The sequence below is a fragment of the Dipodomys merriami genome, unplaced genomic scaffold (genome assembly GCF_024711535.1).
Source record: "Dipodomys merriami isolate MVZ:Mamm:240054 unplaced genomic scaffold, mDipMer1.0.p SCAF_4, whole genome shotgun sequence".
NCBI lineage: Eukaryota > Metazoa > Chordata > Mammalia > Rodentia > Heteromyidae > Dipodomys > Dipodomys merriami.
This window is the reverse complement of record NW_027205603.1, coordinates 59,487,819-59,559,907: the sequence shown is the minus strand read 5'-3', so window position 1 is coordinate 59,559,907 and position 72,089 is coordinate 59,487,819. Positions and strand designations below refer to the sequence as shown.

At 38.6% G+C, this 72,089-nt stretch overlaps 1 long non-coding RNA gene across 1 annotated transcript; it reads left to right on the top strand.

Moving 5' to 3' along the window:
• The first annotated feature begins 21,924 nt into the window (after positions 1-21,924).
• LOC138806288 (uncharacterized) lies at positions 21,925-53,222 on the top strand. Its single transcript, XR_011365766.1, has 5 exons — positions 21,925-22,002; positions 43,323-43,474; positions 47,458-47,542; positions 52,295-52,452; positions 52,999-53,222. It is a non-coding gene; the product is annotated as an uncharacterized lncRNA (long non-coding RNA).
• Positions 53,223-72,089: the final 18,867 nt, after the last annotated feature.

Here is a 72,089-nt window from a genome sequence, read left to right as displayed (position 1 = left end):
TTCTTCTAAACTCAGTTCAAATGTCTTTTTCTCAGGATGGCATGGCAGTTACATTGAGTGCTCATCTTGTGAGGTGCATTATCTGCCTATTTAAAACTGTACATCTAAAAGATACCACCTTCCTTGGGAAAAGATAGATAATCCACAATTTTTTAGTGCTTCAACAAGAAGATAAAATTATGAAAAATAACTCATCAGTTAAATATTCACATCTTCAATTTGATCTGCTTTTTTAGTTGAGATCTTTTGTTGTAACAGATGTATAATTTAAATTCACTTTAAGAAAATCAGGGGGCTGGGAAGGTGGCTCAGTGGTAAAGTGCTTGCCTTGCATACCTGAGGCCCTGGGTTTGATTCCTCAGCACCACATAAGCAGAAAAAGCTGGAAGTGGTTCTGTGGCTCAAGTGGTAGAGCGCTCGCCTTGAGCTGAAGAGCTGAGGGACAGTGTCCAGGCCCAGAGTTCAGGTCCCATGACTGACAAAAAAATATCAGGAATGTATCAGTAGAGATAACTGAGAATCTAAGAAGGGGTTTAAGCTATGGACACATCTGTTGGATCTGGGTCTCAGAAGATACCATCAGAAATGACTCAATGAGTATGTCTTTTTCCATTGCATGTTTTGAAAACAATTTTTATTATCTTTAAGTAGTTGTATGAAAGAGGCCATTTAATAAAGCAATTTATGAATACAAAGCATCTTGATCAGTGTCACCCCTTTCAACATTCTCATTCCATTTTGACCCATTCCTTTCCTTACTTTTCTTAACTTTGTGTACATACAATGAATTCTTGACTGCATTCTCCCCTTTCCCCCCATTCATGATCTACCCGTCCTCCTGAGGCCCCACCCCCATATTGGATGCACTCATTTCCTGGTGCTGATTTTGTTCAACTTTGATCTAGTCTTTCTAAAAGAGTATACTATTTGAGCTCTCCATAGAGACTAATATACTTCAGTTAATTCATTTGTAACACTTGCATACCACCCAATGTTTTTACTTCTAGATTTATGAGTACATTCTGTCTACCACAAATGAAGAAACCATGCAAACTTTGTTTCTCTAGGTTTAGCTTACTTTGCTTAATATAATTTTTCCAAGTCTTTCCATTTCCTCATGAATGGTACAATATCATTCTTTCTGATGGATGAGTAGAATTCTATTTTATATATATATATATATATATATATATGCGTGTGTGTACAACAGATATACACAAATCTATCTATCTATCTATCTATCTATCTATCTATCTATCTATCTATCTATCTATCTATCTATCTATCTATCTATCTACTATGTTTTGATCTTTCATCCATGAGGGGTATCTGGGCTGATTCCATATGTTGGCTATGGCGAATAGTGCTGCAGTCTTGCACATCTCATTGTTACAATGGGTCAATCTGTATCCTTATTTCAGCATTTTGTTATTTCCTATCTCCTTCCCAAATTAGAAAAAATGTATGGAGGGCACTGGAATCAAATACAGTGACAACAAGGGTTATTCCATGGGGGATAAACATATAAAAGAAACAAAAAAAAACCCATGATCCATTATGAATACATTAAAAACAACAGTAAGAAAGACAAAACCTCTTGTGTCCCTATCTTGGAGTTCATTTTGCTCAGCATCATCTTTCTTTTGTTTGCTTTATTTTTTATTTTAATAAGTTTTTTTTATTGTGAAAATACTGTGCAGAGGGGTTACAGTAGGTGGGGGTGGGGGAATGTAGTTGAGGAGGTGGGAGGGAAGGAATGGTAGGGAAAAAACAAAGGCAACAATGCTTGATAGTAAATGTACTCATTACCTTGTTCATGTAACTGTAACCCCTCTGTACAGTATTTTTGAGCTTTAAGCATATTCTGGGTATTAGGCTCTTGTCTGATGTATAACTTGTAAAGATCTCCCATTCTGAGGGTTTTCTATTAAGCTTGTTAGCTATATTGCGCTGGGCATTTTTATCTAGCAAGGGTTGTCTGTGTGATTGGAAAAGAAAAACATGGTAGCTCAAGTCTTATATAGTCCAGTGCAGCTCACAATTTCAGAAAGATACTGAGAATTCATAGAAATCTACCCCAAATGATTAGGCTTGGCTGTTGTTGGGTTCTACACATAACCTTGAACTGAAAACTTTTGGTCCAAATTTTCCATATCACCTAGGGTGATATGGCATTCTCATTGGACAGTTTATATCACATCAAACATTTGTAGAAGGTAGTGATCCTTAATTGAAAACTTCTTAGTTTGCAAAAGGAAATTATATGGCAAGTTAAAAATAGGAAAACATTTCTATACAGTATTGTTTATCTTATAATCAACCAATTGTTTAAAGCCTACAGTTTATCCAGGTCAGTTAATACCTTCATGCATCTTCTGTTTTCATTCATGAGGACTGACATAAAAAATGTCTGGAGGATGCCCACATACTTAGATTCTGAACTTAGGTACATAATTTTTTGGTTACATTTGCTATTACTACATCCTTTTATTTATTGCTTTTGAAAAATAATCTTTAATATTTGTTAAATAGCTTTAGATTTATAGACAAATTGTATGGCTAGTAACCCCTGTCTTCTATTATTATGGTACATTTGTCTCAACTAAGGCATCATTATTGGTGCATTACTGATTAATTGCTACAGTTTATTTGGATTTCACTCATTTTCCTCTTACGTTGTTTCCTGTAAAATATAAAAATAATGCTATGCTTTCCAGTCTGGGAAGTGGGAAGGGATGAATGATACCAAGCTGAAAATGCTTCAATTGACATAAAATGCTAAGATTCGATGTTTGCAATACTGGAACACTGCAATCACTCAATATGAGTGGCTTAGTCAGGGAACCTTAGGTTTAAGCTCCTGCACCAGTTCCTTAACTATTTTTTTCTCTTTCCTTCTATACTATGATGAAGTTAATTGTTATAGCTTCCTTATACAAAGACATATATGTATATGTATATGTATATATATATATTCCTTACTGTTGTGCAGAGTGCTTAGTCAGTACTACCAGATTAAGTGTTAGCAATGGTTATTTTTACATATTGAGCACCTTCTACATACAAGGTGTTCTGCCAAATACTAGGAGCTACAAAAGATTGCATAGGTATGGCTGTTCTTGAAATAAGGACTGCTGGGAAAAGAACGTGTTAAGGCTTCAATTCATAGCCTGTTACTCATTAAAAATAAGGGATGTGTCTGTCCCTATTCTCCCTCTGTCTTTCAACAATGTGTGGAATGTGCCTTCCTGCATACCTAGGGGCCAGATCAATTCAATGTACCTTAACAGCCAGGGTGGTGCCATAAATATCTCCAAAGACCAGTGGATGCTGGTCTGTATCTTAGAGGAGGAACATTTTTTTTGTTTGTTTGTTTGTTTGTTTTTGGTCCGGTCGTGGGGCCTGAACTCTGGGCCTGGGGCCTGAACTCTGGGCCTGGGCGCTGTCCCTCAGCTCTTCAGCTCAAGGCTAGCGCTCTACCACTTGAACCACAGCACCACTTCCTGCTTTTTTCTTTTTGCTTATGTGGTGCTGAGGAATCGAACCCAGGGCCTCAGGCATGCAAGGCAAGTGCTTTACCACTGAGCCACCTTCCCAGCCCCAGGAACATTTTTTTTTTATACCATACTTATGACTGGTTGAAAACTGCTCTATCCCATTTCAAGAATATGATTAAATTCTACTCTTCCCTTTGTTTTGGTGGCAGTTCGGTCTCAATACTGTTCCACTAAGCTTCCAGTAAGGCTTTGCATGTGTATTGGGACACTGACTTGTTTGCACTTCTACTGTCATGGACATGGATGTTCCCATGCCTGGCATCACTCTCATACTCTTCATGAGCACGTACTAAGACTTGTCATTGAATTGTTAATTTTTAGTAATCCAATATTTTGTTATCCTTTTAAGGATATAGTCCCTGTTCCTATCTATCTTTTCCTTATGCCAACATTTTCTATTAGGAACATGCCTGACTGTTCATTATACTAAGAAGTATAGGTAATACCAAGAACACTAACTCTGAGTAGAAACATCACCTAAAACAAATGGTAATGAAAAACCTAGTTTATTTGCCCATGAGGATGTGAAATATTTATATGCCATTTTCTAGTAGCAATATCTTCTGATGCTCTGAGGGTCTTTAATTATGATGGCCAGTTCTTAAGGAAAACTAACAAAATCATGCTGCACATAAAAACAGCCATTCAGGCTATAATATGAACAGACCAGCCATAATGCAGTGTTTTTCTTTTTTTTTTTTTTTATTTTCTTGAAGGTGCTACTTTAATTGGACATATCATTAGAATATAATGAAAAAAAAAACAGTTTATCAAAGTATGGCCACTTATTAACTTGCCTGATTTTATAAACCAAGGTTGAGAGTCTAGGACTATTGGAAAGTATAAGGTTTTAGTTGTGGATCTGTGGGATCATTAACTTCTTTCTTTAGTGACACAGACCAAAGACAAAAATGTCCTATTTCTACTACTCAAGAATAATTATGAAGTTAAATGAGATAATCTTTTGAAAGTTCTCTGAGACCCTGGTTATAAATAGGCTCCAAATAAAAATTGATCTGAATTAGTAAACAAGATGTTCGCTGTTATACTGTAAAATATACACTTGCAACCTCTATTTGTTAAAGAAAAAACCCAGGGCACAGGCTTTTAGCTTTGACTAACAAATTGACATATTTTAATAATTCAGAAATAGAAAACTTTATTGGACATAATTCTAAATTAGTAAGTAAAAAGATGTTTGGTAACTTGCAATACAACTAATGGTTGGATTAAAAAAATATTTTCATGATTTCCAGATGTTTTAACAATAGAAATAAGAGCATAAAGTCTTCTCATGATTTTTACAGTCTTACAACCACAAAGCATTACCTTCTGTCAGGTTTAATTTTGGGGTACATCCAGTCCTTAGGAAATCTGATACTGCTCCAGAAGATTTCACTGACTTGTCTCATCCTGATCCCCTTGCTTCTTCTACAGACTTAAAAAAATGGCTTAGCTTTCAAATGAATCGGGTATTTGAGGGCAGTTGGGCCTTCCATGCTTGAATAATTAAGTTAGTACTTTCTTTTTTTAAAGCTACACATTAGTAACTTAAAGGAACTGGGGTAAGTGAACCACTTTTCAGAACCTGCATGACAATTTTGAAAATTAAACCAGTTAATAGAAAAAAATGCTAAATCAATGGCCATAAAATTTAATGGGTTTATAGCAGCCTTAACACAGTAGGACTGAATTATCATGTTAATTTAATTTCCATGTCTAAATGAACCAGAAGGCACAATAAAGGTCAATTAACCAGCTCCCTTCCCTGTCTTCTTTTTCTTTTATTGCTGGTTTTAAATCACATTCAGCCCCACAGCACTCACAGGGATTCTGGAAACTCATTAGTTTTTCTTGAAATTAAAACAAACAAAAAAAAAAGAAGAAGAAAGAAAGAAAAAAAAAGAATTGAAAACTAACAAGTAAACCATGTGCTGAGTGAGAGCAACCACTGAGGGCTTTCCACAATTTGGAGAATCGATGTATTTAATGAAAAGTCTTTACCCTTGTCATATGGAGGTTATAAACTCAGTCCCACCAAGCCTAAGGAAACACCCAAGTTCAAGGTCTCAATTATAGTGTGTACCAAGTGTTCATTTACAGTAAAAAAGCTGTGTGTGCTACTCTCAACATTTATGAGGCAAACAAGGAAGAGAACCATCTGTGTGCCATGAGCCCTCTGGTAATACACCAAGAACCTTAAACTTTGCACAGACTGCAATTTTAGCATTGAAATGTGTCACTTGGCATTAATAGGTTTTAAAAACTTCTCTAAAAATTTTATTTAATAGAGAAGAAGTCAGTTTTCTCCCCATCACCTGCAAATAAATTGCTTCTTGTTTTGGCTGTAATTAATTTATTGTCATAATGGATTGTAATTTGATATTGTAATTTGAAATCGTCTTGTGTTTTCTAGTCATGTGAACAGCAGCAGGGATGAGACTTGTGAACAAGGAATATTTTATTTTACAAAATCTTTAGCCAATAAAAGTTTTTTCTAATTCCATGGTTTGACATTATTTGAAGAGTGGTATGGAGAAATTGCAAAGACCAGAATTCTTATTTTAAAGGATGTGGCTTTCAATGAATGCTAATTTTCTCTTTTCAGAAGTACTCATTATTCATAATTTACTTGTTTGGAATTATTTCTTAAGCTTTTAGACCTTTCAGAGAAGAATGGCTTTTTTTTTCTAATTCTTATGACAAATAGTTAAGTAATTTAGACTTAGAAGTTCTAAGGATTTTACTATGATAAACCAAAGTTTATCATTCTTGTAAAATAAAATATTAGTTTTCCTTTCATTTAAGAAAATTAATCTGTTCCTTGCCTGTCTTCCTTTCCCATCTTAGATTCTATCTATCCATCATCTGTCTGTCCATTTATCCATCTTCTATCATCTATCTATATATCTATCTATGTCCTCAGTAAAAACTTGCCTCTTCTTTTCTCTGTTACCTCTTGTTTGTCTCTACCACATCAGGGTCTGTGAGCTCCAGTGTGAGGGCTTAAGAAAAGCACTTTATCTTCTATAGCTTCTTGCTTCAGGTTTTAATGATAAGGAATCCTGTTATACTAGGTTCTCAAAATTTTTGCTGATCAGCAGAATAATATACCTATTTATCTTGTCCGGTCCAACCTTCCACCCCTTTAAGCTTCTGATACTGAAGAGGTTGATTAGATTATTGAACTGTTGATAAGATTTCTGTTAGAATCATTGAAGTTACTGGACAGTGACTATGTGACATGTCACACTTTTCTTTATGCAGGAAATATAAAGATATAGTTTGGGTACATGGTAACCTATATAAAAGAGGACAGGGAATAATAGAGAAACAGGAGAGAAAGAGAAGATAAGAAAAGGGAGAAGGGGAAGATCAAAACAGGAGAAAGCTATGGGAATGCAAGTCTCTTTCGATCACATTCATGAAGCAGAATTGCCCATTCCATGTCTGCCACAATCTGCCTGCATCCCCGCACATGCATGTGCACCCCTGTTTATTGACCCCTGATAGCATTATTGCTGTTAGTACTTGCTGTGTAACAGTCAGGACCAAAGGTCTAGCTTGTGGTTTTGAGAAATTTTCTCCCAGGTGAAAAGCTGTTGCCTACATTTCATAAACCCCTGTGTCTCAGAATAGAGGAGTACCTTTGATCTCTTTTGACATTTATGTGGAGTTAGAAAGTTACTGCACTCTTTGGGACCTTCGTTTCCTCAGTTAGTAGAAGCAGGAGTTTGACCTTGAAGCTTAAGGAACTCTTAGTTATGTGGTTCTCTGAAATTCCATTTTAAGCATGGGATGAGATTGCCAGGCAGGATCAAAATGCCATAGTTTTCCATTTTTTCCAGTACTCTACTCCTCTGGTTCAAATTTATTAAATTGAACTGATTTTTCCCTCTAAGAAACCGTGTCTGTGAGCACACACATATGTACATATAGATTTATATCTATATCTACACATACACATCTATATACATATAAACACACATATAAATATATAAATATACACATATGTAGATGTTGATTTATACTTATAGATGTAAATCTAAATATATATATATATTTATCTATTCTCCAGTATATTGGAACTTTATCAATAATGCTTTAAATGAAGAATTTAAGTGTTGTCTACATTGTAAAGAGAAAAAAAGTCTGCACTGTGACTCTCTGGACTGGCAGTCATGTTTTGTTTTGAAATGTTGGGGATTGAACCCAAGACCTCATAAATGTTAGGCAAACATGCTATCATTTGAGCTATGCCCACAGACCTTTTGTTTATAATTTGTAGGGTTTTTTTGCTCACCTTTTAAGGTGCTAAAAAATTATCTTTCAGTGGTTGTTCAAAGGAGTTGCCATTTAACAAAACAATTCATGAATACAATGCCTTTGGCCTAATGTGACCCCTTTTGACTATATTTTGTTTTTGAGACAGGGTTTGGCTAACTTTGCCTGGGCTTGCTTTCAGTTTGTAATCCAGCTGCCTCTACTTTCCAAGTAGCTGGAGTTATAGGCATGTACTTGCTTCCATGCCAAGGTAGTCACATTCTTTTATTGAGATGAGTTTAGTATAAGTAGAAGATATATGCTTATTTTTAGTCTCAGTTGGGAAATGAGAAGAATGGTACTTATTACCCAGCAGGAAACATCTGTCCATTTGGTAGCATAATACATACATGCTTCCAGGGATGATATTTGATATTACACTTAGACCTCCCCTTGGGGACCTAAGACATCACCCTAGAGGAAGAATTCTCATGCTTAATATAAGTTGGCCAAACCATGGCCACTAAATGGTACAGGAAAGCACAATTTTGTACAATAGTGGGGTTGGCTTTGTCTTTAAAAAATGTTTGCTAAGAATACAGATTGGCAGAATAATCATTCTTAGATTGTTTTCTTTTTTGAAGCCTCCAGAATGAATGAATAAAAGCATGACATTAAAATAGCTTGGGAGGCTAACACCAACACCTCCTCCTCCTCTTCCTCTTCCTCCTCCCCCCCCCCACCGCCTCCTCCTTTATTTCTTCTTTGTTTTTTTTTTTTTTTTTTTTTTTTTTTTTTTTTGTTGTTGTTGTTAACGTTATAGAGCACTGTCAGGAAAGGCCAGGGTGAGTAAGCAAAAGGGGTTACTAGGGGAATCAGAAGGGTCCAAGGTGTAGGAAGGAGAGCTATTGGCTTCTTCTGGCTCAGGGATTCCCTACACCTACTTGCACAAGCAACCAAAGAGAGGCAAAGAGAGAGAAGGGGTGGGGGAAAGAGAGAGAGAGAGAGAGAGAGAGAGACAGACAGACAGACAGACAGACAGACAGACAGACAGACAGACAGACAGACAGAGACAGAGACAGAGACAGCGACAGAGACACAGAGACAGACAGAGACAGAGACAGAGAGACAGAGAGACAGAGAGAGGAGAGACAGAGAGAGGAGAGAAGGAGAGGGAGAGGGGGGAGAGAGAGAGAGAGGGGGAGGAGAGAAGAGAGAGGGAGAGGGAGGGAGGGAGGAGGGAAATTCAGTGAGAATCCTTGGCAGAATGGTACTCTTTTTATTTCTCAGTTGGGGTAGAATGTTCTTGTTTTATAGTTACTTGTCCTTTTCAACTCTGAGAAAGAAGATAGTTTCTCCTCCTTCAGCTACATGATCTGTATTTTGTTTTTTCTTCATTCCAAGGAGAAAAGAAAAGCAAAACCTTATGCTTGTTTCTCTGAAAAGTTTTGTAAATTCAGAAAAGTAAGGATATGGCTGAATACTTCAGTATGTAGAGTTGTACAACCTGCCTTACGTCCTATCCAGCAATTAGAGTTGCTTGGTTGTCTGCAGCCTGGGCACCAGTGGGTTGTGGCCGTGGCTCATACTGGCACAGAAAGAAGAGTGTGGTGTGTCTGAGAAAGGAGGGAATAATCCTTCATCTCTGGTTATGCCCCATCACTCTGGACTCAGTGAAAGGGAAAATCTCAGCAGAGTTCCTTGGAAGGCAGGCTTTGCAAATTTGCAGAATAAGTCTGGTGTGTGACCTAAAAAATTATTTTGTTGTTTTATTTTTTATATTTTTATATTTTTATTATAATGGTGATGAACAAGAGGGCTAGTTACATATGTAAGGTAAGGAGTACATTTCTTTTTAAACAGTTACCTCCTCCCTCATTTTTTCCCTCTTACCCCTCCCTACTTCCTTCCCTCCCTCCAACATTTCCTACATAGTGTCAAAGGAGTATCATTGTTGCATTGTGTCCTGCTGTTTCTGTGATTCCATTTACCTTCCATGGATCAGATAAATTTCTATACAGGACAAACGGTACAGAAAACTAACACAGAAGAAAAAATAGAAATAGCTGCATGCAGGGCATGATAAGAACCTTTTTTCCTCAATTTTTGGAGTTCATGCTGCAATGCCTCATTATATATGGTCCTATGCACTTATCAGTTGGGCTATTGAGATCCCCTGCTAAGAATATCATCGACATATCCGACTTAACCCCATTGTGTATATGCACTGTAAGGTATATTAAATAGGTAGGTTTCATTAGGTAGCCGATGAAGAGAACACAATGTGCTATTCAGGCAGGAGAAGTCCCTCCTACAGTCAGACGGGAAGCACGTGACCATTGGTGGCCCAGGCTATGACCTAGCAGGAGGGGAAGGTGACTACTTCCAGGTCGGCCAGTTACCTAGGTAACAGATACTGGGTGGAGACTTAGCCAAGAGGTAGGGAGGTGTCCCTGTACAGACCTTACATTCCAGCCTTTTGATAATTGTGAAAAAGGGTGAAGATTCTCTCTGGCTACTTCCTGCTGGCAAGGGGCGTCGACAGTAGGGGTAAAAGGCTGAGGTGTGGTCCCCTCTGGGAGAAGCCAGCAGACAGCAGCTGTCACTTGGTAGGCATGAGTCCTTAGATGATGTCTGGAGGAGGCAAATCTCTTGGATGAAGTCTGAAGTCTCATGAGGCATTGAGGGGCTGGAAAAAAAAATACTAGCGAGTGAATAAATGGCAAGAGGAAGGACTTGGGGCTGAAAACGTTGGTTAAAATATCCCTAGCTACTTATGATATCTGGCAACTAGGTAGAGGAGAAGTCAGGTAACAAAGGCAAGAATGTAAATTCCTGTCCAGTTAAAAGGTAGACAGGTATGGACAGTAGATGGGCAGGCTTCTTACTTCTATTAACCTCCCAGCTCTGGTTAATTTTGAAAGGGCAGGCACAAAGTAACAGATGTGACATCATCTCTTACTCCTCTCCATGGTCCCTTCTTCCTTAGACTGGCTGAGTCTAGGTGCTGGTTGCTGGGATGGCTTGTCCCAGTTGGTACTCATGGAGGTGAGGTTTGTTTTATTTTGGGTCCGGTCATGGGCCTGAACTCTGAGCCTGGGCACTGCCCCTCAGCTCTTCAGCTCAAGGCTAGCGCTCTACTACTTGAGCCACAGCACCACTTCCGGCTTTTTTTTGCTTATGGGTGCTGAGGAATTGAACTCAGGGCCTCAGGCATGCAAGGCAAGCGCTCTACCACTGAGCCATCTTCCCAGCCCCACTCATGGAGGTTTGAACTCAAGGCCTGGGTACTGTCCCTGAGTACTTCTGCTCAGGGCTAGTGCTCTACCACTTTGAGTTACTGTACCACTTCCAATGTTTGCTGCTCTTTGCAGGTTAGTTGGGAGATGGAGTCTTAGGGATTTTTCGGCCTGGGCTGGCTTTGAACTGCAATCTTTGCCACAAAAACCCTTTATTATTTCCAACTAAAGCAAAAAGGAGATCAAGTAGCATAAGTAGAGCTTACCTGCTCCTTATCAAGAATTGACCAAATATTCTGCAATGACAAGACTCATTAAATGTTATGAGAATCTTAGCACAGATATGCCCAATATTTTAGCACATAGTCAGTACTAGAATACACAACACCAAACAAAAAGGCAAAACTCAAAACCTAAAATTTTTGACAATAAGGTTTAGACATCTTTGATAACAAAGCACATCAGGTGGTTGAGCCTCAGTTTCCAGGGCCAGAGTAGAGAAGTGATGTGGACATGGATGTGAAGATCAGCAATGGTATTGGTGAAAAGTCTCACGTGGTGTCTCAAGGCAGAAAAGGAATCTGTTCGCAGAAAAGGGGTGGTTAGGAAATTCTAACATTTCCAACTCAAAAACCCTATCCGAGTCACGGTACCATGTGTAAGGTATATTAAATAGGTAGTGTTCATTAGGTAGCCAATGCAGAGAACACCTCGTGCTATTCAGGCAGGAGAAGTTTATTTACCGAACTGCTGCCCCTGCCGTGCATGGTGGAGAGGCATGGCTGAAAAAGGGGTATTTTGTTATTTTAAAGGTGACATACAGAGGGAGTACAATTACATGTCAGGTAATGAATACATTTACATTTCCTTTTGTATAGTTACTTCCCTTCTCTCACTCTCTTCCAGTCCCTCCCTCCCATCTCCACCCATGAGTTGTATAGTTCATTTTCATCAATATCCAGTGGGTGCCACTGCTGCACTTTTTTTACACTTTTTTGCTCAAGTTCTGTACCCTCTCCACCACCTTCCTGAAGATATATATGTGAATATACATACATAAATAAATAAAGACAAAATCATCAAAAATTTTTTTACAAAAAGATCTCTTGTTTCCATATCTTGGAGTTTGTATTTGTATGTGTGCATATATATATATATATATATATGAAAGATACAAAATATATTATTACTAGACATATTTAATTAATATATAAAGTAATATATGTAATTATATATCAATTAATTTATCAATATATTAATTATGATATATTATTGATATGTATTTTATATATTATATGAGATTATATACTCTATAGAAGCATGTAGGGATTGCACCTTTGTGTTTCTCTCCTAAGCGTATCCTCTTTTGGTCTCATTGTGTGTGTCTGGAATGCTGGATAATTTTTACTCTTTTATTCTTTCTAATTGTCCTGTAAAAATCCTGCTGTGTATAGGTACCACATTTTTTTGGATCTACTCATCTGGGCATCTGGGTTGTTTTCTTATCTTGGCTATTGTGAATAGTGCAGCAATGAACATGGTGGTGTGAATGTCTTTATCATATCCTGCTCATGATGTTCAGGGTAGATGTGCAGGAGTGGTATGACTGGGTTGTAAGGAAGATCTATGTTTACCTTCTTTTTCTCATCAATTAAAATTTTTATTGTGAAAATACTGTACAGAGGGGTTACAATTACATGGGTAAGATAATGAGTACATTTCTTATCAAGCATTGTAGCCTCCTCCTTTGTTTCCTCTTCCCATCCCTTCCCATCCTCCCCCCTCCCCCGTCTCCCCACCCAATTCTCCTCCTCCCCACCCACCAAAGTTGTAAAGTTCGTTTATTCACATAACGACTTGTACATCTCATTGTTGCAATGGATCCACCTGTATCCCTATTTAAACGATTTGTTTTTTCCCTTCCCCTCCACAAATTATACCAACCTCAAATACAGTGAAAGCAGGGGTTATACCATGGGGGAGGGACATACAAAGCAACGAAGAAATAATCTTATAAATGTGTTAGAAACAATCACCTGAAAGAAAAAAAACATTTGAATACATATCTTAGGGTTCATTTCCCTAACATCAACTTATCTGACCTTTTCTGCTTGACTCAGACATAAACTAGTTATTGCAAATAAGGGAAACCATGGGACCTAAGTTTCTTTGGGCCTGGCTTACTTCACTTAATATAATTTTTTCCAAGTCTTTCCATTTCCTAACAAATGGGGCAATGGCATTCTTTCTGATGGAGGCATAGAAATCCATTGTGTATATATACCACATTTTCTTGATCCATTCATCTACTGAGGGGCATCTGGGTTGGTTCCATATCTTAGTTATGGTAAATAATGCCGCAATAAACATAGTTGTGCTGGTAGCTTTAGTATGGTCTTGTTTGTGATCATTTGGGTAAATGCCCAAAAGTGGGATTGCTGGGTCATAGGGGAACTCTATGTGGAGTCTTTTGAGGAACCTCTATACTACTTTCCAAAGTGGTTGAACAAGTTTACACTTCCAGCAACAATTCAGTAAGGTTCCCTTCTGTCCACATCCCCTCCAGCATCTGTTGTTATTAGAGTTCTTGATTATAACCATTCTAACTGGCGTGAGGTGGAATCTCAATATTGTTTTGATTTGCATTTCTTTTATGGCTAGAGAGGATGAGCATTTCTTCATGTGTCTATTGGCCATTCTTATTTCCTCTTCAGAGAAGTTTCTCTTTAAGTCTTTAGCCTACTTATTTATCAGGCAGTTGTTTCCTTGAGGATTTGTTGTTGGGGGATTTAATTTTTTGAGTTCCAAGTATATTTTAGATATGAGACCCTTGTCCATTATATGGCTAGTGAAGATCTTCTCCTAATCCATGGGCTTTCTATTGATCTTGCTAGTTATGTCCTTTGCCATGCAGAAGCTCTGCAACTTCATGCAATCCCATTTGTCCAACCTTTCTTTGATTTGTTGTGTTTCTGGGTCTCTATTAAGAAAATTTCGGCCTGTGCCAAGGAGACCTAAGGTTTCTCCTATTCCTTCCTGTAATGTTTTCATGGTATCTGCTTTGACTTCGAGGTCTTTGATCCATTTGGAGTTGATTCTGATGCAGGGTGATAAATAAGCATCTAGCTTTAGTTTTCTACACGTGTTAAACCAATTTTGCCAGCATCATTTGCTGAAGAGGCTGTCTTTCATCCATTCTAATTTTTTTTAGCTCCCTTATTGAACATTAGGTCGCTATAGGTCTGTGGGTTCATATCTGGGTTTCTCCAAAGCTTTTTTTTTTTTTTTTTTAGCATGAATGGATCTTGTATTTGTCGAAGGCTGTTTTTCTGCATCTATTGAGATGATCATATGGTTCTTGTCTTTGGCTCTGTTGATGTGGTGAATTACACTTACTGATTTATATATGTTAAGCCTGCCTCGATGCTGTGGGATAAAGCCTACTTAACCATAATGTATGATTTTTATATTAGTTTCTGGATTTTGCTGGGTAGTATTTTGTTGAAGAGCTTTGCATCTGTGTTCATCAGAGAAATTGGTCTACAGTTCTCTTTTTTTTGTCATTAGATCCTACGTGGTGTGGGATGAGAGTGATACTAGCTTCATATGGCATGTGACTTTTACCTCATAATGTCCCCAAGCACCTGAAGCATGGGTTTAGGTTTCATAGTCAGGTGGATTGACAATGAATTCTGTGTTTGGAGTTGTGATCTAAATTTCTAAGCACTTCCAGCTGACTCTGCAGGGCAAATACTTTCCAGTACCATGAGGATTATCCACCAAAAATGCATTCAACCTGCTGCCCACTAGGAGCCAAAGCAGAAGAAGATAATGAAGGATCACTCAGTAGCAGTAGGAAAGGTGTCTGCATAGTCCACTACTTTCATCCTGGATAGTATTGGTACCACAATCCAACTTTGATGGTGAGATCTGATATTGATATGAGTCTTTTGAAAACTACTCTAGCAAGCAGTTTTAAATAGTAGAACTTGAAGACTATTTAATTTTGTGTTGGACTATATTCTAGTGAGCCTGAATAGATGAGTTGGCTGCAAAATGTCCCATTAGATAATAAAATAATCTTTTTTCTTAAAGAAATAATTTCTATGTATTTGTTATCTAGGTGTTGAAGAATGTTTCCAGAAGAATCCATGTTAGTTATTGTCTAATTGATACGGAGCTGCTCCTCAAGGTAGTAATTGCCGTAGTTGCTCCTTGAGGCCACTCTCTGAACAACTGTGTGACATTAGCATAAACAAAGATGCTACGACAGGTTGCCATGGACCAAGGTTATCAAAAGATTTATCAAATGGTTTGAAGGAAATTAAGTAGTTGGTGGGTGAAGACATTGGTACCATTTGCGATTACAGTCTGTTTTGTCAAGAGCCCATTTCCCATCCATTTTGATCCTTTTTGGTATTTCAGTAAAGGCTCTGAAGGACCATTAAAAGCCAAGGATCAATACAGAGATCATGTAACTTGGCCCATAAATGGTGTCTGTCTATAAAATCAGAGGCTGACAATAGAGTAATAAATGTTGCAGGCTTCAAATTATTTTTAACCATTTTCTCTAATAGGAGAAATAGAGTGTAGTAATGGTCCATAATAGAAAAGCTAGCTCTCAGGCACTTGTACTCTTCCTGTGGGTTATTGAGAAATCAAGGTAGGCAGCTGTGGAAGAGCAAACTGGTATAGATTTTTGAAAGGATATTTGAGGGCTTTCAGGTGGTAATGAAGGGTAGAAAGCTGTTTCCCCTCCTCCCCCAACATCAGGCTATTCATCTATTTTAGTAGAAATTATATTGTGACTAAAGTCAATGAGTTTTCATAGATTGGTACCTGTAATTTAGAATAGAATTTTACTATCTAGTTCCACATAAATGTTATTTTAATAAAATCAAACAAGTAGAAGCGTGGTTTGTTCTAGAGAAAGTTCTAGGATGCTTAAAGCATTGGGGAAGTATAACAGAGTTCTAAAAGTAAGAAAAAGTGACAATTATCAAGTCCATTTGGTGATAGAAGCATGCAGGTTCTGAGATTTGTGTTCTATGGGTCAGAGAAAGATAACTTGATGAATGAATGAGAGGCAGAAGGGATGGAGAAAGAACACTGACATGTTGTAAAGAGACACGAGGCACGATTTCACCATGAGCTACCACTCCAGTGAGAGCTGCAGTGGAACTTGCCACAGACTCTGCTAAAGTCTCCTAGGGAGTGAGCCAGGAAGGCAGGAGGGAAGACAGGGATTTGGGGCTGAATCATTCTTTGCTTGCCTGGCAATGAGATACAGAGCAGAGGTACTATAGCACAAATTGGCAGTTCTATTGCTAAGTACAATAGCATTGCCTGGATGTTAGTAAGTTGATGCCTTACATAGAACAAAAAGTTAAGGGCAGTTAAAAAGCAATTGAATACGGACAGAGAGGCTCTTTGTGGGTTTCATCGTCTCTTACATTCTGCACTGTGTGAGCAGAATAGATTGAAGACTAAACTCAGGGTTTATTAGAATGGTCAAGTTTCTAAGATGATTGATCAGTGAAAAGCCCTTTATATCAAGATTGGGTTCCTGGCTGGGAAAGCATGGCACCCTGAGACTTGAGATGGGGTTATTTGATTTGGTGTGCCAAAGGTTTTGGATCCCAAGGTCCCATTGAACACTTGTTTGCAGAAGTTTCCCAGTCATTCCTATAAAGAGTGCAGATAGGGACACAAGTGTTTTTTTTTCTTACTATTGTTTCTAACGTATTTATAATGTACCATGTGATCTTTTTGTTTCTTCCCCTATGGTATAGCCCCTATTTTCACTATATTTGATGTCGGTGCCCTGCATCTTGTATATACACTTCTCTAATTTGGGGAGGGGAATGGAAAAAACAAAATGCTTAAATAGGGATACAAGTTGTCCCATTGTAACAATGAGATGTACAAGACACTATGTTGAAAACTGAACTTTGCAATTTAGGTGGGGAGAGGGGAGTGCAGTTGTGGAGGTGGGAGGGAAGGGATTGTAGGGGAAAAACAAAGGAGGAGGTAACAATGCTTGATAGGAAATGTACTCATGACCTTGCTCATGTACTCATGTAACTGTAACCCCTCTGTACAGTATTTTTTACAATAAAAACATATTAAAATATATATCAGAAAAAAGGAGTGTGCACTCTTTAGCCATTAGGATAAATCTATACTATATTGAAACTCCATCTCACTCTAGACAAAATGGCTCTCAGTAGGAAAACAACAATAACAACAATAATTTCTTGGAAGGATGGAGGTAAGGAAATGGAACCTTTATACATTGTTGATGGAGATTTGTTTTAAAAAAATAAAGTTAGCACTACTGTATGATCCTTCTATACCATTCCTGGGTATATGCCCAAAGGAATCTAAGTCAGCATACAAACCTGCATGTCCATGTTTATTGTAGCACTATTCACAGTAGCTAAATTACAGAATCAGCCTCTGTGTCCCCCAACTGATGAATGGACACAGAAAATGTACTATACATTTATTCAACTACAAAGAAGAACAAAATCATGCCACTTGCAGGAAAATGGACGGAACCAGAGACCACATTAAGTTAAATAAGCCACTCAGAAAACAAATATTGCATGCTTTCTCTCATTTAAAGAATCTGGATTTTTTTTGTTTGTTTTAAGTCTGAAAGTCACAGGAGGCCCATTTGGGAAGAAGAAGGGGACTAACGGTAGAGTGAGCAAGATAGGGTAATACGAGGTGAATATAACTAAAAATACATTATGTATTTGTATGAAAATGTCATAGTAAGTATAAGTATTTTATAAGCTAAAGAGAAAGGAAGACAAGAGAACATTCTCCCTAGGTAGGAACAAAACTGTGGAAACATCCTTCTCACAAGGCAGTAGGTCTCCCCATTATGATCTGGCCTCCTCTTTTGCTGACAACCAGATTCATAAATACTGGGTCTGATAAAGAAAGGAAAGGAATGGGGGAGCATCCAGGAGTCCACATTTGAGGCTGTTTAATGAAGTGCTCTGAAATATCATGCTGGATAAGAGTGACTTTGTTAACTTTGGGATATTATTTAAAGTCATGGGATCTAATACTCTAGCAAAAACCTTGTATGCCTGCTGGAAGCAATGTCCCCACAGTTGGAATGCCTGAATTACTGTGGCAATGAAGTGAGAAGAGACTAAAAGGCTCATGGTAGCTCATGTTCTGGAGTAGTAGGGCTGGAAAGCCCATTTGATAGCTCTAGGATAGATCTAGTTTATCTGTAGCAAGCAGAGATGAGCTAGATCTTAACATCACTAAGAAGTTCAGTAAGTAAGACTGGAAAGATAAACTCACAATGGCTACAATTTCTGCTGAAAACAGCTTGGTAAACTGACATGGAACCTTTGCAACCACTTTCCCAGAATGGTCAAATTTATTCACAGGAAGATATGCAACTCCTAGTTAGCCTGCTCCAGCTTCCTCACGTCAACAATTACTTGATGCCCTTCCTCACTTTTTTTTTTATGGTCCTGGGGGTTGAACTCAGGCTCTGGGCATGTCTCTGTGATCCAGATTAATGTTCTACCACTTGAGCCACAGCACCACTTCTGGTATTTTCTGAGTAATGTATTGGAAATAAGAGACTGATGGATTTTCCCACCCTGATTGGCTTCAAATAGCAACCCTCAGATCTCATCCTCCCGAGTAGCTAGGATTACAGGCCTGAGCCACCAGTGCCCAGTCCTGCCTTACTTTTTACTATGAAAATCTTCACTCTCTTGCCTGCCATTGCTTTATGCTAAACACAAGTGATCGTGAATGACTGTCTTATAGCAAGTTCTGAATACGCAGCTTTTATATGTTGTCATTTGGGTAGTTGTCACCTTTTCCACCTAACTCTTTCCATGGGCAAAGGCTGATGGAAGGAGAGGCTGTCATAGCCCTTCCTGATACTAATGAGGATTATGGAGTACCAGAACTATAAGGGCCAGGTGGTGGCACTTAGCTGCCTGAAGCCAGGAGGTTGCAAATTTTGGGAAAACTGCCAGGTTGAGTGGCAGCCAAAGAAGCTAAGTCTACAGAGGGCTGTGGAGAGATAGTTAATAGAATATAAATTACATTGCTGAGGGCAAAATAGAAAATGAATCAGAGAAAGCATTGCTCAGTATATTGCATACATTTAATCAAAGAAAGCAATCATAGAAGAATAGGAAGCAGAAGGGGGTCACCCCAGTAAAACATCACAATCTCCTTTCTAGTTCTTGGACCTGAGCCAGTTGTAGCTCCAGAACCGAGTGCCTAAACAGGTTCTAGCTGCCAGTGGGAAAAATATACCATCACCATGGCGCGTATGTAAGGTAAAAATTCCTTCAGCCCTTCCACGAAAGAACCTATGGAAGTTATGTGGATGACTATACAATGGATGCACTAAACTCTCTAGGTTGTGTTGAGGTCTTACTGGATGGTCTTTTTTCCTAACAGTGTAATTGCAGTTGACACACTTGGAAATTGGGATTTAACCCATGAAGTCAGAGTTCATTAGGAGGTCCAAGAGAAAGCCTTTAAAATGGTTTGCCTACATTCCTAATTCAGATAGTAAATAAAAAGCAGTATCGTAAAATGGAGGGAAGGGGACTGTTAAGGACCTCAAGGTTGTAGGAGTGCAGTATGGCTGGACTGTTACATCCAGATAAAACAAGAGAGGTATAAGTTGAATTATTATACTGATAACATCATGTTGGTCAGGCAGAATGCGCAAGGAGAAGCATGTTAGTACACCTTATTTAAGAAACCTTAGCACTAGTCCAAAGGGTAGTAGATAAATTCCCTGATGATATAAAGATCTGTGACAGAGGCAAAGACTACACAAGGACCAAACTCTATGACTTCTCATGTAAGCAAAATGTCATTAGTTATTGTCAGTGCTGGACTGTACAACCTACCAGCAAATAAGTATCAGAAGAAGACCCAGATATTTCTTAAAATAGCTGAGACCATCCAGGTACTTGAGGCAAATTGAGTTCACTGAGGTCTTCTTGTCCTGGAAGTTCTGGCAATTTGTTTTCATAGAAACAAATCACTATTCCAGATGTGAATTTCCCTACGGAGACTTAGCCAGCACTACTTGCAGCTGGAGCTTCCCTGATTCATAGCATTTGTACAATGAAGGAAGTGGAGGAGTGAGCCCTAGTGGGACCTACTGGTCCCGTTGCATCCTGTACCATATAGTACCTAACAGTGCATCAGAAGATACCACTATTGAAGATGTCACTAAACGCCACCTTGGAGGCAATACTCTGCAAGCATGGGACCTTGGACAGAAATGTAAGAGACATTCTTAGGTTGCTGTTTCACTCTATACTGAAATTCTCAAGGGAAAAATCCCATACATTATTCTTTTGGAATATGGCTTGTAAAATATGATAAAGTATACACATCAAAATTGAACAATCTCTTCATGTCTAATGATATACATCACTGGATAACAAGAAAGCTAAGAAAAGTGTCTAGAATCCTTGCCCTCATGAGCAAACAAAACTGTCCTCCATGCCAGCTGATCCCTCAGACACTTCTCTTGTGACTGTTGCAGCAAAGATTGGATGGCAACATGAACAGTTCAAATTAGCATGGGAACAACATTAAAAATGATGATATGTTTTTGGAATTTCAGAATCAGAAGTACTCAAAACCATAAATATTATATTTGCCAATGTTAAGGTTCTATTGAAATGAATTGTGATTGCAAATTACTGTGATTAAATGCTGGCCTTTTATATTGCACAGCTTCTCCTAGAGTTAGAGGAATCTTAGCTCAGGTCTCCTGTGTATTTCATTTGGAAGAATTGTTTTTCATTACTGCCTTCAGGTATCTTGTAATATTATGTATTTTTGAGGACAAAATGAAAGTATGTATTGCAAATAAGAGTGGGTTGGGACAATGTCTTCACATATCAGTATAATTTGATGTCACATCATATGTCTGTGAAGTAAGCTTTACCTGTCTTACTAGGGAACTGAAACACTTACTGTGTAATAAGTCCTATCTCTAGTATTCATTTGGCTCCTAAAATGGTAAGAAACACATTTTTACTTTCAAAATGATTGTCTTATTTTAAACCCAGCTGTGTGTGAATTATTATTAATCCCTAACCCAGAAAGATTTATCTTCACATAATAGGTTATTTGGCTGGAAATAGACAAAATCAATATAAGATGGTTTTTCAAAAGAGAGAATAACTATATTTGTAAAGGGATCTGGATGACTGTGATACTGCAAAGAAACAGAAAGGCTATCTAAGGAAAATGATACATTAACTACCCAAGTTAGTATCCAAAAATTGTCAACAGGCCTAACTCCCATTTTAGTTTAGTTTTTTTTTTTTTTTTTTGGGTCTGGTCATGGGGCCTGAACTCTGGGCCTGGGCGCTGTTGCTCAGCTCTTCAGCTCAAGGCTAATGCTCTTGCACTTGAGCCACAGTGCCACTTCCGGCTTTTTTTTTCTTTATGTGGTGCTGAGGAATCGAACCCAGGGCCTCAGGCATGCAAGGCAAGCGCTCTACCACGGAGCCACCTTCCCAGCCCCTCCCATTTTAGTTTATAGGTTCTTTTGAACAATTATGTTATGTTATATATTTAAGTTCCTTAACATTTCCCAATTGTGTTATTAATGTGACATCAATGAAGCAAGCACTCACAAATGTATTTTCACACAAGGAACTAAAACATGCCCCAAAGAGTGAGATTTTCTTTTCTAGTGGGATTCACTGTCATTTTGGAATGGAACTCAATTACTTCAGAATCCAATGGGATGTAAAACATGCTCTATGTAATGCTTGTTGTCAGATGCTATCAAGGAACCAAATACCTTAGCTTTTCTTTTTTTTTTTTTTTAAGGTCATAAACCTTTTCTTTGGAAGAAAGGAGAAGGAAGAGGGAGATAATGGTAGATGATGTCAATGGTGGTAAAAGAGGTAAAGTATATTCCCAAACAAGTCATCAACTATAGTGTGTTTCAAGATGGAGAGATGAGTTTCTTTTTCAGAATTTCTATCTTGAACTTAAAGAGAAACTTCTCTGAAGAAGAAAGAAGGATGGCCAATAGACACATGAAGAAATGTTCAACATCCCTAGCCATAAAAGAAATGCAAATCAAAACAACATTGAGATATCACCTCACCCCAGTTAGAACGGCAAAAATCAAGAACTCTAACAACAACAGATGCTGGAGGGGATGTGGACAGAAAGGAACCTTACTTCATTGTTGGTGGGAATGTAAACTTGTTCAACCACTTTGGAAAGCAGTATGGAGGTTCCTCAAAAGACTTCACATAGAACTCCCCTATGACCCAGCAATCCCACTTTTGGGCATTTACCCAAATGTTTACAAACAAGACCACACTAAAGCTAACAGCACAACTATGTTTATTGCAGCATTATTTACCATAGCTAAGATATGGAACCAACCCAGATGCCCCTCAGTAGATGAATGGATCAAGAAAATGTGGTATATATACACAATGGATTTCTATGCCTCCATCAGAAAGAATGCCATTGCCCCATTTGTTAGGAAATGGAAAAACTTGGAAAAAATTATATTAAGTGAAGTAAGCCAGGCCCAAAGAAACATAGGTCCCATGGTTTCCCTTATTTGCAATATCTAGTATATGTATGAGTCAAGCGGAAAAGGTCAGATAATGTGATGTCAGGAAAATGAACCCTTAGATATGTATTTTAATGTTTTTTTTTCTTTCAAGCATGTGTTTCTAATGCATTTTTTTAAATTGTATTTTATTTTATTTGAAAACATACTGTACAGAGGGGCTACAATTACATGGGCAGGATAATGCATGCATTTCTTACCAAGCATTGCAGCCTCCTCCTTTGTTTACCCTTCACTTCCCTTCCCCGCCTCCCCCCTCCCCCCACCCAATTTTACCCCCCTCCCCCCACCCAATTATACCCCCCTCCCCCCACACACCGACATTGTAAAGCTGGTTTTGACATGACATTTTGTACTTCTCATTGTTGCAACAGGTCCACCTGAATCCTTAAACGACTTGTTTGTCCCCATCTCCTCCACATGTTATACTGACATCAAATATAGTGAAAGCAGGGGTTACACTGTGGGGGAGGGACATACAAAGCAACAAAGAAATAATCTTATAAATGCGTTAGAAACATATGCATGAAAGAAACGAAAACATTAAAATACATATTTAAGGGTTCATTTTCCTAACATCACATTATCTGACCTTTTCCGCTTGACTCATACCTATACTAGATATTGCAAATAAGGGAAACCATGGGACCTATGCTTCTTTGGGCCTGGCTTACTTCACTTAATATAATTTTTTCCAAACCTTTCCATTTCCTAACAAATGGGGAAATGTCATTCTTTCTGATGGAGGCATAGAATTCCATTGTGTATATATACCACATTTTCTTGATCCATTCATCTACTGAGGGGCATCTGGGTTGGTTCCATGTCTTAGCTATGGTAAATAATGCTGCAATAAACATAGTTGTGCTGGTAGCTTTAGTGTGGTCTTGTTTGTAAACATTTGGGTAAATGCCCAAAAGTGGGATTGCTGGATCATAGGGGAGATCTATGTGAAGTCTTTTGAGGAACCTCCATACTGCTTTCCAAAGTGGTTGAACAAGTTTACATTCCCACCAACAATGAAGTAAGGTTCCTTTCTGTCCACATCCCCTCCAGCATCTGTTGTTGTTAGAGTTCTTGATTTTTGCTGTTCTAACTGGAGTGAGGTGATATCTCAATGTTGTTTTGATTTGCATTTCTTTTATGGCTAGGGATGTTGAACATTTCTTCATGTGTCTATTGGCCATCCTTCTTTCTTCTTCAGAGAAGCTTCTCTTTAAGTCTTTCGCCCACTTATTTATTGGGCAGTTGTTTCTTTGAGGATTTGTTGTTGGGTGGTTTAATTTTTTGAGTTCCAAGTATATTTTAGATATGAGACCCTTGTCCGTTGTATGGCTAGTAAAGATCTTCTCCCAATCGGTGGGCTTTCTATTGATCTTGCCAGCTATGTCATTTGCCCTGCAGAAGCTCTGCAATCTTATGCAATCCCATTTGTCCAACCTTTCTTTGATTTGTTGTGCTTCCGGGTCTCTATTCAGAAAATTTCGACCTGAGCCAAGGAGACCTAGGGTTTCTCCTATTCCATCCTGTAATGTTTTCAGAGTGTCTGCTTTGACTTCGAGGTCTTTGATCCATTTGGAGTTGATTCTGGTGCAGGGTGATATATAAGGATCTAGCTTTAGTTTTCTACATGTAGTTAACCAATTTTGCCAGCACCATTTACTGAAGAGGCTGTCTTTCTTCCATTCTATTGTTTTAGCTTCCTTATCAAAGATTAGATGGCTATAGGTCTGTAGGTTCATTTCTGGGTTTTCAATTCTATTCCATTGGTCCTGAGGTCTGTTCTTATGCCAATACCAAGCTGTTTTGATTACTATGGCTTTATAGTAGAGTTTGAAATTTGGTATTGATATTCCTCCAGCAGTGTTCTTTCCATTGAGGAGCGTTTTTGCTATTCGGGGTCTTTTATTGTTCCATATGAATTTTTGGATTGCCTCCTCTATTTCCTTGAAGAATGAGGGTGGAATTTTGATAGGTATCGTGTTGAATTTGTAGATAGCCTTGGGAAGTATTGCCATTTTCACGATGTTAATCTTGCCAATCCAGGAGCATGGGAGGTTTTGCCATTTTTTAAGTTCTGTGTTGATTTCCTTTTTCAAGATTTTAAAGTTTTCATCATAGAGGTCCTTCACTTCTTTGGTTAAGTTAATTCCTAGGTATTTTATTTTTGTGGGGCTATTACAAATGGAGTTGCTTTCCTAATTTCAGCCACACTTTTCTCATTGTTGGCATATAGAAAAGCCATTGATTTTTGGGGGTTAATTTTATAACCTGCTACTTTGCCAAAGTTTTGAATCAGCTTGAGTAATTTGGGAGTGGAGTCTATGGGATTCTTTAAATACAAGATCATGTCATCTGCAAAGAGGGAGAGTTTTATTTCTTCTTTCCCTATTTGGATCCCCTTTATGTCTGCATCTTGTCTTATTGCTGTAGCTAGGCATTCTAATACTAGATTGAAGAGAAGTGGAGAGAGTGGGCATCCTTGTCTGGTTCCTGAGTTAAGAGGAAATGGCTTTAGTTTTTCACCATTGAGTATAATGCTGGCTGTAGGTTTGTCATATACAGCCTTTATTGTATTGAGGAATGTTCCATGGATTCCTAATTTTTCCAGAACCTTCATCATAAAGGGGTGTTGGATCTTGTCAAATGCTTTTTCTGCATCTATTGAGATAACCATGTGGTTCTTATTCTTGCTCCTGTTGATGTGATGAATAATATTAATTGATTTGCGTATATTGAACCAGCTTTGCATCCCTGAAATGAATCCTCTTTGATCATGGTGTATGATTTTTTGGATGAATTGTTGAAGTCGATTGGCCAAAATTTTGTTGAGAAGTTTTGCATCAATGTTCATCAAAGAAATGGGTCTATAGTTCTCTTTCTTTGATGAGTCCCTGCCTGGTTTTGGGATGAGGGTTATGATGGCTTCATAGAATGTGTTCGGTAGTGAGCTTTCTCTTTCAATTTCATTGAAGAGTTGGAGGAGTATTGGTGTGAGCTCTGCTTTGAAGGCCTTGTAAAATTCCGCTGTAAAACCATCTGGTCCTGGACTTTTCTTAGCTGGGAGGTCTCTTATTGCTGTTTCTATTTCAATGCTTGATATGGGCCTGTTAAGCTGGTTTAACTCATCTTGGTTTAGTTTTGGCATGTCAATATTTGCTAGGAAAAGGTCCATTTCTGTCAAGTTCTCAAACTTATTAGCATAAAGTTTTGAGAAGTATTCCCTTATAATGTTCTGAATCTTGGTTGTTTCCGTGGTGATGTTTCCATTCTCATCTCTGAGTTTATTAATTTGGGTGTGTTCTCTCCTTTTTCTGATAAGGTTTGCTAAGGGTCTGTCAATTTTGTTAAGTTTTTCGAAGAACCAACTCTTTGTTTTGTTGATTCTTTCTATAGTTTTTTTGGATTCTAATTCATTTAATTCTGATTTAATTTTGATTATTTCTTTCCGTCTACTGGATTGGGGTTTATCTTGCTGCTCTTTTTCAAGGAGGTTTAGATGTGTCATTAAATTGTTAGTTTCCGATCTCTCCAATTTGTTGATGTAGGAGCTCAGAGCTATAAACTTGCCTCTGAGTACTGCCTTTGCTGTGTCCCAGAGGAGCTGGTAATTTCTGTGTTCATTTTTGTTGAATAGCATGAACATTTGAATTTCCTTTCTAATCTCTTTCATGACCCACTCATGATTCAGCAGTGTGTTGTTCAGCCTCCATGTGATACCGGACTTTCTTTGGTGGCTTTTGGTGTTGAGTTCTAATTTTATTCCCTTGTGGTCAGAGAGAATGCAAGGTATAACTTCAATGTTTCTGAATTTAGAAAAGTTTGCTTTGTGGCCTAAAATGTGATCTATTTTAGAAAACGTTCCATGTGCTGCTGAGAAGAACGTGTATTCTGATGCTGCTGGGTGAAATGTTCGGTAAATGTCTGTTAAGTCTAGTTGATCTATGCAGCTGTTTAGATCTGCGGTTTCTCTGTTGAGTTTTTGCCGAGTTGATCTATCTAGTGGGGAGAGTGGTGTGTTAAAATCCCCAACAATTAATGTCTTTGGATCTATATGGGATTTGAGGGAAAGTAGTGTTTCTTTGATAAATTTGGGTGCTCCATTGTTTGGCGAATAGATATTTAGAATTGTAATATCCTCCTGAAGGAGAGATCCTTTAATTAGTATGTAGCGACCTTCTTTATCTCTTCTCACGAATTTTAATTTGAAGTCTATTTTATCTGATATTAGGATTGCAACTCCCGCCTGTTTATGAGGGCCGTTTGCTTGGTAGATTTTGTTCCAGCCTTTAACCTTGAAAATATGTTTGTTTTTATGGGCAAGATGTGACTCCTGCAGGCAGCAGATAGAAGGGTCTTGTTTTTTAATCCAATTAGACAGTCTATGTCGCTTAATTGGAGAGTTCAGTCCGTTAACGTTAAGAGATAGGACTGAGAGGTATTTAGGAGTTCCTGCCATGTTATCCACCTTCTTGGGGGCTGTGAAAGCTGGGTTCTTCCTAAGGTTCTTGGATTCTCAGTTTGGTTGCAGTTTCTTGGCCTTTGTTGCGTTCTTGTTGGTTTTCTATGTGTAGGACATCTTTAAGAATCTTTTGTAGGGCTGGTTTGGTGGAGATGTATTGTTTCAATTTTTCTTTGCTATGGAAGGTTTTTATTTGGCCTTCAGTTATGAAGGAGAGTTTAGCTGGGTACAGTATTCTTGGTTGATAGTTGTTTGTTTTTAGGGCATGGCATACGTCATTCCAGGCTCTTCTTGCTTTGATTGTCTCTGCTGAGAAATCTGAGGTAATTCTAATTGGTTTTCCTTTATAGGTGATTAACCTTTTCTCCTTGACAGCTTTAAGGATCTTTTCCTTGGTCTGGGTTGATCCTGTGTGGATTATAATGTGACGGTGGGATGTCCTATTCTGGTCTGGTCTATTTGGGGTTCTAAAAGCTTCTTGTATCTGAATAGGCCTATCTTTTTGTATGTTTGGGAAGTTCTCTGCTAGGATCCTGTTAAACAAATTTCCTAGACCATTAACTTCTGTTTCTAGGTGCTCCTCTACACCCATTATCCTTAGATTGGGCCTTCTGATGGTGTCTTCCAGGTGTTGGATAGACCTATCATATTTCTTGGACTTGTCTTGGGTGGTTGTATGTTCTTTCTCTATAATATCTAGGCTGTCTTCAATCCCTGAGATTCGATCTTCTGCATGGTCTGACCTGCTGTCAAGACTCTCTACTTTGTTTTTTATCTCTTTTCCTTCTAATTGGTCAGCTTTGATGGCTTCAAGTTCTTTGTTGAAGCTCTGTTTTAGGTCTTGTATGAATTTCTTTACTTCCTTAATTTGGTGTTCAGTGTTTGTTCTCAAATCACTTAGTTGATTGGTTATGGTTTCTTTGGACTCCCATTCCTTCTGTTGGGTTCCATTCAGCATTCCCTTTGTGGTCTCCCTGACTTCCTTCAGCTCTTTGTTAATGGATTCCATGAATGCCTTTAGTGATCTTTGTGTATTCTCTACCTGGTCTCTTAATTCGTGAATTACTCTTTGATTAGTTTCCTCCCTTCTGTGGGATTCCTGCAGTTCTCTTTGAGTGTTCTCTGCCTGCTCACGCCATTCCTCCCTTTCTCTTTGAGTATTCTCAAGTTGTTCACGCAAATCCTGTATCAGTTTTTGAGAAGCTTCCTCACGCTTATGATATTCCTGTATAAACTTCTGGGATGCCTCTTCTCTCTCCCTATCACGCTCATACAGAGTCCTTTGTACATTGTCAAACTTCTCATTTATCATGTTTGCTATTAGTGTTTGTAGAGCTATTTGGGAACTCTCCTCTGGATTATTCTTTATCTGTTCTAATCCCTGATTATCAAGGTTGGGAATTGAGATACCCGAATTTGCCATTTTTCTTGTGTTTTTCCGGCTTACTCGGCCCATTTGAGATAAAGATTGCACCAGTTTTGTGCTAGAACACTATCTTAAGGCAACCATCAACCAAAGTTTGCATTTATACAGTCAATAGTCTACAGATACAATCTAGTTCAACAGATACATCTATTCAACATCAAACGACTATATGTTAAAGGACTTCGAACCGCAGAAAAGAATTTGGAAAACCAGAAATTATTAGGATTAGGGAGAGATGTGGGTAAAAAATGGGAATAGATTGGTGTGGGGAGGCACAGGGAGAGTTAACTATGTCCTAATCACAGTGCAGGAAATGGGTTGGGTAGGATGCAAGTAGAGAGAGAGAGAAAAAGAAGAGACGGAAAGGGGAATAAAGAGAGACCAGAAAAAGAATAGAAACGTAAAAATTAATGTTGTTATAGAGGTTAAAAGACCGTCTATTTAGAGAGGAATGTGAATATGTTCAGAGAAGGGGAGGGACATAGAGGAGATGTGAAAATCTTTAAGGATGGGAAAGGGAGAAGAAAAGATCAGAAGTTCAGTAGAGCTAGATAAAAAACAAAAAGATAATTAAGAAAGAAAGAAAAAGAGAAAGAAGACAAGAAAAGAAAGGAAAACTCTCATTCACGTATTCCTAAAATAAAAATTATAAGATGAGAAAAAAAAAGTTACTGGAAAACAATTATTTTTTCAGAAGAGGCAAAAATTAAAGATTAATAAAAGTTTTAGAAGGGAAAAAAATATATATATGGTAACAAAAAACAAAAAACAAGCAAAAAAAAAGAAAAGAAGAAGAAGAAGAAAAAAAAAAAGAAAAAAAAGAAAAAAAAGTCTTTTGATTTTTTTTTTTGGGGGGGGGAGGAGTGGGAAGAATCCTGTATCTCCCTTTTGTCTGCAACCAGTCTCTTGTTGGAGTCTCTGGTCAGCTTGAGGTCCTGTGGCTTGATTGGTTTCTTAAGTCGGTTGGTTGGAAGAGGCAGAAAAATGCTCTGCTTTACCCAAGATTTTGAGATCCCCCTCCCAGGTTAGTTTTCTGGGAGGGTGGTCTGCTTTGAGAGTCACAAAAGAGGGGGATGTGGTGATGAGGCTAGGATCTGGGTAGAGTTGAGGCCTTTCAACAAACAGTAGCTTTTCCCTGGGGCTATTTTGTGATAAAGCTCACAGCGCCCAGCCTGGAGCCATTCTCAGGGTTTCTGTTTTTCAATTGATTGTGGTGGCTGCTAGAGGGAGGGGCAGCCTCTGGCTCTGGTTACCCAGTGAGGCAAGGCACTCCGATGGCTGGCGCCTGAGCTGGGTGACTTTTCCCTGGATGGAGCTGAGTCTGGCAGGTCACTTCGCTGTTAAGTTCTTGTGACCTGCTAAATGACTCATTTTATTCCAAGGCCTGAGCTGGAGCTAGCAGCTCCTCCGAGCTTTGTCGGTATCCAAGATGGAGATCACCGGTGCTGGGGGGGGAGGGGTGGCCTTCCCTCCTCTGCTCCCTGAGGAGTGAGGATGTCGGGCTTGTACTCACGCCGAGTCTTGGATCCTGGGTCGTCTCTGGTCTGCAAACAGCAGGATGAAGATGTTCGCTCCTTGTCGGTTCTTGTTGGTGTTGAGTAGAATCCGCTCGTCCGCTGCGTCTGGCTCCTTCGTCCCCGACTCTCTGTGTCTCAGGTATGACTCCGCGGCGGTAGTCGCCGCCGCGACCCCGCCGCCGGAGCGGTAGCTGATGCGTTTCCTTGGCTTCCCCTCTCTTGTCTAACTCTCTGTCCTGTGATGGCACACTTGGTGTGATTCTCTGGCTTAGGACTGTTCACTGGAATTCTAAAACTACTTTCTGTGCGAGAGCTTGTTCAGATTCCAGCTTCTCCTCCGCCATCTTCCCGGAACTCCCTTCTAATGCATTTATAAGATTATCTCTTTGTTGCTTTGTATGTCCCTCCCCCACAGTATAACCCCTGCTTTCACTATATTTGATGTCAGTATAACTTGAGGAGGAGATGGGGAAAAACCAGTTGTTTAAGGATACAGGTGGACCTGTTGTAACAATGAGAAGTACAAGTTGTCATGTCCAAAACAAGCTTTACAACGTCGGTGCGGAGGGGGGGGAGGGGGGAAGGGGGGGAAGGAGAAGGATTGGGATTGGGGGGGAGGGGGGAGGCTGGGAAGGGACGTGAAGGGTAAACCAAAGGAGGAGGCTGCAATGCTTGGTAAGAAATGTACGCATTATCCTGCCCATGTAATTGTAACCCCTCTGTACAGTATGTTCACAAATAAAATAAAATAAAATAAAATAAAAAAAGAATTTCTATCTTTAAAGTAACTTGGACAGAGCTGGCCAAGTAGTCCAAAGGAAATATGCCTTGCCCTAGAGATCACAATTAACCTCTTACAAGATGACTAGTAGATTACTACTTGATATTGAGATAAATAAAGGACAAACTAACCTTCTTCCCACTCTTACTTTGTTCTAAGCCTTGGACAGAGATTTGATGAGATGAGTGTTACATTTTTACACATAGGAAACAGGGAGCTTGGAGAGAAGAAACAATATACTCCATGTACACAGCTAGTAGAAAACGTAAGATCTAATCACAGGGTTCTTCCAGGAAGATTACCAATCTGTATTTGAGAGATATTTTTGTCCCCAAATGGCTTTCACACTGTATATTCAATAACCACTTGATTTTATCATGTGCATTCCATTTAGTGATATCTTAGAAATTTTATTATGCATTAAATTTTTATTATTTTATCCATTAGATTTTATCTACACACGGTAACATAGATACTATTATGTATCTGTAAGCTTCTTTGGTATCTGAGACCATGATTTATACCAGCAAGGTAAGTATTCACTACTCATAGTATGTCTCCTGGCTCATTGGACATTGCTTAGTGGAGTTTTAACTTTTACTGTTTTGCTGGTGTTCATCATTCATTCCTTCATCAGTGGGAACTACTGATGGAATATGAATGAAAGAAAAATATCTGTGGAGATGAATGGGTAATTATGGTTTAAAACAGTGGCTTTCAAATCTCTATATGAAATCTATAACTACATATTTTTCATTGGATCTAGATTATCTGTGTGCAATCTAACCCTCCAGTCAAAGGTTTCTTGAAACAACAGTGTTGTCATCATAGGTGATAGGTTCTGATCTATTCTATCTTATTTTATATAAGAGGCTGAGATATGAGGATAGAATGTGGTTCAAAGCCAGCCCAGACAGGCAAGTCTGTGATACTCTTTTTTTTTTTTTTTTGGGTCCGGTTGTGGGGCCTGAACTCTGGGCCTGGGCGCTGTCCCTCAGCTCTTCAGCTCAAGGATAGCACTCTAACACTTGAGCCACAGTGCCACTTCTGGCTTTTTTCTTTTTGCTTATGTGGTGCTGAGGAATTGAACCCAGGGCCTCTTGCATGCAAGGTAAACTTTCTCCACTGAGCCACCTTCCCAGCCCCGTCTGTGATACTCTTATCTGCAATTAACCACACATACACAAAAACGCAGAAAAGCCAAAAGTTCAGTGGAACTATGGCTAAAGTGGTAGAGAGCTAACCTTGAGTGAAAAGTTCAGGGATGGCACCCATACTCTGAGATAAGCCCCAGTACCAACACACACACACACACACACACACACACACACACACACACACACACACACACACACACATGCACATCAGTGTCTACTAAATTGATTTAATGATATCATGGCCTTCATTTTGGAAACAAACACAATTTAGGTAATTATGAGGCATTATACAGGCTTTCAATCTCTATTTTATTAGCATACATTAATAGTAAAGGGGGAAATTACTTTTGATAATTCTATAGATCTAACTAGTGTACTTCAAATGCTTAATCTCTTGTAGTATTTGGGATGGTATTAAAATAAACTTGGGTATTCTGATAGTGTAGATGGCAAAAATTGCCTTAATTATTTACCCCTTTTCCATAGCCATTTTTTTTTTTTTGCCATGTAACTTTAAAGTGTATACCTATTCGATGTTGGCCTGTAGGCAATTTGCTTTGGCCAATAGGAAGTTAAGAAATATGTAATCAGAAAGAGCATGTGTATGTTGAAGCTTCATTGCTATTGGCCTTTCTTGTTTTAGTTATGAGAACAGACATGACTGATCTCTAGAGCCACCTGAATCAGAGATAAATTGCTCTAGGTGTTGCAGTTAAGGCAGCAGCCAACACTTACATGTGTTGAGCTTAGCCAAAATTAGCTGAAGTACCTACCACCCTGGACATGAAAAAAAAATAGGCCTTTACTGTTAAGTACTGTAAGGAATTGGGTTTGTTTTACAATGTTACAGTGGCAATAGATAGCACACAGGTGACAGAATTCAGGTATATACTATTCCTGTTTGAGTATGCATTGTATACTTATCTGCTAGAATCATTAAAGAGTTAATTCATTATGCTTAACTTCTTGAGCATCAAAATGTATGCAGCTAGTTGATTGGGGTTAGCCACTATAGGTATTGCAATAGCAGTTCTCAGATTTTAGTGTTGATCAAATTTTAGTGTTGGCCAGATCTACTGATTAAGTTTGAGAACTGCTGAATTGGTTCTGTATCTTTTTTGATTTGGAGGCAGAAGGATTAACTGATAAAAAACCAATGGGTGAAGTGTAAATGGTTATTTATTCAATTTATTTAGGTATGTTTATCTTACATACAACTAAGGATATTACATGTAACCCATGTCATCTTAACTATTTAGTCTTTACATACTAGTTGATTAAAGGTAAAATTTCAGATCTGGTCCTGGTCCTATTTTGTTTTTTAGTATATTGTCTTTCCAAAGGTTCTGTATGTTACGATGGACAAAGCATCTTTGAGTGGTTGTCATATCTTAAAACTGTGTTAGAAACAAAAGTTTCTTTTACTTTGAACAAAAGTTAATTGCTATACAATGTTACTATTTGTTTGTGTTTTACATCTTTTCCTTCTTTCTTCTTTTTTTGGGGGGGGATGGGGGTCCGGTCGTGGGGCCTGAACTCTGGGCCTGGGCGCTGTCCCTCAGCTCTTCAGCTCAAGGCTAGCCCTAGCGCTCTACCACTTGAGCCACAGCGCCACTTCTGGCTTTTTTCTTTTTGCTTATATGGTGCTGAGGAATCGAACCCAGGGCCTCAAGCATGCAAGGCAAGCACTCTACCACTGAGCCACCTTCCCAGCCCTCCCTTCCTTCTTATACTTTCGTATTTTTAAATTTCATTTAACATTGTTCGGCTTTGATTCTTCTTATTGTGAAAATTTGGGGACAACTTGAATATCTCCTGATTTCTCTTTGATCACCTGATCAAAGGGATAGTAGGCCTTTGGATAACTTGTTTCCTCAGGAGATTTCCCATGGCCTTATGAATGTTGTTCTGAACCTCTGAAAGACCAGACATTGGTTTCTGGAGGTGGAGCCATGGATATTGTTAACATTTAAGAAGATTATCAAGGATTAATGTTAAAACAGAAGAGTACAGTGTTCAGGGTATAGAAGAACTTAGGCTTGATAATGTTAAGAATTGAATGCTTGCTTTTAGGGTAGGATAGCATTACTCCCTACCTTGTTCCAGCCTTTTCTTTTTAGGACTTCTCTGCTACTTTAGTTTTTCTTTTAACCTCCTGCTCTACGGCTCATATTTTCTAATTTTTCCAAAAAATTTTCTAAAAATTTGACCAGTTTGACACAATGATGAGATACTAACAGACTATCTGTTTAAGTGGACCAAGCGTTCTATATTTACTAGTCAGGTTTCAATAATAGAACTAGGCATACTATGATCTTCATATCTTTCTTATTTTCTCTGACTTTGGGGTATTAATGAGTTTCCTACATTGAGAAATATTAAATCTCACTGATCACCTCAGTCTGGTGCTTTTCAATCATATTGGAGTTTGGAATCACCTGGAGAGTTATGAAAAATTCAGATGCCCAGGCCATACCCAGCTGGATTATTTCAGACTTATGGGGATGAGTCTAAGTTCTTAATAATCTTATAGAGCTATAGGTGTGATTTCAGCATGCCATAGGGTAGAGATCCAATGGTCTGGTGTATTTTTCATCAAGTATTCCAAGTTTTCTACTTTTAAAGTCTAAAAGTAATAAGCTTTGGTACCTTTATGATTTTATTGTAAAAAGAACTAGATTATGCACATTGGGCAATACAAAAATAAGACTCAAAATCCTCTTTTTTTCTTCTCTATTTTTCCTGTTAATGAAAAAGTTTCATTTTTACCCTTATGTATATTATATATTATATATTTATCTAATATATACCATATAGGATATATTATAAATATTTATCTCATACATATTAGAAAAAATTGAGATTAGAAAATATCTCCTTCATTCATATAGCAAGTATTTTATATGTCTTATGTTTCTAATATCTGAAACTCTCAGATAAGTTTGCAACTTCCCTGGACTGAGGGGGCCCCATTGCATCTCTCCAGACAGTCTAGCTCCAAGTACTAAACTAACTTAATGTTTTATCTTCTACATGTGTGTGTGTTGGGTGAAGGATACTTATACTTTCTTCTATATATCTTTTTTTACCATGAAAATAGCTTGTTTTCCCACTCTCGCATTCTCTCTGCTCTCTCTGTCTTTGTCTATTTCTCTGTCTCTGTCTCTGTTTCTGTCTGTCTGTCTGTCTGTCTGTCTGTCTGTCTGTCTGTCTGTCTCTCTTTCTTCCTTCACCTTAGGAGCCAGGAAAAATACTCAAGTGAGAAAAGGGTATTATTTCACTCCCAGGAATAACAATGATAGAATCTTGGAAATAAAAGTAAATGTGTATAGGTGTATAGGTAATGCATTTTAAAAGTCTGAAGTGCCTCTGGTTTATTCATTTAAAATGAAAATATTCTTCAATCATCAAAATCTTGTTTATAGCTTATTTGGGAAACTTTATTTTAAAACCAGATATAGATTTTGGAAGGAAACCAGAGTCCTGGACAGCCAAATCCCCTAGGAGTCACAGGGAAAATTACTGGAGATTAAAGTTTTTCTTACTAAGCTTGAGTTATTCAGATTCTGGGAATATAAAAGATATAACTTAAGATGTCTTTCTTGAAGTAGCTGTATTTCATCAACTTTAGTTGATAGAGTTAGGAACTTGCTATATTTGAAGGAATAATTACTCAACTCTTCAGGATTTCTTTATGTTAAAGACCAAATTCCCAGCTTCTATATGTTAGTAAATCTTTTTATGCAGAGCCTCTTCAAACAGGATTACCTGTATTTCCAATGATTTATTTGGCAAGTGGCTTTTTGAATGCCTATTATATAACTGGTTCTATTACTTCCTAGGAATTCATTACTGGGCAAGATGATTCCTGTCCTCATGGAACTTGAAGTTTAATAAAGAAGCCATTTAAACATTAAGCAAATAAGTGACCCACATAGTGACTTAATTTCAGTTGTTGTAAGTGTAAAAAGAGTCATTACAGTGTGCAATGAAAATCATTAATATGAGAATGTCTTATTTGGTGATTTACAATGATTTTCTTAAGAATAATATTTTGGATGACATTCATAAATATTAGCTGGCCTGTTTTCTTGCAATGATAGATTTCAACCAACTCACTGAAAGCTGGTATGTGTATGGGAACCAATTTTGTGTGACCAGGTGCCTACCATGTCTCTGTAAAAATTTAATTTAGGAAACCAATAACTATATGTTTATAGAAGCCAAGGGTAAGCAGCTAAAATGGCAAGAGTGACTCAATAATATATCCACCAGTTCAACAAATATTTGCACTGCCGAGATGCAATGAACAAAATAGACAGGAACTTTACCCTCAGGAAGCTTGCAGTGTCATAGAGCAGACAGGTAGTTGTAAGCAAAGTAAACAAGTGACATATACAGCATGCCAGTTACATTTAACTGCTCTGGAGAGAAAATAAAGTAGATAGGGAGTTTGAGAGTGTTGGATGTTGCAAAGTTATCATAGCCTGTTTTAGTGTAATACTCTTGGAAGAAAATGTACTGATTTTTACTTACAAACCAGGATATTTGGCTTGCAGCTGACTGGGCCACTCCTATATTTGGAAGTTCATTGGAATCCTTTAAAGCTGTCATCCATATATTATGAATAGGGGTTGATGTTGTTTTCCTCATGACTTGTGATTTTCAGACACCATATAAGGGAAAGTACTAACAGAGAAGTCCTGGAATACAACAAAGCAAGAATATAGCCCCTGACACCAGATTACCTGCCTGGAATTGGGTCTCTGCTACTTGGTACTTATAGGAAAATAACAGTGCTTTGTCCTATTATAATAGGAACTGTCCTGAAAGGTTATGTAACATATGTGAAGAAAATAAAAGAATGCCTGTCACATAGGAAATATCTTCATTGTTATTATCATTTATCTTTACAAATGAATTTCAGCACCTTCATAAGCTTGTTATCTATTTCTTCCCTTTTTTCAACTCCTGATTCTTATGATTAAGTCATTTTTATTTATTTATTTTTGTATATATTTTTATTGTAAAGATACGTACAGTTACATGAGTAAGGTAATGAGTACATTTCCTATCAAGCATTGTTACCCCCTCCTTTGTTTACAATAAAAAAAACAAAAAAAATCACATAGTATACATCATAAATACATTAAAAACAACAGTAAAAAATACAAAACCACTTGTGTCCCAATCTTGGCGTTCATTTCATGTAGCATCATCTTATATGGTCATATGTATATAGCTTTTGATCTTTCCTGTTTGTACGAGTTTTAGATTCAAGGATTTCTATATTTTTCTTTTTATGTGGTACCAAGGACTCAAACCCAGGCCTCATGCATGCTAAAAACGCACTCTTCCACTAAGTTACATTCTCAGCCCTAAATTCAAGGATTTCTGATCTAAAGTTTTAATCACAATGTTCCTTCCAAAATTCTTACTCAGAGCTTTCCTCCAGAGGGAGAACGTAAAAATCTGTGTTGCTTGGGTGATAATTACTACCTATTTAAGAAATTTATAATTTTCTAATGAATAATTTTGCTGGCATTGAAGGATGGACCCATTTTCTGAGGCATACTTTAATGGGATAAGTGTTTGTTTTTTGAGGGTGGTCTTATTGGAGCATTCCCTTCACTTAATCAACCTTGAGCACTTATAGTGAAATACTATTGTATTTCGGTCACAGGAATGAACATTTCCACAGTTCTGCCTACAGCTTCTTCCTTGTTTTACATCTGTTATTCCTATGGTATTCCATATCTTTTGACCTCGTCAACTTTACCTTTCTAGTTAGTGAATTTATCCTTGCTATTCCCTACCAATTGATAGGGCCCATGGAAGAACAATGATGTCCAGAAGGAAGTTCTCCAAATAATTGGTTACTATTGTATCGCAATCTATCAACTGTAGCACAATTTAATATTCTGCTTCAACTAATGAGAAAAATGACATTGCGATATAAGAGTTTAGCTGCCAAATTCCATGTGTACTCATCCAAAGCAGCCTGAAATCCCAGGCCTCTTTGTACAGATAAGCAAAGTCAAAATTACAGAGTGGAGTTTGTGTGAAAATGTGAACACAAAAGCCGCAGCTGGATGACCTCTGCTTTAGGACTGGGACTGATGCTTTCTGTTCTGCCCATTCTCTCTGGGCAATGACAGGTCCTAAGCTAATGCCCACTTTCTGTGTAACTATCTATGAGACTCTGACTTCATTAGATGCAGGAAGACAGAGAAATGGTAGTTGTAGTAACCCAAGATCTGTGGAGAATTAGGAAAGAGAGCTCTCCAGATATCCCAGCCATATTATGGAAATGACCAATTATAATGTATATGTATATGTATATGCGTGTGTGTGTGTGTGTGTGTGTGTGTGTGTGTGTGTGTGTGTGTGTGTGTATGTGTGTGAGTGAAAGAGACAGAGACAGAGAGATGGGGTGGGATAAGCTGGGGTGGGTGTGGGGAGAAGGGTTGTTACATACTTTTGACATTGACTGGGTAGATGCTGATTCTCTATCTGTAGTGGAATAATTTTTTTGTCTTTGAAGCCCATTAATTTTTTTCCTGGCGAAATCATAAATTGGTTCATTCAACTAGCTATCCATCTAGCCACATATCCATCCCCAAATTTCAAAAAGTAGCTGTCATGGGAAGGTTGCATTAAAATTCTTCAGCTCTCGGGCTGGGAAGGTGGCTCAGTGGTAGAGCGCTTGCCTTGCATGCATGAGGCCCTGGGTTCGATTCCTCAGCACTACATAAGCAAAAAGAAAAAAGCTCGAAGTGGTGCTGTGGCTCAGGTGGTAGAGTGCTAGCCTGGAGCTGAAGAGCTGAGGGATAGGGATAGTGCTCAGGCCCAGAGTTCAGGCCCCACAAACGGACCAAAAAAAAAAAAAATTCTTCAGCTCTCATTACATGTTTTATTTTTTATTTTTTCAGAAAGACCTTCTACACTTAGTTTAGGTTTTTAGTACTCTTAATTTTTGTCCTGTCATACTCTCATCACTTTTCACCCTATTTGGTTTATTCATTATTTGTTTTTGCCACCAGCCTGTGAGCTGTTTGTTCACCAATATGTTCCCGAGGCTCAGCACTGAGCTTGGCAGTCAGTCCAAATGCAGTAGTCTAGCTATGAATTAGCAGTACTTTCTTAGGTTTACTCACTCTTGAAAAAGTCCTTTTAGCTTCATTCCTGAAAAAAATATTGCTTTTACATAAGGATTGTGTCTTGATATGTGTCTGTCTGTCTGTTTGTCTGTCTGTCTGTCTATGTATATGCATGTTGCAAAGCTTGAAAACCCATCTAGATTTATACTGAATGTTCTTTACTTCCCTGACTGCTCTTGCAAAGACCAACAAGAAAGTGCACTGACTATTATTTCTTCTCATCTTCAGCCACACATATTTCCATGTAGTTTTAGGAATTAGCCACTGAGGAATAACAGGTTAGAGGGTTTTGATGATAGTTTTGGCCCATAGAACTCATTCATCTTAGGGCATATATCTCTATCTGCCAGGCAGGGGTGCTTTTTCTAAGAAGTATTCAAATGTGGGGAACATGTGTTTGAGTTTGTGACATTTGGGTTTAGATAAATTTTCTAAGCTGATGCCTCAGCAGCAAAGAAAACTGACCAGAGTTCTAAGGCAGATGTGGTGGAAACAGGACATTCTCAAGAGAAGTACTGACATTTCTAATGAAGGAAAACAAACTTCATTCATACTCAGCAGCTCCTCCCTCGAGGTATCTAAGCAGCAAACATGGAAAGGGGAGAAGCTTGAGAGCCATACCCTCTGAAGTCTATAGGGAAGGGGTCAGTTCTGGGTCCCATTAGGAAGCCACAGAACACAGTTCTTGAAGGTTTTACATTTGGCTAGAGGACTATAAAATATCATTGTTCTTTTTCAAAAGTTCATTTCCCTTTCTACCTAATTATTTTCCTATTTTTAGGGATGATTGAGATAAATAATTAGGAAACAGAGCTTTCACTTTTGGTCTGAATTTGTGTTTAAAAGAGAGGAGTAACCCAATAATTATGACCAGTAATATAATAATTATTATTTGATTAGTGAGTGGGATTACAGCCAATGCCTTCCAGAAATTACAGCTGGGGAGGCTACCCAGCTTTCTGCATGGCACAGCTGTATACTCAAAGGGAAGGTATCTTTAGAAAAATCTCCATGGGAAATAGGCAAATGAATGCTCTACTTTAGACTTTACTTCAACCTTCACTGTGGTGCGTGACTGCAACGTTGTTTAGAGGTCAACTTTACACACTGGATATCAGTATTTTAAGAAGACTAGAGCAGAGGGGTCAGCCTGGGAAAGTCATCTGACCATATGACAAATTCAGAGTACACACATCTGGTCTAAACGGCTGTGTAGAGCCTCCAGTTCTTGACATGAATTCTCAAAACTCTTAAGTAGCTGGGTAGGACATGGACAGCAATTCATATTCTTCAGCTTGGAGTTGGACTACAATCTAATTTAAGATAATTTAAAAACAATGAGTGTTTTGCAGGCATGTTTACATGACTGGATATTTAAAAGATTAGAACCTATAGCATCCTGGTTACTCTTGAAGGATTTATATCACAAAAAAATATTGCCAATTGTAACTCTCAGTACTCAAAGCATAGAGGTTGGTTTTTACAGCATGGAAGCACTGATACAGGCCTTATTCTTGTAAGTCATTTTGAGGTGCACTTGTGTTCCACAAGTGCCTCCAGTCACGAATCAAGAGCTGGATGACACAGGTAGCTGAAAGTTTTGCTGCTTGAAGGTGATAATCATGGAGAGATAGAGTGCATTATGTTCAATTGGATGTGTTAGGCCCTCCCTTAGCCACTTATAACTTGGTGAGAAGAATATAGAAGGCTGAAAATTCTTATGGATTATCCATAGATTTTGCTTCTCTGAAACAACTGTAGTGAAGGAGAATATTAAAGGGACCAGACCAACGATGATAAAACCACCTTGGTAGAAATGAGGGCAAGTAGATTATATAGGTCTTTTTTTATTATTCTCTCTGTTTCTTTTTCTGTTTTGCTTTCTCTGCCTCCCCTCCTTTCTGTTTCTCTCTAATCTCACTCTTTTTCAAATGGATGGATAGATGGAAGCGTGTATCACAATTCTCTTTTTCAATAGGTTCTCTGCCCATTATTTATTTAGTGTCCTATCTACGGGAGAGGCATACATCATTGCCTTTCCTTACAGGCATACATTGCTTGTGGTAATACTAAAGTGAACAAAAAATCATGAGGTGAAGTCTGATTTAAAAACACAGATGGGATAAACTTAGGAGACTTCAGGATTCTATATCAGCTGGTGCAATATTACTCAATATTTATCATTAGTTAATACCTTGTTAAACACTGAGAATATACAGCAGAATAGAATCAGTTCCTATCCTTAAGTAACACATTGTGCTGTGAGAGAGAAGATACTGACAAAAAAGTTTCAGTGGATTCAAAACTTTGGCAAAGTAGCAGGGTATAAAATTAACCCCCCAAAATCAATGGCTTTTCTGTATGCCAACAATGAGAAAAGTGTGGCTGAAATTAGGAAAGCAACTCCATTTGTAATAGCCCCACAAAAATAAAATACCTAGGAATTAACTTAACCAAAGAAGTGAAGGACCTCTATGATGAAAACTTTAAAATCTTGAAAAAGGAAATCAAAACAGAAATTAGAAAGTGGAAAAACCTCCCATGCTCCTGGATTGGAAAGATTAACATCGTGAAAATGGTAATACTTCCCAAGGCTATCTACAAATTCAACGCAATACCTATCAAAATTCCAACCTCATTCTTCAAGGAAATAGAAGAGGCAATCCAAAAATTCATATGGAACAATAAAAGACCCCGAATAGCAAAAATGTTCCTCAACGGAAAGAACACTGCTGGAGGAATATCAATTCCAAATTTCAAAGTCTACTATAAAGCCATAGTAATCAAAACAGCGTGGTATTGGCATAAGAACAGACCTCAGGACCAATGGAATAGAATTGAAAACCCAGAAATGAACCTACAGACCTATAGCCATCTAATCTTCGATAAGGGAGCTAAAACAATAGAATGGAAGAAAGACAGCCTCTTCAGTAAATGGTGCTGGCAAAATTGGTTAACTACTTGTAGAAAACTAAAGCTAGATCCTTATATATCACCCTGCACCAGAATCAACTCCAAATGGATCAAAGACCTCGAAGTCAAAGCAGACACTGAAAACATTACAGGATGGAATAGGAGAAACCCTAGGTCTCCTTGGCTCAGGCCGAAATTTTCTTAATAGAGACCCGGAAACACAACAAATCAAAGAAAGGTTGGACAAATGGGATTGCATAAAGTTGCAGAGCTTCTGCTTGGCAAAGGACATAGCTAGCAAGATCAATAGAAAGCCCACGGATTGGGAGAAGATCTTCACTAGCCATACAATGGACAAGGGTCTCATATCTAAAATATACTTGGAATTCAAAAAATTAAATCCCCCAACAACAAATCCTCAAAGAAACAACTGCCCAATAAATAAGTGGACTAAAGACTTAAAGAGAAACTTCTCTGAAGAAGAAAGAAGGATGGCCAATAGACACATGAAGAAATGCTCAACGTCCTTAGCCATAAAAGAAATGCAAATCAAAACAACATTGAGATATCACCTCACCCCAGTTAGAATGTCAAAAATCAAGAACTCTAACAACAACAGATGCTGGAGGGGATGTGGACAGAAGGGAACCTTACTTCATTGTTGGTGGGAATGTAAACTTGTTCAACCACTTTGGAAAGCAGTATGGAGGTTCCTCAAAAGACTTCACATAGAACTCCCCTATGACCCAGCAATCCCACTTTTGGGCATTTACCCAAATGTTTACAAACAAGACCACACTAAAGCTAACAGCACAACTATGTTTATTGCAGCATTATTTACCATAGCTAAGATATGGAACCAACCCAGATGCCCCTCAGTAGATGAATGGATCAAGAAAATGTGGTATATATACACAATGGAATTCTATGCCTCTATCAGAAAGAATGCCATTGCCCCATTTGTTAGGAAATGGAAAAACTTGGAAAAAATTATATTAAGTGAAGTAAGCCAGGCCCAAAGAAACATAGGTCCCATGGTTTCCCTTATTTGCAATATCTAGTATATGTATGAGTCAAGTGGAAAAGGTCAGATAATGTGATGTCAGGAAAATGAACCCTTAGATATGTATTTTAATGTTTTTTTCTTTCATGCATGTGTTTCTAACGTATTTATAAGATTATTTCTTTGTTGCTTTGTATATCCCTCCCCCACAGTATAACCCCTGCCTTCACTATATTTGATGTCAGTATAACTTGTGGAGGAGATTGGGGACAAACAAGTCGTTTAAGGATACATGTGGACCTGTTGCAACAATGAGAAGTACAAGTTATCATGTCGAAAATGAGCTTTACAACATTGGTCATCGGTGCGTGGGGCAGGGGGGAGGATTGGGTGGGGGGGTTGGGGGGAGGCTGGGAAGGGATGTGAAAGGTAAACAAAGGAGGAGGCTGCAATGCTTGGTAAGAAATGTATGCATTATCCTGCCCATGTAATTATAACCCCTCTGTACAGTATGTTCACAAATAAAATAAAATAAAGTAAAAAAAAATAAATAAAAAAAATAAAAAAATTTTTCAGTGGAGTGAGTGCCACAGTAGACATACCTGTGTAGTACAATTGGGTTTGTTAAGAAAGAACTCTGAGTTTGCCTGAGAAAAATCAAAAGATAACTCCTTACTGAAAACAAAGTAAAAGTTTATCAGGGGCATTTTGGGCAAAATGAACACTGCATAAAAAGAAAATGTAAGAATAGTGTGGACAGAGTATATTTTGAAAAACTGGAAAAGGGAAAAAATGAATAAGTAGTCAGGAGCAAGGTCACAATAAATACTGTATGCCATAATTCTCCTGAGAAGTAAGAAGCTACAGAAGAAACACTGGATTTTAAAACATTCTATGTAAAAGATTAAATTGGAAGGATTATCCTGGAAACAGGAGGATCTGAACATAGCTTCAGTAAGAAGTAATTGAAACTAGCAAAGGTGATATTTTGAGGGAGATTTAAGAAAATAAAATATATGGTACTTGTTAAATACAATTGTATACCAAATATGTCGTCTAAAGCAACTCTGGATTTTGAGCAACACAGGCAATGGTATTATTGATTTACTTGATAAATATTTATTATATACTCAACAGGTCATCGTATTTTACACTGTACTTGGAAAGACATACTCTCCATAGGGCAAGTAAAATGGAGCTGTGACTATTTCTTTCATTACGGATTCCAATAAAGGATTATAGATGATGATATCACTTAGAGATGTGTTAAGCTCAAGGAATCTATAAGACATTCAGGAGAGATGCAATGACCAAATTGTGACAGAAGATGAGGACTCAGGAGAGACATATTTGGAATAATCCAAGTAGTTCATAGCCAAGATTGGTAAGCAATGAAATCACAAAGAGGACTGGGTTATAGTGCCATAAGAGAAAATAGTCAAGGGGAGAAGCAATTTTTAAGGGGAAACAGAGGAGGAATACCAGTGAGTAGGACCAGTGAGAAGAAGTTATAAGAGATAAATTAGAGGAATTATTTTTTGCCTCTGGTCTCTCAGGGCTCTGGAAAGTCTTCCTTTGCTTATACACAGGGTAGTACACATTTGCGTTATTTCCAGTGCATCAAAAAGAGCAGGTACTATGTCTATTTAATACAATACAAGCATTAGGAAATTCAATCTGTTCTAAAATCTGTATCAAAGAAAATAAATGTAATGAAATATGTGATATTTGAAAAGAGCTCATGTAAACTTTACCATTACTCTGACAAAATACTGGACAACGAACAACTTAAGGGATTAAGGATTTATTTTTGCTCATACTGAGAGCTCAGTTTATGGTCACGTGGCCCTATGTGCTTGAACATCATGGAAATAGAAGAGTGTGGCAGAGGAACTTCTTACCTCATGGCTGACCTGGATATGAGAGGGGGGAGGGGGAGAAGAGAGAAAGGGAGAGGGAGAGGAGAGAAACACAGAGAGGAGCAGAGAGACACAGGGAGACAGAGACAGAGAGAAATGCAAAGGGGTTGGGGAAAAGATACCTGTGAGGACTCACCCCCAGTGACCTACTTCCTCTATTTAGGCTCCATCTCTTAAAGTTTCCAGAATGTCCAAAAATAGTGCTAACAGATGGGACTCTTAAGTTTTAGCATATGGGCTGATGGTGGGCATTTTATATTCAAACCATAATGGAGCCTAACTTGGTATTTATGGAATTCATGATCAGGGAAACTTTAGTTCTAGACTTCATTCCCAACTGTTTGTCAAGTTACTTGCACTTCAGTAATGTATTTGTTCTATGTACTTCAGTGTCCTCTTAGTAAAATCAGGGTGTTGGGCTGAGAGACAAAGTCCTTTTCGGTTCTAAAAGTCTGAGTTTGGACACATCATTTGAGTGTCATGCTAACAAGATGATGTATTGTTGAATGGAGGTGTCCTGTCAGCATTCACTGATATATTATCTTATAAAACATGGGGACATTAAATATTTGATAGTGGAACTCGGGATATTGATTTTTTTCCCCCCAGTCATAAATGGCCTTTGCTTTTGAAGAATGGAAAGCGTTGCAAAGTTGTTTATACCAGTAGATTGCATCCCTGCAAAACGAATGTCAAACAGTGCATCTGGGTATTGTCTTGATAAATTACATGACTCAGTGATCACTGACCCACATTTTGTAATATGATTTTTATAAAACCTGTGTGACAATGCTAATGGAGATAGATGCACTGTGTAGTTCTTATAGAGCCAGAAGTGAAGCCTTTTCCTGGAAAAAATAAAAATAGGAAATATAATTACAGATTTGCTATTATAAGATTTCACATAAAGAAAGAACGTTAGGTGGGTGGATCTTTTTAAATAAAGGGAAGTTGTTAGAATTTTAGGAAAATTTGCTGAATGCCAACCAATAATACTGCTTTGTCAAAATAACTGTTTATTTCTGTGCTTCTCAACTCTCCACTGGCATAGCACCAGGTGTGAAATAATAGGCTTGTGTTCTGTACATATGCTGGGGTTCATGACACTTTGGCTCATGCAGTGTTGTTTGGGGATTTCTGTTTTATGACTTTATTTTAGTGGTGGCAGCATGCATCTGAGGATTCACAGCAGAGAAAGGACTCTGACCTTATCAGTGAAGAAGTTAGCCTCTCTTTTGAAAGAAGAATTTGTCTCCAATGACAAATTCACCAGTGTTTATGGAAAAAGCAACAGGACAATTATAAAGACTTAAAAAAAATCTTGAAACATTATGTCCTATCAGGTACCCTGCCAAGACAGAAGGAGAAATTTAGTTATCTTCAGAATGTAAGACTTATTGAAAAAAAATTACAATTTTGGGAGTGACATTGAGTATCAGTAGAGCCATTCTCTAATTTCATTTTGTTATATTTGAATTCACATATAATTATCTATTCTTACGGTGATGTTTCAATACATGTGTCTATTTTGTACTGGTTGAATTAGGGTAACTGCACATCCATGATTTAATTTTAAAATAAATTTTAAAATAATGGTAGAAATATAAAGAAACCTAATATGATTTGGTACCTTTTTGAGGAGAGGGTTTCTACTTTTAATAGTTAAACATGATGGTTCACACCTGTAATCTCAGCTTCTTGGAAAGTGGAAGCAATGGACATCAAGTTTAAGAGCAGTTCAATCAAGCCTATGGTCCATGCTGTAATCCTAGCTATTCAGGAGGCTAAGATCTAGGATTGAGGTTCAAGGTCCACCTGGGCAAGAAAGCCCTTAAAACTTATGTCCAATTAACTACCAAAAAGCTGACAGTGATGTTGTAACTCAAGTGATAAGAGTACTGTTGAAAACGAACTTTACAACTTCTGTGGGGGGGGGGTAGTTGTGGAGATGGGAGGAAAAGGATGGTAGGGGGAAAACAAATACAACAATGCTCAATAGGAAATGTACTCATTACCTTGCTCATGTAACTGTAACCCCTCTGTACAGCATTTTTACAATAAAAAACATACCAAAAAAAAGTGCTGGCCTTGAGTGAAAAAGCTGAGGGACAGTGCCTACTAGGCCTTGAGTTTAAGTTTGATACTCTCTCTCTGTCTCTCTGTCTCTGTCTGTCTGTCTGTCTGTCTGTCTGTCTGTCTGTCTGTCTCTGTCTCAACAGCAACAACAACAACAAAAACCCAACCTAGTTTAAAGGTATTGAACACTTGACTCAAAATAAAAATGAAAGGGTTGGGAGCATAACTCAAAGCAAAAAGCATTTGCCTCTTAAGTGCGAAGCTCTAGGATCAATCATTACTACTGCAAAAATCAAGCAAACAAACAGAAGAACCAAAAGCACCCACAACTTTCTCTTCTTAATTTTTTTAGGGATTGAGAACAAGGAAAATGCCGAAGTGAGTTTGCTGAGTGGTCTAACCTGAGAGCACGTTCCAGCAGCGATGGAAGCCTGGAGGTCAGATGCCCTCATCTGTGTGACTCGAGATGTGTGTGTAGATGAGATTACTCAAGGGAGAGATTGAGGAGGGAGATAAACAAAGCTTTGAGAGTCAAATCTTCGTAAGGATCACATTTTTAAGTGGCTGGTGGAGAGAGACAAGGAAAGTTAAAAAGAAGAGTCAGTCAGTCATGAGAAAAATCTTTGTGCTTAAGGCAGAAGAGAATTAAAAAAAGAAGGGAATGGTCAACAATGTCAAGTGTCCAGGGAGATAAAGTAATAATTGAGCCGGAACATATCTATTGTATTTGTCAACCAGTAGGATATTCTGACCATTGTGAAATCCAGTTTAGTGGAACAGTCATCACAGAAACCCAGATTGCAAAAGACTGAGGAGTAATAGGAAAAGAACAACGAGAAACAATCTATATTCCTTTATTTTAAATGAAATAATGAAATCCCTGTATTGCCTGCACGTGTTTGTGTCATGAAGAGTTGAAAATTATAATTTCAAGGATAAGAGGGGTTGCAGAGTATTGTAATGATGGTAAAGAATTATCAGTTGTTACTTGAGTTTGGGCTGGTTTTGTTATTTTCTCTAAGCAAAACAGTATGACAGATCATAGCAGTGAGTCAACCAGATGCAGGATTATTCAGTAAACTTCCTTAGAAGGACATGGAATACAAGCAAGGACGCAAGGAGGAGAGAAAGAGGCCAGGGGCCACACCAAGCCCATTCATTCAAACTGGTTAAAAGCAGTGGTGGAAAACTGTAGTCTATAACTCAATAAAAATCCCCAAGTCACAGGCATGGGGAAATCATCCTCAGAAACAAACGTAAAGTTCGTGAGTAGCATTTGGTTTTGAGAGCAGACCCACGGAGGCAACAGACTATAGAAGGAGCATAGGATAGAGATGGTCCTGACAAATGTTTGAAGATACTCATGGCTGTGCTTGAACTTGTCTTTCATGTGAGAGTGGAGAGGTGAATGGACTTTTAGAGATGAGCCACTCTTAGATTTCTTTCCTCAGAAGTTTATGATAGAATGGCAAGGACCATGTCAAGTGGAGAAAGGCATAGCTCATGCTTACAGACAGAAAAGGACAGCTGGGTACTGCATCACAAGTCCTCAGAAGGACGGCATACAAAAAGATTTGACATCATGATCTTTGGTTACTTATGTCACAACATCTGCCATAGTAGAGGCATCAGAATTTGTAGGAAAATGTAAAAAGTCATGAAGACCTGTGATCCTTCTAAAGGTGATCCTTTAGAAGAATGGTCAATGAAAGAACGATCAATTACCAGAAGTTTAAATAGTGAATTAAGAGGGCAAGGATGATCCAGGTACCGGTGGTTCATGCCTGTAATTCTAACGACTCAAGAAGCTAAGATCTGACATTCAGGGTTCAAAGATAATCTGGGCAGACCCTCATAGCCAATTAACCAGTAAAAACCTGGAAGTTGAAGTGTGACTCAAGAGTTAGAGCACCAGCTTTGAGTAAAAAAGCTAAGCAAGAACAGGAGGCTCTGAGTTCAAGCCCCAGTACTGGCACAGAAGAAGAAAGAAGCAAGTGGAGGAGGAGGAAGAGAAAGGAAGGCAAGAATGAGTAAGTGGCAACGCTGGCTTGGGTTAAAGTCATTAGCTCTTCACTGACACAGAACCAGGCATGACTCTGATGAATTCTGTAAGAAAATATGAAATGGTAAAATTCCATTTTTCTATGTAAAAACTTTTTTTCTCAAATATCTGCCACAAATGATATGAGCATTTCCAATGTATTGGGCCCATTGCAAAAAATGTTCATCTTTAGCAAACATCTTCATGGTGCAAAATCTTGAACTACAAAAATCTACAGATTTCCATATACAAATTCTAATTCACTGTCACCCTAGGCCTTGTTATGGCCAATTAGCCAATCCATACAACTTCCTAATTCATTTATTTTCTAAAAATGTCCTCCTTATGTAGTATGATGATACCATTCAATTCCTCTGCAGTTAGGCTTTTGAGAGTTTTAAAGGCTTCTATTCTTTTTGGTTATATGTTCTAATGATTAAAAAAATAACATGTAGCTTCTAGTTCTGCAAACCTTAACATAGGGTGTATGAACCTAGAACTGAGCATACTTCTCTACGTGTAGGGAAGTGACAGGTAGTGGGACTGTTGCCCAGCTTGAACCGAACACAGTGAGGTCAAAGGTATTACCAGCAGGCCTGCTTTATTTAATCCTAGCAAGGAGGTCATATGGCTCTCTAACATAATAAGTAATGATGTTTGAATTTATATTTTTACATTAATTGTTAGAAAGTAGGATTCCTCATTTGATCCTTTGATAAGGCATTCTTTTTAAAATGTAAATATGAGCTCAAATTTTATGTTGTTTTCTTAAACTCTCCCAGTGTGTTGGAAGCTTTCCTAACCTTGATCATGCTGAACAATGCATTGCTTTTCTAGCTTTGTATCATCTGTAAGAATGCTTTGCCCCAGTTTTTGATAAATACATTGAAGAAAATAGAATCAAGGAGAAGGCCCAGAGAAATGCCAAATATTATTCTTCCTACTTGATAACAAGTTTATAAATGGGCATTTCATGGGACAATTTTCCAAACAGTTTTAAATCCCCTGCACCCATGCTCTGCAGCCAATGCTTCTCTACAATAATACTACAAGAAACTGCCAAACAGTTTGGTGAAATCCACGTGCATTGTCTGCCTTAAAATCCTCCAAAGTTTCTCCATTACTTTCAGAAGAAAGTCCAAATTTTTAAACACGCTACTCAGATCTGGTCTTTGCCCATTTCTCCTGCTTTTTTTTCCCTCCTCATTCCTTGCTTCCTACTTTGAAAGTCTGCTCTGTCTTCCTGAATTACTAGCAACTCTCTTCATCACCTTACCCTCTGTCTGCCTGAATTTATTCACCTCCTATTTTCTCTGATCTGTTCTCTATTCCTGACCCTTGCTCCTTTGGCCTGGCTTGTATGTCTTTGCCTTTCAGACTGTTACTGAGATGCCCTCATCTAAAGCTGCCTTTCATCTTTCTCTATTACATGCACATTTAATCCCATGAAGACTGACCTTATGTTCTTCTCTATCTTCACCACTAGCTTCAAATCTCCTAGAAGGTGATATAATACCTATCTTGTGGGGCATTTTATCCCCCAGGTCTCTTATAGTACATATAGCCAGGAACTCAACACATTGGTTGTTTGTCCTGTCCCTTGAAATCAATCCTGACTGATATTTGAATGAGCTTTAACTGTAATGTTATTTCTCTCTACTTTCTTTCTAATAATTCATGGAAGTTTGTCACAAATTATTTTTGGTACCTTCATGCTGGCTTTGAAGTGTACCTTTTTCTTTAATTTCATACAAATAATCAGTTTAAGGATACACTTTAGAATATTGCTAAGTCTGAAAGTCAAACTCATCTGGCTTTAGATTACAAACCTCGCCCCCACTTTATGAAATTTGAAGCATTTGCCTAGTTCTGATCTTCTGGCATTTTTCCCATTCCCTCTGATTTTTTTCCCTCCAAGACACTAGCAGCTGCAATAACAGCTGCAAATTGTTTTAATTGTTTTAGATGTAATGCATCTGGACTTGAACACATTTTAAAGTTGCTAGACACTCTCTCACTATCTCCCCTACTAAGATTCGTGTTCAATCTTCTACAGTCCCAATATCACTCTCCTTCATGGAGAAGAAATGGAAACAAACAACAGTCAATTGTTCTGTCTTTTTTCCTTTACCATCTTTTCAAGCAAGGATGTTTTATTTCTTTGTCTTACTAAAAACAGAGCTCTAAAACACAACTTACTCTTACTTTAGTCCCATATAATCTGAGGTCTAGAAAATTTCCTCAGCAAAGTTGGTGGGGCCAGAAGAATCTAAATGGAAGGACATAAAATAGTGTGTCAAATAGAGAAAGCTAAGGCTACAATGGTATATTTTAGTTAGCCGAGTCTACCTTGGTAAAAATGATTTAGTTTTATTGCATACCTTTCTCCATTCATCTATATATCCTTTAACTCATGGTTCTCAAACATCATTGTATATTAAAATTACCCATCTATTCTAAACTGGTAGCAATGAAGTAGGTCCATTTGTAGACAATGTAATGAACACTGAGGATCAGAGATCTGTAGCCTGGGTGTTAACATTTAGTTAACACTCTCCCAGATATGCTATTTTTAGAGAATTGAAACCACAATTGTAAGTATTTGTTATGTGTTCAAATAGTGCCATGGAAGATATAAGAAGATAAATACTTTCTTTTGTATTCTAGTCTTTGCTCTCCAAGAACAAAGTAGTTCTCTATTTTGAGTAGACAAAGCATACACACAGAAAAGAACAGAGCAAAACTACAAGGTGGAATATTTCATGAATAAGAGCCAAAGTGAGAGGCAGAAATACAAAATGCTATAGAGGTAACAGCAACAGGGAGATAAATCATAAACCAGATCTGTGAGAGAAGAGTCAAACTTTGAAGAACCCTTTGGTTTGGTAGAGATAACAGGAAGCAACAAGTAAATGGAGTTCTGATGTCAGGAATGAGTATGGTGTATTCTGGGCATTTTATCTGACATGATTATGCAGGATTAACCAGAAGTTTTATTTTGAAAAGAAATCAGCCTAAAATGATAGAAATTAGGCCCAAGATGGGACCTTCGTGCATTATTTTGAAGCATTTTTATTCTAAGGAGTAGGTAATTTTTATTTTGAAGAATTATAGCCATCATCCTTAAATATTCTCAAATGTTTTATAGACAAACAAATTCTTTAGGCTGTTGAACAACGTCAATTTTGCTGAAAATGGAGTGTAAGATCTGCAGTATAAATTTGGAAAAGGGAGAGGAAGCCGATCTTATGGCCAAATGCAAGTGCTATCTCCAGTGCTCAGACTCCTGTGTGCCGCTGTGTGCTGGTAAGTGTGTAACCACAGGCTCTGCAAGGTGGGAGAAAACCCCAGACTCACAGTGTTTGCCAACTTTCCTGGTGTGTGACTAATTCCAAAGCCACCAGTGGTTTAAAACCCAGTTTGCAAAATTCCTGACAATTTGACATTGATAATTGCCAACCGGTATGTGTGGGTTCCAGCAACCACTCCTGTGCTTAACCCTACCTCTGTCACAGTCATGGTTTGTTCCTGGCAAGACTGGCATTAGGTATGGGAAGCTGCCTTTGAAGGTTAATATTCAGCTTAAATGTGTGTGACTTGTTTAAAAATATAGAGGTGAAAAAATCCTAACAACTTAATGTTGAAAAATGCAAAGAGACTTTAGACAGCTGGGTCTTCAAAATAGCCATTCCAGAAGCTGTTCCTGTGAATATAGGGGACCCCTAGAGAGCTCAGAGGCTGGGTGGAGATCTTCTCACTTTGGTTTGATGCTATGCCGTTTTCTTTCAGAGCTGTTAAGCGTTTAAAGGCCTGGAGGAAATACAGGCTCAATAAACCAGATTTCCATTCCAGGGTGCTTTGTAGGTGCCCAGAGGAATCACAGACTACACTGGTCCTCTAAGCTGGCCTTCTGCTGCTCAGAAGGCTCTTGGGTTGGGCTCTGAGCCCAGGTGCCCTGGTTCTCTGGCGCAGCGGCCGGCTGTGCTGCACCTGCCTGATCTGCGTGTGCAGACTCTGCAAGCCGTTCAAGTCCATCAGATTTGCTCCGATGGTGGCTGTGGCCCCGCAGCCCCATCCTTCACAATGCCAATTATCCTGGCCTTCAGTTCTGGCTGTACAGGAGTGAGCGCATAGGAGCCCATTTCCTGCACCCAGACGCCACCTGGGTCCTGGGGCTTAATGCAGGCTTCCAAGGGCTCAGGCGCCACCACAATGCCCTTCCCTTCCTACCACATCTCCCCTGCTTTCTCCGCTTCCAGAACGACTGACGTGTGGGTAAGAAGGACATTTAGTCCAAAATAAAGACTAAACTGTTTTTCCCTTTCTGATAATGTTCTGGGTTCTGTCCCTTGGTATTATGCTCCATAATGTGCCGCGTGCTGCCATTTTGTCATCGCTTTGGGTCATCCTTGCTCACAATTGGTTATTTACTCAGGGGCTTTTGAAATTATTGAGTTGACACATCTGTCAGACGGCAAAAGCAGAAATGCTAAAAGGTCACTTGGAGAGAAACCAGCTGCTCCAGACAAACCTTTCTGCCTCCAAATAGCACAATCATTACAGGCTGACAGATGGGGCTCTCCTTGCCTTCAGGTATTTAGCCACACTACCTCATTGCCAGGTCAGCCGGGCCTCCTCGTAATTACCCACACAATAGGCATCTCTCTGCTTAAGAATAACAGCTCCATTTTCTCTAAATAGGAAATCAGTTTTCTCACAGATATGAGCTTCCCAAAGCCTGCCACAAACTTTCCTATTAACAGATTAGTTTTGACAGTGGTAAGTACATTTCTATTACTTCGGCAGCCTTCATTACACCCTGCACCATGAGGCTCTGTCTGAGTTAATGTGTGGAGGTCTGTGGACAGTCCCTGAGTAGATTGCCTCTGGGTTGGAGGCTGAGATTCCCTTTTCTGCCACCTCCCCTTCCACTTCCTCCCCTCCCTCTGTTGGGAGGATCAGATCAATGGTAGTGCCTATTTAAGTTGCTCTGTGAAAGGGTTTCATTTAGGTGACTTCAGATAGCTCCTGGTGTGTGTGTGTGTGTGTGTGTGTGTGTGTGTGTGTAGGTGCAGGTGCACATGACAGTGGGAAATAAAAACTTAAAACTATGTTGAACTACAACTGTAGAGAAGCAAAGGAAATCCTTCCAGAAACAGGTTCTCCCAAACTCTTTTGGGAGACAATTAATATGTCACCAGGTGAAATAACACACTGATCATCGTGAGACTAGGCCTTTCAAATCTGAGTGGTGGTGCAGGTGGCTTTTGAAAATCTGAGCGTAAAGATGGCTCTTTGATCCAAAGCAGCAGTAGTACCAGTAGTGAGGTAAGTAAGTGGTAAGGTAAATAAGGATATTAGAGATGCTTCAGTGAGTCTGTTTAAAAGTCATAGTGTTGAGGACACATGTAAGGCCAGTGGTGGAAGGACATCACTCAGGAAGTGGGTAAGACCATGCTGATCTTATTTGCTGGCTGTAGAAAGTTTATACATATACATGAATGGAGCCTTGAGACATCTTTGGAAAATGCTATGAAAGAACTTCAAACAGGAAAAGTTTCACCGATCACAAATGATGATAACTGGGTTTGATATTCTAAAATTGACAGTACATGGTCAATTGGATGGATCCCCTTGGTCTGGCTTGTCCTTTAGTCTTCAGTTCCCATCCCTGCATTCTTTTCATTGTCTTCTGTACTGAGAGAGAACTTAGACAATCTGCTAATACGACCTGTTAGTTCTAAGATAGTCTTCAATGTCCTGGTGACTAACCCAGTAAATACTACATGACTTTATCCATTATTGCATATGAGTGTATCTGGGCAAATGGTTTGGTCACCTCATCATGTATTCATCACCTAGGCAACCGGCCACTTATCAGGCTATAGTTCACTTATCACAACATACTTTAAGACAGAAATGTTGCTGTCATCACCAGTCCTAAACTATTATGTCATGGACAGTGTTGAATCTCATTTGGCACTCTACCTTGAAAGACTTCCCCTTAAACCAGATCCCAGAATTCTGTAGAATTTCTCTTGGTTTCCCTCCTCCAAGCATAACTAAATCTCAGTCTTGGTATTCATTGCACAAGTAAGTGTAACCATGTAAGCTTTTTGCAATCAAAAGGCTTTTCTGATGGTGCTTTTGAGGGAGTGAGGGTCAATAAGATGGACTGATTCCTGACCCTGAAACAAATCAGTACAGGATGGTAAAACCTTCCAGAAGGCCCCTGATCTCTTGGAAGAACTTATTTAAGAACATTGGTGATGAGGGGGCAACCGGAGCAATTTAGGAGCAAGTGAATATTTCATATGGAATTCTGGGAGGAAACCTGGTTAAAAAATAGACTTCTTATGGTCCTTGCAACAGGATTCAGAGTCACTGTAATTTAAATATATATATATATAATTTTTATTTATTTATTTTTTTATTGATCGTGGGGCCTGAACTCTGGGCCTGGGCCTGCCCCTCAGCTCTTCAGCTCAAGGCTAGTGCTCTACCACTTGAGCCACAGCATCACTTTCAGCCTTTTCTGCTTATGTGGGCCTCATGTATGCAAGGCAAGCACTCTACCACTGAGCTACCTTCCCAGCTCCATAATTTTAATATTAAAGAATAAGTTATCTTACTTTGAGATCATGAGGTGTTGAAACCTGGGACATGCCAAGTTCTTAGGCAGAAAGGATATATTCTGGAGCTTTGAAGGAGAAGGAGACTCATGAGATGGTGGCTAATATCATGATCATTTATTGCTATTATAGGCTAATAAGAGAAAAAGATTGGACAGGGAAAGATTTTATTCAACAATGGGAGCATTTGAGGTGAGCCTTGGTGAATGGTGGTGGTGGTGGTGGTGGTGGTGGTGGTGGTGGTGGTGGTGGTGGTGGTGGTGGTGGTGGTGGTGGTGGTGGTGGTGTGTGTGTGTGTGTGTGTGTGTGTGTGTGTGTGTGTGTGTGTGTGTGTGTATGTGGTAAGTGGTGAGGACATTTGGAATAGAATAACTTGAGGCAGGAAGTGGTGCAGGGAATGAGCATATGATTCAGAGGCCTGGATTTAAGGCCTGTTCTACCACTTAATATGGTAGAGGCACTCACAAGCAAGTTCTTAATGTTTCCAAGTCTCATCCATAAAAAGGGGACATGATAATACTTTATTAAGGTTATTACAAGGATAAAATGATATAATTTATGTAAAGTGATTAGAAAATTATGTGGAGGTAGTAAAGGCTCATTAGATGGTGGCTACTATTATCATTTATTACTATTATAGGCTAATACAGTTTCAAAAGAAGAGAAATGGAAAGAGATCAAGGCATGTTCTGGAAAGACTAAATCGTCTACATAAAGGTATATATAAAAGTATAGTAGGAAACAATTTTGGAAAAATTGAGGCCAATTTTAAAGAGTCTTGAATTTATTAAAAAATATTCTGTTTGTAGTAAGGAGCTCATGCAATGTTTTAAGCATGGAAACAACATGATTAGAACTGAGCTGGATAAGATAGAAGAAAAGACTAGAATTAGAGCAATGAACTAATAGGTTATAGAAAAAGCCAATAGAGAGTAAATTGGGGAGATAATTATAATATTAAAAATAATAAATATAAGAAAACATGGAAGTATTTTTAGGTTATAAATTCCCTTTACCTATTCAACTTAGGAAATATAAGACACATCAAATGGGTTTTAATCAAAACTTCAACTAGTTCCTCATGCTGGTGTTATAGTTTATATTCTAGTTCTCCCTGTTATGTGACATCTGATCCTGAGAATGCAAAGCATGTAGAATGTACTCAGAGAAAAGCTATTACCCAGTTACCTCCGAACTCTGTCTAGTTTATAATGCATTTACATCACTTAGGAAGTGACCACAGGATCAGGGCACCTTGAGTACTAGTGTGGTCCTTAGTTTGATGGCAATTCTATAAATTCTAACCTAGTAATCTTTTTATCATATGCATAGCCAGATTTGATGTCCCTCCTATCATTGTGAGTTCATATCAATTAAGAAATCCACTGAATATAGTGTTTTTTGAATCAATTCTTGCCATGCCTTATCTATTGGCATTCAGAATTATTTAATTAGTAGGCTTTAATTTGCACTAAACAGAAAAGTCAGGATTCAGAGAAAGCATCAAGCGACACAAATGTTAACCTAATTGGTCAGATCTGTGTTAATTATCAGGTAACTTGGCAAAATAATATAGACACTCACAGACAAGGACAAAGCCATTATAAAAGTCTCTCTTAACAAGGCCTCACTTCTCTAGAATAGGTTAGCAGTCTTCACAGCCACAGCGTATTATTTGCAGTGGTTCTTATTAGAAATTCTATTTTTAGATGGAAGGTGAGAATTAAGGATCTGGAGATAAAAATCAGAGTAAGTGGAAGATACACAAGGGAAGGAGTCAAGCTACAGGGGCTTGCTTGATATTTAGAAAAGAAAAAGAGAGAAAAAAGTGTTTTATTCTTAAGTTATTATGCTTTTGAGAAAACAATATAGTTAAAATCCAAATCATCTTCAAGGATTACTCAACAAAAGGTAATACTTCCAATCCCACAACTGTGATCATATTGTAATCTTTTTAGATTAGATACTAGGAGTGGGTTTTCTGGTGGCATTTATATTACAAAGTATTTCTTTAAACCACTTCTCTCAATTAAGCTAGCTAAATCATAGATTACATTTTACCCTTTTATGAGGAAGGATAGCATGAACAATGGAGGAGGTAGAGAGGGTAGTATATGTAGGGTTCAAATGGTTAGATGGAAGTGACCAATCTAAATTTCCTCTTTCCTTGTTAGAGATTCATAGAAATCAGTGTCAAGAGGGTTGAAGGTCAATTGCTAATTGTACTGGATTAAGAAGTGCCTAGGGATGCTAAGTGAACTGAACTCTAAGACGTGGACACCAGAGGTTTTTCTTTGTTGTTGTTGTTGTGTTCTCAATGTACTAAGTGATTTCTTTTTCCTTTATATTTTCCCCCCTATAGTTTATCCTCTGTTCTCACAGGGTTTTGTTTTGGTACTCTGGGTATCGTATATACGTTTATCTGAACTAGGGAAGGGAAGAGGAACAACAAAATGGTGAGACAAAGGACAAAGTGGGAACCTATGCAGCAGTGATACGCACAAGACAATATATTGGAAATGATCTATACAACTTGCAGAGGGGAGGAAAGGGGAAAGAGGGAGAAAAATGAGGGAGGGAGTAACAAGTTAGACAAGAAATGTACTTATTACCTTACTTATGTAACTGTAACCCCTCTGTACATCACAAGAGACTTTATCTTTCTTGCTTTTCTTTTTAATGTACTTATAATGTACTATGTGATTTTTTTTGTTTCTTTTGTATGATCTTCCCTTATGGTATAACCCCTGTTGTCACTGTATTAGATTCTGGTGTCCTGAATCTTGTATATTCATTTTTCTAATTTGGGGAGGGGAAGGGAAAATAACAAAGTGCTGAAATAAGGTTACAGGATGACCCATTATAACAACAAGATGTACAAGACACTATGTTGAAAACAAACTTTACAACTTTTGTGGGGGGGAAGGGGGAGTTGGGGAGGTGGGGAAGAAAGGGATGGTAGGGAAAAAACAAAGGAGAGGATAACAATGGTTAATAGAAAATGAACTCATTACCTTGCTCATGTAACCATAACCCCTCTGTTCAGTATCTTTACAATAAAAAATATATAATAAAAATTTCAACCTTAGTAAAATAAAATAAAATGATTAATGCATACCTCCCCCCAATGGACATGTAATCACTACCTTATTTATATAACTGTAACTTCTCTGTATATCACCTTGACAATAAAATTAAAATAAAAAAATAAAAAAAGTGCCTAGAACTACTGTAAGGGAATTTCCAGACTGGACTAATGTATGGGGAAGACCGCCTTATGTATGCACAACACTGTCCCATAGGCTGAGTGACTAAATGGAGTAAAAGAGATAAAAGGGTAGTGCATGTTAGTGCAGAACTTACTTTTTAAAATATTGCTTAATTTCAAATAATAGTGATTCTAATGATTTTTCAAACATTATGAGAGATTGTAAGTGATAATAATAACTGAATATGCTATGCATAAAACTACCACAATCAATAAGTTGTTAGTTCAAACACAGATTAGAAGATTAATTTACTTGGAAATTGTGTTATATTATCCCTCTCTGCCTCTGTCTGTGTCTCACTGCCTCTGTGTGTGAGTATGTGTGTATTTATGTATACTCTGTATATGTATATATTTATCCTCTCTCTATATGTAGATGTATATATATTTCTCAACACACACACATGCCCAAATTGGTTACTCTATAGAAAGTAATGAATTATCTATGTAATATAGTATATATTTTCATCATATAAGTCAGATGAATTGTGACTTATTCACCAACTCCTATGTATGTGTATGTGTATATGTATTTGTGTGTGTGTATGTGTGTGTGTGTGTGTGTGTGTGTGTGTGTGTGTGTGTGTGTGTACTTTTCTTGGCAGTACTAGAGTTTGAACTCAGGGCTTTGTGCTTACAGTCTGGCCTTCTACCACCGGAACCACATTACAATGCTTTTTTTTTTTTTTTTTCTATAGTTCTTTTTCAAATAAGGTCTCACATTTTTTGCAGTGTTTGGCTTTGGACTACATTCCTCCTACCTCTGCCTCTTGCCTCGCTGGAATTATAGGTGTGTACTACTGTATTCAGTCAGTTCATTTGTTGAGGTAGGGCTATTCCTGGGCTGGCTTCAAACTTAGAATCTCCTGATCCCTGACTCCTCAGAAACTAGGATTACAAGTATGACAGTCCATTCCCCAGCCATTCTCACCTATATCAATTATTAACTATTTATTAAATGTGGGGATAGTAATCATTTAATGTGTAATATGTAGCAATCAGTTAATAATAGTTTCTAATTACCTTCATCATCAGTCACTTGATTAACATGAGTATGTGTGTAGGTAATATTCCAGAGGCATATAATAGCATTCTACTCCTATTTGTGTCATAATTGCAGATTTTGCCAGAGACTAAGATTCCCATTGTGATCTTATTGTCTCTAATGTCCTGCACACAGAACCAAAAAAAGTATGGTGTTTTCATGGTATGTTTAGAACAACTGAGCTAGAAGTGAAATATAATGTGCTTCCAGATGAAGCTTTGACAGAGGTCGTTGCAGAGAACACAGAATTGTGCCCCATAGATACATTTGGTCAACAGCAGCTATAATTAGCACAAATAATATTATTAAAAACAAGTTTGGCATGGGGGGGATGGGGGTTGGGGAGGAGATGGGAAGGGATGGGAAGGGGAAACAAAGGAGGAGGCAACAATGCTTGATAGGAAATGTACTCATTACCTTGTTCATGTAATGGTAACCTCTCTGAACGGCATTTTCACAATAAAAAAGAAATATTTGAAGCTGGGTGGGTAGCTTAAGTCCTTCATCCCAATTACTTGTGAGGTGGAGATCAGGGGATCACATTTTCAGATGAGCCCACGCCTAAGTTTGTGAGATTCCATTTCAACCAATGGCTGGGCATGGTGGCACATAGATGTTATGCTAGCCATGAGTGAAGCACATGGCTGGGTGCAGAGGTACATGCCTGTCATCCCTAGGATCACAGCCTAGGCCAGCTGGTGCATAAAGTATAAAAATAACAAATGCAAAGCAAATCTGGAAGCAAGGCTCAAGTGCTGAAATGTCTGTCTAGGAAGCAAAATTAGAATATGTCTGTGGGAGGGCAGGTGTTCTCAGGTTTGTCATAGTCCTCACGATTACCTATTAAACTTTGATCTGATCCATCATTAAAGACATTTGAATTAACCTTAATTTTTCTCTCAGTAATTTTCATTTCTCAACAGTGGTAAATCCATTAAAAACTGTTAGAAAGAGTTTGGCCATGTATTTGTTTATGTATATTATGTATAAATTATTAGCTTCTGGGTTCTAAGTTTCAAAACTGTAACAAGGTAGCCCAAGCAAATTGAACTTAAATTATATATTACATATTTTTCCATCTGATAGTGAAAATATGTTACAGTATAGTCTTCTTCCCATTTACCGTGCTCAAAAATAAAAGTCAAAGGTATCAGTTAACAGCAAGCTGACACTCTGAAAATGTATGATTCCTTCATGCCTTTAGTCTATGTGGGCTTCAGTAACAAAATACTAAAAAACTGGATAGCTTAAAATAGCAAAAATGTATTTCTCACAGACTTTGAGATTTGGAAGTCTATTATCAAAGTTCCTGGTCCCTTTCTTGGCTCAAAGATGGTGTCTTCTCACTGTGGACTCACATGGTAAAAGGAGAGAGAGATCATTCCCAGGTATCTCTCTCTCTCTCTCTCTCTTTTTTTTTTTGCCAGTCCTGGGGCTTGAACTCAGGGCCTGGGCACTATCCCTGAGCTTCATTTGCTCAAGGCTAGCCCTCTACCACATGAGCCACAGCTCCATTCCCAGCTTTTTCTGTTTATGTGGTACTGAGGAATTGAACTCAGGGCTTCAGGCATGCTAGGCAAGCTCTCTATTACTAAGCCACATTCCCAGCCCCCAAGTCTCTTTTATAAGAACACTCAACTCATTCATGGGAGCTCCACCCATGACCTAATCATCTCCCAAATACCTCCTCCTCTCAATGCCATCCCCTTGGAGTCGGATTTTAGCATGTGAACATTGTGGGAGCATAAGTAGAAGCACACAGACTTTGAATCCACCCTGCTGATCTGAGGGGACTGTGAGATCCCTAGGGAAATAGAAAGCTTTCCTATACACTAGCCAGAGTAAGGGAGAGGTGGTCACATTGATTGAGAAGGTTCTACAAGAGTCTGTATGATCTGGCACCCTGGTCTCACTGACCTCATTTCTTGGTATTTTCTACCCTATTCTTTCTCTTCAGCCACACTAGTGTCTTTGCCATTCTGTAGACCTTTGGACATGATGGCCCAGTGCCTAGTGTACTATTCCCTCACTTTCTTCAGTTTTAAAAAAAACCTCAAATATCAGTTTATAAATGAATCATTCTCTAATAATGATAAATGAAAAGATATTTTCTTTTATTTCTTTCTTCTTTTTTTTTTTTTTTTGGTCGGTCATTGGGTCTAAAGTCTGGGCCTGGGCACTGTCCCTTAGCTCTTCAGCTCAAGGCTAGTGCTCTACCACTTGAACTACAGTGCCACTTTTGGCTCTTTCTGCTTATGTGGTGCTGAGGAATCGAACCCAGGGCCTCATACATGCAAAGCCAGCACTCTACCACTGAGCCATCTTCCTCGTCCCTGAAAAGATATTTTCTATCCCATTTTTCTGAGGAGAAAATCCTAAGGGCCTTGTTCATATTTTACATTATTTTTTCTGAGTTAAATGAGAAGCCACTGCAAGAGGTTGAGCAGAGAAGTGACATAACACATGATTGAAGATTGCTTTGGCCAGGTGCCAGTGGCTCATGTCTGTAATCCTAGCAATTCAGGAGACTGAGATCTGAAGATTGTGGTTCAAAGCCAGCCCAGTCAGGAAAGTCTGTGAGATGCTAATCTCCAATTAAGGACCAGAAAATTGGAAATAGAGCTGTGGCTCAAAGTGGTAGAGCACTAACCTTGAACAAAAGAGCTCAGGGACAAGCCCTATGTTCAAGGCCCCAAATCTGAATAAAAAAAGAAGCTTCCTTTGGAGTTGGCATTAAAATAAACTATAAGTTATGGGAACTAAAATAGAAACAAGGAGTCTATTGAAGAGACTATTGTGATCTGAGAAATAGATGATGGTGTCTTTACCTGGAAGTGATTGGATTTGGGACATATTTTAAGACAAAGATGGCAAGATTTTCTGGTGGATTTCATGTAGGATATGAGAGAATGAAGAGAGATAACGACAATTTCAAGGATTTTTGGCCTCTGTAACTATAGAAAGATGCTATGCACTGAAATGAGGAAGGCCGTGGATAAGTTTGAGGAGAAGTTCAGTTCAGCTTTAGACATATTGAGTTTGAGATGCCTATTAGGCATCCAAATGGCACTGTTGAGTATCAGTTGGATATACAAATCTGTAGTTATGAAGAGAGGTCTGGATTTTAGACATAAATTTGAATGTCATTGCATATAAATGGAGAGCAGAGCTTGGTGGTAAGTAGGAGACACAATCACAGAGAATGGGAATGAGGGCTAAATGGAGTGGTAGTGAAGGAAAGAGCCATCGTGAAGTGTATTATCAACCTGCCTGTCTCTAGAGGAATCGACTGCTTAATTTTTAGGGGGCTGTCTTACAAGAAATTATATGAAATATATTTTAGGGCAATTTTCTATCTTTTTTATGTCAGTCACGGGCTTGACAATCTGAGCACTATCCCTGAGCTTTTTCTCTCAAGTCTATCACTCTACCACTTGAGTCACAGTTCCATTTCCAGTTTTCTGGTGGTTAATTACAAATAGGAGTCTCACAGACTTTCCTGGCTTCCTTGAAACCCAAATCCTTAGCTCTCAGTCTTCTCAGTAGCTAGTATTATAGGTGTGAGCCAACAGCGGCCAGCCTAGGGCAATTTTCTTAAAGATGTATGGGTTATTTTGAGCTGCTATAATAAAACACCACAGTCTTGGGATTTAAGTAATAAAAATGTATTTTCCTATAGTTTTGGAGGCTGAAAATCTGAGATCAGGATTCCAGAATGATCCAGTTCTGGTAAGGTCTCTGGTTATATGGTAGAGACAGATCTGATGTCTTCACTTCTTATGAAAGCACTATCCCAGGTGGAATACGGCTCCACACTTGTAACTTGTTTTAAACTTAATCACCTCCTCATAATCTTTACCTCCTCATGTTAGGGAATAGGCTTTTCAACATGTGATGTTTGACAGGCACAATTCAGTCCATTATACCACTCCATGGGTTCCTCCTCAATGGGTGTCCTTCTCACTTGCAAAATGCATTCATTCCATTCCAGTAACCCCCAAAGTCTTAGCTCATCTCAGCATCAGCCTTTGAGACTACAATGTAAAGCATCATCTAAACATCATTCAAAGAAGATATGGGTCAATGTCAAGATATGGTTCATTAAGAGAAGATCATGGGAGCCTGGTGCTGGTGGCCCACGCCTGTCATCCTAGCTACTCAGGAGGCTGAAATCTGAGGATTCTGGTTCAAAACCAGCCCAGCAGGAAAGTCCATGAAACACTTATCTCCAATAAACCACCAGAAAACCAGAAGTGGCGCTAGCTTTGAACTGAAGAGCTGAGGGACAGAGCCCTGGCCCAGAGTTCAAGCCCCACAACTGACAGAGAGAGAGAGAGAGAGAGAGAGAGAGAGAGAGAGAGAGAGAGAGAGAGAGAGAGAGAGAGAGAGAGAGAGAGAGAGAGAGAGAGAGAGAGGAGAGAGAGAGAGAGAGGGGGGGGAGAGAGAGGGGAGAGAGAGGGAGGGAGAGAGAGGAGAGAGAGAGAGGGAAGAGAGAGGGAGGGAGGGAGGGAGGGAGAGAGAGAGAGAGAGAGAGAGAGAGAGAGAGAGAGAGAGAGAGAGAGAGAGAGAGAGAGAGAGAGAGAGAGAGAGAGAGAGAGAGGATCATGGAATCATGCTCAGGCAGAATTCCATAGCAGGGGAAAAGGATGGAGAAAATCTAGTCAAGTCTCCAATCTCCTTTTTTACAGAAGTTCACCGCCCAGGGTATGAACTCTTCTCACCTTTCAGATTGTAAACCCTCAAATACCCAGGGGTATCTTCCATAGTTGAGACCAAAGTTATGGATGTAAAGAGCTTTCACCTCCAACCCATGATTTCACAAGTTACTGTGCTATTCATGTGGCTCTGTGCCATTCTTTTGTTACGGCTTTTTGGGTGGTAATGTGGTTTGAATTCAGGGCCTTGTACTGACTAGGTGGTTACTCTACTACTTGATCCATGTCACTGTCCTGACTCCATGCTACTCATATCATTACCTAAAGAATATTGATTTCACACCACCTTTTCACAAAATTTTTCTTGGATTTTTATTCTTTGTTCATAAGTTTTGCTTCCATTTCATGCAAACTCAAGTCCCCTTCAACAATTCTTCCCCTTCCCCCTGCTCCAGCCTCCATGACAGCAGATAGTGTTTTCTTGATATCCTTCTTTGTGGCTGGTCTTCAGTTTTCCGGGTTATTTTCTAGCTGCTTAGCTGTAGATATTCTGTAAGGCTGAGTTTGAGGTGGTGATTTCTTCTATTCTTGCCTGCAGACTTGAGTTTCTTTGTGTGTTTATCCTAATGTATCGCACAAATACTTTCAAGCTATGTGAGGCTTGATATAGAAAAGACCAGAAAGCAGTGTCCAGGGATTCTGTCCTCAACTTTTCTCATGTTATGTGCTAGACCCTGTATAGTGATATTTCCTCAACTACTTCCCAAGGGGAGATGAATTCTAATTCGTTGTGCCTATCATTTCTCTTTGAGCTCTAGATCAATATAACCTCACCAAACACCTTTTCTTGGATGACTCTCAATATGTCCATAAACCTTTTATCTCCAATCCTGTTCCTGCCAGTGAGTGATAATTCCAAATAAAAAGTTTCTGCATGGCAGAGGACATAACCAACCAGCTAAAAAGACAGCCTACATAATGGGAAAGAATTTTTGCCAGCCATACATCAGACAATGGCTTAACATCCAGGATATACAAAGAGTTTAAAAAGTTAAGCCCTCAAAGAACCAATAACCCAATTAATAATTGGACCATTGAGCTGAATAGAGAGACTTCTCAGAAGACCTAACAATGGAAATGATCCTTTTTAACACCATCACTTTCACATTTGATCAGTCTGGATCTCTCTGACTTTGATTGTATTCCATCATGTATTCTTTTTCCATGTCACTCCTCTGGTACCACTTTTGCCCAAGTTTTGTAGTTTTTACACAGACTACCATGGCAGATCTTATTGCTGTTCAAAACATTTGCAGCTCTTCATTGCAGTTGCTTTCCCTGTAATGATTCTCCTTGGAGGAGGATTGTACATTCCACTTCAGTGAATTCAGAGGAGGCAGATTAAGATCTGCTTTGACTATTGGCTATACATGTGTAGAAAACTGAAATAAATAAATATGTATCACCCTGCACCAGAATCAATCCCAAAAGGATCAATGACCTCAATGTAAGACTAGATACCCTGAAAATATTACAGGAAAAAATAGAGGTAACACGGGCTCCTTAGCACGTGGAAACTTCCTAAGTAAAGAGCCAGAAACACAACAAATCAAAGAAAGGCTGGATAAATGGGATTGCATTAAACTCCAGAACTTCTGCTTGGCAAAGGACATAGCTAGCAGGATAAATAGAAAGCCCATAGATTGGGAGAAGACCTTTATCAGCTATACATCAGACTAGGGCCTCATATCTAAAATATAGAGCTCAAAAATTAATCCTCCCCAAAACAAATCCTCAAAGAAACAACAGCCCCATCAACAAATTGGCTAAAGACTTAAAGAGAAACTTCTCTGAAGAAGCAATAAGAATGGCCAATAGACACATGAAGAAAGGTACAACACCTGTGGCCATAAAAGAAATGCAAATAAAAACAACATTGAGATTCTACCTCATTCCAGTTAGAATGGTCATGATCAAGAAAATGAATAGTAACAGATGCTAGCATGGGTCAAAGGGAATGCTATTACACTGTTGATGGAAATGTAAATTTGTTTAACTGCTCTAGAAAGCAGTATGGAGGTTCCTTAAAAGATTAACATAGAATTTTCCTATCATCCAGCCTCTACTCCTGGGCATTTACTCAAATGGTTACAAACAAGGCCACACTAAAGCTACCAGCACAACTATATTAATTGCAGCATTGTTTACTATAGCTAAGATACGGAACCATTCCAGATGCCCCTCAGTGGATGAATGGATCAAGAAAACATGGTATATATACACAATGGAATTCTATGCTTCTATCAGAGAGAATGATGCTACCTCATTCATAAGGAAATGGAAAGTCTTGGAAAAAATTATAGTAAGTAAAGTAAGTCAGACCCAAAGAAATACTGGCTGCATAGATTCCCTCATTTGTAATAACCAGAATACGTCTATAAATCTACAAGTTAATCCAATAGATAGTAAAAGGCAAATAATTATACTTGGACATGATTAATTAAATGACACTGTAGGCATGGCACAGTGAGAACAAAGGACATTCTTTTTATTTTATTTTATTTTTTGTCAGCCATGGGGCTTGAACCCTGGGCCTGGGCACTGTCCCTGAGCTCTTCAGCTCAAGGTGAGCAAGCACTGTACCACTTGAGCTACAGCACCACTCCCAGTTTTCTGGTAGTTTATTGGAGATAAGAGTCCCATGAACTTTCCTGCTCGGGCTGGCCTTAAACCACGATCCTCAGCTCTCAGCCTCCTGAGTAGCTAGGATTATAGGCATGAGCCACTGGTGCCTGGCTCAAAGGAGGATATTAGGAGAGGATCACAATGGCTCAATAACTATGTACATATGACCATATCAGATGATGCTTGTTGAAATGAACTCCCAGAAATGGAAACAAGAGAGTTTTTATTGTACTATTTTCAGTTATTTCTTTTTTCTTTCTTTCTTTTTTCCTTTGATTTATTCACTGTTCTTTATTTCTGTACCCTTTGACTTGTATACGAGTTTATCTGATTTGGGGAGGTGAAGGAGACTCACAGAAATGGTGGGACAAAGCATTTCAACAGTGATATTTACTAGACACTATGTTGGAAATGAACTTTTTAACTGGTGAGGGTGAAGAAGGGGGGAAATGGGAGAAAAACGAAGGAGGAAGTAACACTGTTCCAAAAGATGTACTCATTATCTTACACATGTAACTGCATGCCACACCTTTGCAATAAAATTTTAAATAAAAGATTTGCTTTGAGGAAAGGAAGATAGAAGTTATTCTAAGTTTATCCACACTGTAAAATTTTGGAGCCCAGGCCTCAAACCTACCAATTGTCTCAAGTATTTTGAGACCTTTTTTTTTTTTTTTTGCCAGTCCTGGGACTTGCATTCAGGGCCTGGGTGCTGTTCCTGTGTCTTTTTGTTCTCAAGGTTAGTGCTCTACCACTTGAGACACAGTGCCATTTCTGGCTTTTTATTGTAGATAAGAGTCTCATGGGGACTGCCTGGGCTGGCTTCCAACCTTAATCCTTAGATCTCAGCCACCTGAGTAGCTAGGATTACAGATGTGAGCCATGGTGTCTGCCCAACCTCACTACCAACTGGAACTTTAGGGATTTCCCATACTCTATCAGGTTGAATAGTTCGTTATAAAGATTTGTGGATTCATTCTTATGCATATAAATGTACAATACAATAAAAAATCAGTCAAAGGAAGAAGTGCACAGAGCAGAGGCTCAGGGATTTTGAATTCAAACGTTCTATAGTCCTCAGTGTGTGTGTAGCTTCAAGCATCAGTTTGTGACAATAGACACTGATTATTGCCAGCCAGGAAGTTTGTATGAGCTTTTGTGCTCAGACTTTCTATTGGTTCTCCCGTATATAAACATGATTATTTGGCTATGGGATTGATCCAAAGTGCCTGTCCTAAGTCACATGGTTGGTTTCTTGGGTGTGGCCAGTCTTTGCCTAAGCCTGTCAGCTGTGGCTGTCGTACTTCAAGGTTGTAGATCTAACTCTTTCCTTAAACCAAGACATTTCTATGAGGAAGACATATATTATTTTCCAGAAGTAGAGGACAAAAGCCAGACCTCAATCTAGGAAAGGCAAATTTATTACTATTACTCCAAGCAGAGTAAATTCTGAGTAGAAACTTGAAATGTAGGGTGTGACTTAGAATATCTCTCCCAGATCTGCTACCTGGTTGGCAGTGTTCCAGGTAAGCCAGCTTAGTCCTAGGGTGAAAATGGTCTGAATTATAAATAGATAGTTAACACATATTAAATGAGCAAGAAATAAATACGTGGTTTATAACTATGTAGTTTTACATATATAGTTAACTCGTGTTAAATGAGTAAGAAATAAATATAACATAAGCTCCTGAGTTGTTGAGTAGTTACCATGTCATTTCCTAGGATGAGACCAGCTGATGGATGAAGCATTTAGCATCCATATCTTTCCCCCCTCCCCACTTTCATCTGTTGGACGTGTTTGAACCCAGGCAGTATGGAACCCTATGTTAAGATTGCCAGTGGTTAATGGACCAAACAGCATACATTTTTTTTTTGTCAATCCCAAACCCAGCCAAATCTCTGACACCTGGTTGTACCTTCTTCAGTGGTGTTGGACGGTTTTAGTCAAGGGTGGGTAGCACATCATTTTCAGGGAGGGAGGACAGAAGTCCTTCCAAATTCTCTCATCTAGCTTTTAGAATAATAATAAAACTCATCAGGTATTTCTATCCTTCCCATCTCATCTCCCTTCGGCTCTTAAATACTTAAGAACTGAGAAAGGGAAAGGTGATTGCTTAACAACTCTAAATCTAGCCCTGGGAACCAGAGAATAAAGAAATTGCTGACTGTAGCGTTTGCTGATGGAAAGGGCTGGGTAAGGAAGTTACTTTTAATTCGAATAGATCTAACTGTTAATTCATTTTAAATATAGAATACTATTCCCAAAGCACAAAATTGACAAAAATCTGCTTGTTATTAAAGCAGACAGGAAAAAGCTAGGAGGAAAAGAATGAGCATTTTGTTTTACTTAGTTGGATCGTTTTCTAGGATGGGAATCGTTGATAGAGAAGGCAGTTGGCATTTCAACAAGTCTGAGGCTGTCACGTGTCAGGTAAGAAAGATGGAAGTGGCTGATGGACTAGCTACAATGCAGCCTTCAAGAGGGCAGGAGAGCCCCTGAGAGAGGAGATCGAGCGGTGGTGGCTTTGAAGTGGAGGCCAAGAGTCTATATTTGATCTAGGAAATAAAAGGACAATTGGTTGGAGCAGTTCACATAAGAATTAATTTCCAGGGAAACAGGATACTTAACAAATTGTCCCTTTTCCTGAACTGGCAGATATGAAGGGAACTATAGTAATACATCTCAAAGGATGAGCAATTTATTCCCAGGGGTACTTTATTTACTGAAAAGCAACTCTCACTGAGAACCTGGTTGGAGATATCTTTTCATTTACTATGCTCTCTGCCTGCCTGGCCTTTAATAGAAAACCAGCCAGGAATGTCCTCAAATAAAATGGAAGCCCATAGACAGGCACTAGTGAGTTCTCCAGGAACATTTATAACAATCATTACAGACAGATGATCACTCTTTCATGGGCTATGGTTCCCAGGTCTTCTTGAAGTAGAACAGAATAATACTGTGCAATACTGAGCCAATGCTTCCTGTAAAGTTCAGAGGTAGTCCACTGGGAGACAAAGAGGAGAAGAGACATGGAAGTATCCATGGGAAGGATTTGTTTTTAAGGAGTAGCAAGATCTTACAGTAAGTATATTGAGCAACACATTAACTTGTGAATAGCTACAATTTAGCTTTCTTTCTTTTTCTTTTTTTCTCTTTTCCAACACTTCTCTCAAGAACCTCAATAAATTATATCCAGGCCAACACTAAAACTAGAACTGCCTCTGGAAGCATATGATACTATTTCTCAAAACTACGAATGCTGAAGGCAGAATGTTCGTTGGCTCAGTCTGTTTCCTGTTAGAACAAAGTACCTGAAGCTAAGTAATTGTAAAGAAAAGTTTATTTAACTTAGCTATGGAGAAGATGGTATGCCCATTTACTAATGGCTAATGTGCATGAATGAGAGACAGACAGAAGCCAGAGATGGAACCAAGAAAGCAGAACTCATGTTATAACAACCCACTCTCATGGGAACTAAGTTGCTCTCACAAGATGTGACCCAGACCTGAATGAACCACTCCTGTGTAAAGAATTAATCCATTCATGAGATTTGGAGCTCCCTAACCTCTTCAAAGTTTCCACCACTTCTCAACATTGCCATACTGGGACCAGACTTTCAGCACAGGAGACTTTGGGGGACATACTCAGATGATATCCAAACCATAGCAATCCTGGTGGAAAGGATATCATCTCGTCAGATAATTGTCCTCATTAACATGTGCTAATCTTGGCCCAGAACACAGACCTCTTTCCCTTTTCTTAACTAAAGGGCAGAGTGGATGGATCTTGAGGCGAATGGAGTGTGTTGGAAAGTAACAAGTGGTTCTCATGCTTGAAAAGATCCTCTCTGCACTTACACAGTCAGATCTGAAAGACACTTTTCTTTCCATTAAAATTCTTTCTTGGATGTTTGGTAAGCCAAAGTACTAAGGTAGTTATCTGATTGGGGGGAAGGTCTATGTTAAGTCTAATGTAGCCTGGAATATTTGGGTTTACTTTTTAGTGTTATCTCTGAGGACGGAAGCCCTGGGGAAGTGGGGCAGGGGATGGGAAGTTTTGATGTATAAACCCAGGTCTGGGAATAGGGATAGAGTCCACTTAATAGGAACAGAGTTTCATGAGGACACTAAGGGTCTATGAGTGTTTGTGGGAAAAAACAAAGCGGATGGAGTGGGTGATAGACAGGTGGGAGGAGGAGGGGAATGGCGCCTTGGGATTTGATGTTTTCTACTTGGCAATTTTTAAATTTCTCACCTGACAGTACCACTATTTCTTGAGCATAGCATCTTAATTTGTGATCTTTATTTCTAGCAGTTATTTCAGAACTTTTATAGTTGGCAGAGATCCCCATATCTATCTGCCTCTCACCCAGGTTCCCATATTATCTACATTTTATATAAACATGATGTATTTGTTACAATTACTGAGCCATTCTTATTAGAGTAACTTCATAATTTACATTAAGTGTCACTTTTTCTTTGGTATAGTTCAATGAGTTTTGGCAAGCGCATAATGTTGTGTGTTCCTGTTGTGATATTATATGGAGGTATTTAGTTGCCTTAATAATCTCTGTGTCTAGCCAGGCACCAATGGCTCACACCTGTAATCCTAGCTACTCAGGAGGCTGAGATCTGAGGATCGAGGTTCAAAGCCAGCC